We start from the raw sequence: 72,089 nt of genomic DNA, 5'->3' as shown, positions 1-72,089 counted from the left end.
GGCCACGACGGAGCTACGAGATGGTAGTGGTCTCATGCTGACGCCAGCTTTAGTCTGAAACATCCAGAAACACTATAGACTACCAATTCGATCAGTTCCGGTAGCGCCCCAACATGACCCGGAAGAGAAGAACTTGCCCTCCCCTCTTTGACTGATGGTTCTTGTTGCCTGTCCCCTCTGTTGTCATTTAACAGAACTTTTTGGACTGCTGAAAGGGGTTGTGTTCTGAACGCTGGTTGGTGGAGACATTTAGACTATATTCTTGACCTACGTTGTCGCGTAATGCGTTTTATGACACGCCGCGTTAGCGCACCCGGAAGTGATCCGAGGCGCGGCGCGCAGCGCGTAACGTAAGCATAACAGGTCATGTGACTTGTTAATAAAACTTTTCATTGGTTCATTTTACTTTTGTTAATTTAATGATGAAAAGCTTGGTCATATGACCTAAAAATTACGCTTTTTATTATTTTCGAACAATATTTTTTTTTCAAACATATGTTATAATATTCCAGGCTAATGTACTTTCCCGGAAAATTTACAACTGTCTTGCAAGTAAAATATATTCCTTTTTCGAGAAAAAGGGCGTTTCTTCCTTCCATGACGGAGCCGTTGAGTAAAAGAGATTCGGCCTGCTGTCTTAGTCGCCGATACGCCTGATTATCAGATTCTTATCGATCACTTTATGTTGCAGACATGAAAAACACAACTGCCCTTGACCATTTATCTTTACTGCGTTCCTACATATTATACCTTTTATCCGTCATGTAATTGGACTGCTTTATTTCACTTGCCTTTTACTGATTCGAAAACAGTCACTAAAAGTAAAAACTTTACAAATGTAAATACTACTACCGTGTTTTGTTTTAAAAACCTTTATTGTGAAAATGTCAGTATACAAATACGGGCCTATAACCACGTGGGCCGGCCACGGAGCAAACTGAAATCGTATATGATGAGGAGACATTTACACTGTAGAAGAATGTAACGAGCGGGCCATTAGGTGACAAGAACAAAGGTGTCTAACAGTTGCGGAATCGGTGGATGTACATTTTGTAATTAAAATACGACAGGGCCACTTACAATAACATTTTCTAGATATACATTTGCGGGCAAGGAGTTACGAGTCCCATTTATACCGGCGCCATTTTGGGCGAGGCCGGGCAGGTCCAAGATATAGTCAAAATGTCTCCACCAACCATCGGCCAGACCAGAACCCCTTTCGGCCCTTTATGCTACAAGATGGTGTCTTCCATTCAGAAAATATTGGTGGCAGCATTTTGAAAGGAAACAGAAACAGCCGTTCTCCTAGTGAGTTTCACATTGTTACATTTAGGAAGAATGTTGAAGAGTAGTATGTGGAAAATCTGAAGCCATTTTTCTACAAACTCTCAATCAGACTTGGATGGAAAAAAAAAACCTGAAGAATGTACAAACTGAAAACCAATTTTTGTCTGTATAGCACCAACAGTAACGCTTGAGTCAGCTTTGTGTCAAGCCGCCATTTTCATTCAATCAATAGCGTCCCCCTGCACACATTCAGGGACCTGGTCGTGTCTTCAGATGAAACGCATTGTAGGAAAAGAAGCAGAAAGGAAAAGGCAAAAAGTTCCGCCGGACCTAGTGAAGCTGCAGCAGGTGCAAATAAGCTTCAGACAGTCTTACAAGCACTGCTCAGAACTCTCAACTGAGGCACTCAACATCCAGGACTTGCCATTCGGATCTTGGCGCCTTGTATTTTTGTTTTGTTTTTGATGGAGGGGAAACAACAAAAAACAGGCATTGAAAAAGGCTCAACAGTGCAGGGCGCCTTGTGCTGGTTCCGACCTATTCACACATCAGTCCACTACTGACATCACCTCATAAACCAACGGGGCACCCCACGCCGACTTTCGGCGCAGCATTGTAGGATGGCCACACCAGTGCGGCAATTTGCTGGACACCACCTCGGTGCCATCCAGATCTCGGCGCGTTCGACTCACTGTACCGCAACAGTGACCGCAACTCAGCTGGACACGCCGTCTTTCGGCGCAGCATTGTAGGATGGCCACACCAGTGCGGCAATTTGCTGGACACCACCTCGGTGCCATCCGGATCTCGGCGCGTTCGAGTCACTGTACCGCAACAGTGACCGCAATTCAGCTGGACACGCCGTCTTTCGGCGCAGCATTGTAGGATGGCCACACCAGTGCGGCAATTTGCTGGACACCACCTCGGTGCCATCCGGATCTCGGCGCGTTCGAGTCACTGTACCGCAACAGTGACCGCAATTCAGCTGGACACGCCGTCTTTCGGCGCAGCATTGTAGGATGGCCACACCAGTGCGGCAATTTGCTGGACACCACCTCGGTGCCATCCGCATCTCGGCGCGTTCGAGTCACTGTACCGCAACAGTGACCGCAACTCAGCTGGACACGCCGTCTTTCGGCGCAGCATTGTAGGATGGCCACACCAGTGCGGCAATTTGCTGGACACCACCTCGGTACCATCCGGATCTCGGCCCGTTGTGCTGCCTTCGGCCTATTCGCACATCGGTCCGCTACTGACGCCGCCTCACGTGCCAACGGATTTTCTACGCTTTTTGTAGCCCTATGCCGCATAACAGGTCATGTGACTTGTTTATAAAACTTTTCATTGGTTCATTTTACTTTTGGTTTCCTAAAGATGGAAGGCTTGGTCATATGACCTAAAAATAACACTTTTCATTGGTTTAGAACATTTTTTTTTCCCAAACGATGAAAGCCCCACCTTGTTTCTGGATCATTCAGACTGAAGCTGGCGTCAGCATGAGAGCACCACCATCTCGTGGCTCCGTCGTGGTCATTCCGCGAGCAATCATGGCAGCCGCTCCCCACCGGAAGCCTGCGGGAGTCGGGGGCCCCCAAGACTTTTATACAATCTTCACGGCTGAGGGGACGCTTTTCGAGAATGGAACCCAAGCCCTAGCAGGCAAGCGTCCGAGTTCCAAAGTGTCCCAGGACCATTTCAGTGGACCAGGCCTAAAACCGAGGAGCTGTCCGCCATTTTAAGAGCCATGTGGCAGCCGCCTATCGCTGCACTGCAAGAGTGGGAGCAACTCAACAACATGGTGAGCGAGACGCTGTGGCCGCAAGAGCGAGCGCAACTCAGCTAGATGGCCGCCACCTGGGGAGGCCCGTTCACGCCGGCTCCCCCACGCCCCCCCCCGGGCCGCCGCACGCCAATTTTCGGAGCAGCATTGTAGGATACCAAAACCAGTGCGGCAGTTTACTGGACATCACCTGGGTGCCTGTCGTACATGTTGTGTCAGCCATGTGACACTGGACACAGACCGCTACTGACGAGGCCTCCCCCCACACCACCCGGGACGCCCCACGCTGTTTTTCTGTGCTGCATTGTAGGATCCCTAAACCAGTGCGGCACCCAGGCGACATCACCTGGGTGCCGTCCAGAACTCTGCACGTTGTGCTGCCTTGGGACTATTCGCACAACAGACCGCTACTGACGAGGCCTCCCCCCGCCCCACCCGGGACGCCCCACGCCAATTTTCGGAGCAGCATTGTAGGATCCCTAAACCAGTGCGGCACCCAGGCGACATCACCTGGGTGCCGTCCAGAACTCTGCACGTTGTGCTGCCTTGGGACTATTCGCACAAAAGACAGCTTCTAACCATTGTTGCTTTTTGTATTGAGAAATGTTTAAATGTTTTTAGTTTTTGTTCCGTTCGTTAAAGTTAGTAGTTAATAAAGTTTTATAACCTTACTTTGTTGGAGTGTTATCTATTTTTTTAAAAACGGGTGAATGGGGCCTTGAATCGGGTTATTGTCATGTGTGGGCTTTGGAAGTGTGCTGCTGCAGGATCGGACATTTCAAACTCAAATGCACGTTCTTTTTCTTACCTTTCCGAAGCATGGAGCGCAATAGCAGGCAGAGAAAGGGTGATGCACGTGTTGAACACTACCTGACCTGGCAAGTTGCTGGCAGTGCCCCCCCGCCCGCTCCTGAAAGAGGGCACACACACACCGCCGCCCCGGATACTTCACAAATCTTTAAAAGACCATGCGCTTGTTCATGAGGCTTAAATGGTTTATCACCTCTTCTAGAACCCCTGCATCGACCCTCTGACGTTTCATGGAAAAATTACCACGTAATACAATACCAAGCCCTGTCAGCTGAAACCCCCAAGGAATCGTGGGGCATATTATCAAGGGGATTTATCTCCGCTTTTTTGGCTTTAAAAGCCATGAAAGCGGAGATAAAATTATTTCCCTATTACCAAGCTGTCGCTAACACCAGTTAGTGACAGCTAAAAGGAGATAGCGACCATCTTGGGCCCCGCTTTGCATGTCAGTGATACTTATCACTAATGACATGCAAAGTGGCGTGCCAAGATGTTAGCGACTGGAAACAGTCCCTAACATCGCTACCTTCTATTACCAACTTTTGGAGATATTCGCGCTAAGCGCGAATATCTCCAAAATCTAACACCTGCCCTGAGCAGTTCTTAGCCATGTTATCCAATGGGAGGTGGATAACATGGCTAAGAGCATTAGATCGATAATACATGAATATCGCTGACTTTTCTGCGATAATAGCAAGGTTTATCTGCGATAAAAATCGCCGATGTGCGGCGATAATTTTTGTCTCTAAACAAGTTAGAGACAAAAATTATCGCTAGTTGTTCGTAATATGCCCCCGGGTTTTTGCTTGCAGAAATCGGGAGGCGGGAGACTAGCACTGAAATCAGTACTCACACGCCTGAATCAGGAGGATTGGCATGTCTGAATTCTCTACAGCTGGGGCCATAAACTACATCCGCAGGGTTAGGTGATAGCCTGGGACCAGCCTGGCATCTAAAATGGCTGCCGTGCACGACAAAATTGTGGCATTCGAAAAAAGGCAAGATGGCGCAGCCGCTGGAAGAGATGTATCAACATATATCAGCCTCCTCAGCCACCCTCAGGAAACATAGGGGATTAGGATACATCTCCCGCACCCCCTTATACCTAGTACTTTAATTAACGAAGCACAAAATGGCGAATTCCCGTTTCGCTACCAGTTTGCGGCCCAGTTCGCGGCCCGTGAAGCGCTTCTACCGTGAAAAATCATTTTTTTTTTATTTTCCCCACGGGACCCTTTAATAACCCCAACAACATTCCTAGGGGGTCAAGAGGGGGATACCTTGCCCCCTTTCATTAAATTCCCCCTTAGTTTTTCACCTTTTCTTCTCTCTCGATCCTACCGAGAGACAAGATGGCGGCCGCTCCGGACTGTCACGCAGCACAAAAAAAAAAAAGCTCACGCACAACCGCTGGAAGAGATGTATCAACATATATCAGCCTCCTCAGCCACCCTCAGGAAACATAGGGGATTAGGATACGTCTCCCGCACCCACTTATAACTAGTAATTTAATTAACGAAGCACAAAATGGCGAATTCCCGTTTCGCTACCAGTTCGCGGCCGCGCTTCTACCGTGAAAAATCATTTTTTTTTTATTTTCCCCACGAGACCCTTTAATAACACCAACAACATTCCTAGGGGGTCAAGAGGGGGATACCTTGCCCCCTTTCATTAAATTCCCCTTTCGTTTTCCACCTCTTCTTCTCTCTCGATCCTACCGAGAGACAAGATGGCGTCCGCTCCGGACTGTTTAGAATGTTGACAGACACCGGAGAGCCAATCAGCTTTCTGCGCGCAAAGTTCCGATAAGCGAAAAGTAAGCGGACCGGATCGCTGCCCAGAGCGCTGTTACAGATATATATCTTGGTTTGAACGTTAATTTCTCAAAAACTACTGGAGCACATATATTGAGACCTAGCAAAGGCACATCGGGCTAACAGTCCCTACAATTTTGCCAAGTTTCGTGCAAATCCATTCAGCCGTTCGAGCTAAAAGTGAGTCCAACCGCCCTATGGAAAACTCAATGCAAAAAACGCGTTTTGGGACCCCCCTTTTTTCTCAGCTCCCCCTTGACGAAACCCCCCTAAATTTTCAGGGGCTGCTCAGAATCAAAATGTGCCATTTTCCTGAAAATTTCAGCCGATTCCGTCCACAAACGCCAAAGTTATTAGACATAGAATTTTCAAAAGTCCCATAGAGAAAAAATTCTAACTATATATACCTACTGGCGATAGCCAGTAGGTAATATATATATATATATAAATTCACAAGTTCGCCAAACTATGGAAAAGCCCACATCAGGTAGGTTATGCTGACACCATTTTTTGAAGGTTTGCCGTGCACAGGAGAAAGGTATTGCCTGCTACAATGTCCAATTGTCTGTCCGACGTGTTTCATGCTCTTCGGCATTTCAGCAGGGACTCTGGATAGTGAACTACTTTGAGGCATTACGTTTTTAAACACCTGAATTTGTCAACAAGTCTCTGCCTCAGTGGGCGTATCCTCACAGTGGATCATGGTACTTGCAGTGCTTATTTCTTACCCCAGTGGGCCGTGTGCCTTCATGCGTTCTATTCCACAATAAAATACCCCAGTGGGTTGAGGCATCTTTTAGTTTGGATATTGTTTTTCCGATTTTGCAAGCTTTGCATTTGTTGCAATGTACAAATCCCATTTGTTTAGGTGTCATCCATGTGGTTTTCTTCACTAAAGAAAAATGGCTTTTTACCAATTTATCCTTCAAAGAGGGGGCTTTTCGATATGTGATCTGAGCATGTTTTCCAAAGGAAGAGGCAAACTTTTTGAAATCAGAGAAAAGATCACCTGTGAGACACCCTACGTAGTCTACATGCTGGAATGCACATGTGGAATGCGCTACATAGGAAGTACGATTTGCCCCTTGAAAAAGCGCACTTTGGAACATCTAAGGCAATCCATAACAAAGACATGTCATATGCAATCTCCAAACATCTTCACTTACAACATCAAATCAATTGGGAAGATATTTGTTACTTTGGGATTGCTACAGTGCCGGCAAATGAAAGAGGCGGCAATCGAACTTTGAAATGGAGAAAACTGGAATCACGTCTCATTATTCGTTTCAAAACTAAGACCCTGTATGGATTGAAGGGGGATGAAGAAATGCATGTACATTTATAATATTGTCAAAAATAAGCAATCCTAGGAGTTGTAAATAATATTATTGTCAAAGGTACTATACCTTTAGCAGACTTACAATAGATCTTGGGTACTAAACCAAGACTTATCTGCAGAACAAATAACTGCTAATATGCTGCTGTACAAATCAATGCCTTTATAATTGCATGATTTAATAATACATCCGACTCAGGAAAGGACAATGAATGCATAAATAATCTCTTTTTTCAATAATGATAAATGTACCATAATCTGAGAAAAGTAAATGCAAGATTTGTTACATGCATGCGATACACTTGACAAAGTTTTATTTGAAACGAACTGCAAAGAAAGAAATGTGTATAAAAAGGCTGATGTCTTTATAAAAATACAGGGACCAGAATGCACTGTTCTGGCTTTTTAAATTAAACCTATAAATACTGAAAGTAAAGAAGGACTCACGATACCGTGAGAAAGAACATTTTTTGTTCGAAATGTTGGTGGGTGATGGTGGCTGTTTCAATTATGGAATAAAGACTCTTCAAAACGAAAAGCTTCGTGTTCAGGAGTGCAATTTCTGCAAAGTTTGCTGGTAAAAAAAAAAATATATATATATATATATATATATTTCACAAAGCCGTTCCACTGCACTTCCCTTCCTCTGGGAACAAAACGGACTGAAAGACCTCGATTCCGTGCTGAAATTCCTTTTTATTTAGCCACCATTTTCACCACAACGCGTTTCAGCCTCACTTGGCCTTAATCACATAATGCGCTAGGGAGTTACCAAGGTATTTTTAAAGTGCAAGTGTATACACATGTGATGTTTGAGTCGCATAGACATAAACAACATACTTTCAAAGCTCATTAATTTCCGAGCAGTGCATAATTCCATGTGCAAAATTCCATATATATATATATTCACTGAAAAAACCATAGGTTATAGACCATATATAGTTAGGAATTCGCATTTACAAAACCTTATTTTACTCACACAAAACCATTGAAATTCCATATATAGTTAGTTGCACTAACTATATATCGCGCACCCGCAATCCACTGCTGATGATGTCACATATTACATCATTCATGACATGGTCAGTGACATCACTGATGACATCACTGATGACATCTCAAATGACATCACTGATCACATCTCAAATGACATCACTGATGACATCACTGATGACATCTCATTTGACATTACTGATCACATCACTGATGATATCATTCATGTGATAATACGATGAACCTCTTCAGACTCTAATATAACCTTAGATACAATCAGTGTAAACAGACACTCACAGACTGTCACTCATCCATGGAGTTACTCACACACCTAGTCAGTCATGCAAAGAATCAATCACACCTCCATTTCCTCAACTATACAGTTATACAAACTTTACTTATTCAAACATATTTTAACACATATTTACTCTCTTATACAATCCCTGATACAAGTTCACAATGATCCATACAGCCACTCACACATTTACTGGCTCTTATGCACAGTTATTTATATATGTCAACTCTCACATGTACTGTGTTTTACATATGTACTTACTTTGACATGTAGCACTGAGATATCCATTCACTCACCAATACACTCATGCACACAGTCAACCGCCCATACAGCTGTTTCCACATGCACTTTTGAAACCATACATCTAGTGAATCAACTGCTCACACATCTATGCACAGAGTCATACACCTCCCAGCCACCCACACACACACTCAGTCTCCCATACAAATACTTGGGCAACCAATCAATAACCCATATAGTTACTCATATAGCTACTTATCAACACATGCAACAGTTTACAGAACAACAGACATAATGATGCACAAATTAAGACAGTTTAGTCACTAACCCATGCACTCAGTGAGACACATTTAATCACTCACTCATACAGTCAGTCATGCACCTACTAAATCCTTCATCCAGACACTTATACATCCACTCATTCTTCAATATGTAAGACATATTTTAACTTTACAGAAACATACAGTCACTGGATGTTGTCATCAGTGATGTCATCAGTGATGTCATTTGAGATGTCATCAGTGATGTCATCAGTGATGTCACTGACCATGTCATGAATGATGTAATATGTGACATCATCAGCAGTGGATTGCGGGTGCGCGATATATAGTTAGTGCAACTAACTATATATGGAATTTCAATGGTTTTGTGTGAGTAAAATAAGGTTTTGTAAATGCGAATTCCTAACTATATATGGTCTATAACCTATGGTTTTTTCAGTGAATTTTCAAGGTTTTGTAAATGCTAATTCCTAACTATATATGGTCTATAGCCTATGGTTTTTTCAGTGAATATATATATATACATACATATATAAACATATATCATCTGTATATCTATATAAATACAAACATAAATGCATGCATACATATACTTATATGCATACAGATGCATGTTATTTACATGAAAGTTGAAAAAACACTAATAAAAGCAAAGCTAAAAAGCCACCTCATTACAAACAGAATGGCTTTAACTTAAACGAGGGCGAGATCTATTGCATTTTCAATGCTTGTTTACTTTGGTTCCATCAAGAAGGCATTCAGATGTGTCACACATTTGCCATAAATTCTGAATGTTAGCACTCTAGTTGCACATTAGATCACTGTAGTAAAGCTACTGCTCACTAGGGACGTCTGCTGCTGGTATTCAAAGTGCATGTTTCAGTCTGCATGTCAGAATTTTTTTTAATGAAATAGAAGAGGATTTGAGAAGTCACTCAAAATGATCCCTAATTTTTCTTTCTGAAGCACTAATCATACTTTCTATGGCAAAATTAACCCCCTCATGTTGTTCCTTTTTAAATTGAGTGTATTCAGACTTACCACTTCATTCCAATCAAGATGGCTTCTGGTGTGCCATACTTTTGTCATAAGTAAGACTGTTAGCGCTCTAGTTGTTCTTTAGAACACTCTGGGACATTCTGTCATTGGGCTATACTTGGGGTACATCTGGGTGATATTTGGGCTACATTTAGGCTCTTTTGTCTCTGGTGGCCATCTTGGGAGACTGTATGTCAGAATTTTTTAATGAAATTGAAGAGGGTTTGAGAAGTCACTCAAAATGTGCCCTAATTTTTCTTTCTGCAGCACTAATCATAATTCATATGGCAAAATATACCCCCTCATTTTGTTCCTTTTTAAATTAAATGTTTTAAGAGTTACCACTTTATTCCAATCAAGATGGCTTCAGGTGTGCCATACCTTTGTAATAAGTAGGACTGTTAGCGCTCTAGTTGTTCTTTAGAACACTCTGGGACATTCTGTCATTGGGCTATACTTGGGCTACATCTGGGTGATATTTGGGCTACATTTGGGCTCTTTTGTCTCTGGTGGCCATTTTGGGAGACTGCATGTCAGAATTTTTTAATGAAATAGAAGAGGATTTGAAAAGTCACTCAAAATGTGCCCTAATTTTTCTTTCTGCAGCACTAATAATACCTTCTATTGCATAATATACCCCCTCATTTTGTTCCTTTTTAAATTAAATGTTTTAAGAGTTACCACTTTATTCCCATCACGATGGCTCCAGGTGTGCTATACCTTTGTAATAAGTAGGACTGTTAGCGCTCTAGTTGTTCTTTAGAACACTCTGGGACATTCTGTCATTGGGCTATACTTGGGCTACATCTGGGTGATATTTGGGCTACATTTGAGCTCTTTTGTCTCTGGTGGCCATTTTGGGAGACTGCATGTTAGAATGTTGTAATGAAATAGAAAAGGATTTGAGAAGTCACTCAAAATGTGCCCTAATTTTTCATTCTGCAGCACTAATCATACTTTCTATGGCAAAATATACCCCCTCATGTTGTTTCTTTTTAAATTAAATGTTTTAAGAGTTACCACTTTATTCCAATCAAGATGGCTTCAGGTGTGCCAAACCTTTGTAATAAGTAGGACTGTTAGCGCTCTAGTTGTTCTTTAGAACACTCTGGGACATTCTGTCATTGGGCTATACTTGGGCTACATCTGGGTGATATTTGGGCTACATTTGGGCTCTTTTGTCTCTGGTGGCCATTTTGGGAGACTGCATGTCAGAATGTTTTAATGAAATAGAAAAGGATTTGAGAAGTCACTCAAAATGTGCCCTAATTTTTCATTCTGCAGCACTAATCATACTTTCTATGGCAAAATATACCCCCTCATGTTGTTTCTTTTTAAATTAAATGTTTTAAGAGTTACGACTTTATTCCAATCAAGATGGCTTCAGGTGTGCCATACCTTTGTAATAAGTAGGACTGTTAGCGCTCTAGTTGTTCTTTAGAACACTCTAGGAGGCTGCAGTAGAACACAAAGGAATCAACTGACAGTCTCTGTCCTTGTTGGATGTACATGTTTTACTGAGAATGTCAGACTTCATTTTCACATGACTGAGAAAGATAATGTGAATTTACAGAAAATATGCTTTCAGTTTAGCTTATAGATCCCCTTCCAAACCACTGTGGGAAAATCATGAGATATTAGTTTTCTTTCAAACAATATTCATGATATCACAGCAGAAGGTTTTTTCACATGGTAAAATCACCTTAGAACCCACCACAATTCCTAAAACGAGTATGGTACCATCAACAAATGATTTATAATGTAACTAAAGTCCTAAAACCCTCTATTAACTACAATGCTTTTTAATGAGGTGCTATCATGTATATTGGTCCCAAGATGGCTGCCAACACTTCTTGGATGAAGTGCTGACAGCCAATCAGATCAGATGTGTGGTTAGGCTCCGCCCAGATATATATCTTTTTTTGAACCTAAATTACTCAAAATCCACTGGAGCACATATACTGAGACCTAGCAAAGGCACATCGGGCTAACAGTTTCGTGCAAATCCATTCAGCCGTTCGAGCTAAAAGTGAGGCCAACCGCCCTATGGAAATTAACATGGGAAAAATGCGTTTTGGGACCCCCCTTTTTTCTCGGCCCCCCCTTGATGAAACCCCCCCAAATTGTCAGGGGCTGCTCAGAAACAAAATGTTCCATTTTCCTGAAAATTTCAGCCAATTCCGTCCACAAACGCCAAAGTTATTAGACATAGAATTTTCAAAAATCCCATAGAGAAAAAATCCTAACTATATATACCTACTGGCGACCGCCAGTAGGTAATATATATATATATATATATATAAATTGATAAATTGCTGCTCCAAGATTGCACCGAACCCTTGCACTCTCGGACGGGTGCTCCCCAGCGGATGGTGCCCTCCGCAATATTCACGCTACAAGATTCCCGCGGTACTCCCCGCAAAATCACCGTGAGCTCATTAAACAAACCTTTGAGCTCGCCACCCTGAGTGCTTGTCTTCTTTGCGGGGAGAACCGCGGGAATCTTGTAGCGTGAATATATATATATATATATATATATATATATATATATATATATATATATATATATATATATCGTGACAACTTCTGTTTCCACGGCGATTTCCACACCAAACAGACAAAGGACCCCAAAGCAGCAGATGTGTTTTGGTGGGAAGATTTATTTGCTCTTTCAAATGGTATTCCAGGCATGACGCGTTTCGGTTATCTAGTACCCTTGATCACATAGCGACACTGCAGTTTGGTACATATTTAAATACTCATTTTTTCAAACATTTCAGTCATGTGATGATAAACAGTGAGAAAATACTTCTGTTGACCTTATGTCCTTATGTATCAATAGCGACCAGTTTAAACATTGGATAGGTTCTGGTTTGTGATGTTATGTATATATTGCTGCATAAATGCATTATAAAACAATGTGCAACATTATTCAATAAATAACTAAAAATTGTATGTAAAGAGACTTAATTCTCATTTTCATTATATTTGCAATAATATATTAAAGCGCAGTATTCCTTTGTATATGATAGAAAAATAACTGCATAAATGCCTTAGATTGCTATGTGCAACATGACGCATATATATATATATATATATATATCCCAAAACCATTACTGTCCGTCCTGACAATAGTAAAGATCTGAGTGCACTCTGGAGCAATTATAACTTCCAATAGTTTATTCCATTACACCAGGATGACAGGCGCGTTTCAGCATGGTTGCCTTCCTCAGTGTGAACAATATAATATTTTTTTGTCCTCATTTAAATAAAGTTTGTAAATTCAAAAAGTTGGAAATCAGTGAAAGTGAAGGAGTTCAAAGTCAGAGTCATAGAAGGGATACAATGGTGGCCATCTTGTAACATATATTGTTTAGGATTGTCTAAAACCAAATAGAGTGTATGTATCTTAAGTATGATTCGCAGCACCTAGTTTAGAGATAGAAAGGAAAATATATATATATATGATGTTTGGAGTGTGTTTAAAGGGATATTTTTGGATTGAGTACCAATGTATGTATCAAAACATCAAGGAAAGTAGAGGTGTGCAGAAGTAAAAATCAGAAGGTGATGGGATGGGGGATACAGAAAGACGGGTGTGAGAAGACAGAGGCAGAAGATGAGAGACAGAACATAGACATGGGGAGAGTATAAGAAAGAGGAAGGGAAAAGAAAGAGGAGGCAGAATAAGAAGACTGCTGAGTGGAAAAAAATAAAAACAACTAAATATGAGAACAAAGGAGAGATACAAGAGGAGGTGAGAGTCAAAGAGAGGATGAAGATGAGTAGAAAAGAAAGGAACAGAAGTGTTGGGGGTGAGACAATGAGAGGGAAAGATGAGGGGAGAAGAAGAAAGCTGGAGAACACACCCACTGTCATAAAGTGCTTAGCCTTAAAGGCAAAAATGGCTTACTAAAAGTGAGCAGAGAAGGGATAGAAGCCAGACAATATATACAGCATGGTAGATGCAGCCCTCATCTGGGCTGATACTGGCTACCTCCAGCCGATATGATGATGTACGTAGACTTCCACAGTTCTCACCAGGAACTACAGAGAGAAACTAGGAGACCATCTACAACACAGGCCACTCCTGGCTTGGTTTTCTCAGGCAGTCTACATTCTAAGGGGTTTACCCGTCCAGTAACATGCGGGGCTAGTCCAACTGGGCAGTCTCTCTTGCATCCTTTCTCCCTCCTAATAGTCAACCAAGTTCCTATGCTTTAGGCAGACGCCTCGATCAACCAAAAAGAAGAGCAGACTTCAAACTATGACCCTCACTTCTTAGATACTTGATAGTAGTCAAACAGCAACCCTGATTTCACAATAGCCTTTCGAGTACTCTGCAGAGCCCTTCTTTTCTTGATCACGGAGAATATGGAACTGGAACAAAGTGCAGTGGTCTGGGTTCATTATTCATATGCCTTTTCTTGAGCACAATGTAGATCCACTATATCAAACTTCAGAACTATTTTGAGGGGGTTTGCTTCTAAATGTTCTACTAAGTCTACTCTCCACAAACAACCTTCATGTAAAGTAATGTTTTTCACAGCAGGTTGTAATGGGGTGGTCTTGAATCCGAAAACATGTACACAGCATTTTAAGGCTTCTGCATCTTGCTTCGATCAGCCCCTCTGAGCAGCAATCAGGAACAGACAAAAAGGCACACCTGATCTAAAGTCTTCCTTGCTTTTAACAGCAGAAACATCTGTCCACTCTTCATTCATACCATCTACCAAATGGCATTCCTCAGGAAGAAATAATGAGCAGCTCTTTGATAATAAAGTCTTCATTTAATTTTTGAAAGGTAGAGCTGTTTCATTCCTCCTTATTTTGATGTCTGGATATCCATTCAGAGCCACAGGAAACCACGCAACACACTTCCACTGTCTGAGAATGGTGTACTGTTCTGTAATTTAAGCTATGTTAAACCGTGCTGAACACATACTATTCAATCACAAACACAGTGACATACACATAGGATGTCAATGCAAGGCTGTTTGTTTAACACGTCAGTAGCACGTTGCATTAGAGGGATCGGATCGGACTCTCACTCAGATATATAGATCTGGTCAAGCATTTAAGACCATTAAAAACAAAATGAACCCACCACCTTCATACATGTTAAAATCCAAACAGGCACAGAATCCCATTGTTCACTTTAAGGGTACTGGTAGTGTGGCTCATTAGGCCACAGCACAGTAACTCACTTTGCCAATGTCTCGACTAGGCCACTGCACACCCACTAAATTAGCATAATGCCAGGGTCAAAAGTACAAGTTAGGGTGCTAGGTAGAGATGCAAGGTCATAGGTATTCACTCATATACTCATATACTATGTAGGGACATTACTATCCCAACAGGATGCTTCAGAACAAAGTAAATCAATATCAGTGTTATCTTGAAATGCATCAGGAACCTTAATCCCACTTCTCCTGATCCTCCCATTCTCGCTGACATTGAAAAGCTTGATACCTTAAGGCTGTTGAGCTAACTTCAAACAAAATGCACAGACAAGCAGTCCATGCATCAAAGATTGTAATGATCACCAAAAGTGTATAGGACGTTTTATCTGTGTCACTGGAGTGAGTCCTTCATGCTCGCTCATGTAAATTTCTCCTGCCATGTGCTTAACTTATTCTTAGCCTATTTAAAGTTAGTGTGTAGTGGTGCATGGTTTCATGGATGTGCTGGTTTGTATGTATGCTTGTGAATGGTAAAATACATCGAAGACAGTGGATTACAAATGAAATCAAAGCACGCTTTGATGGTTCTTTGCAGAAATCCATAAAAATGTACAAACGTAGACATTAAAATACTTTAAATAAAATACATGTTTATACAAATAAATAAATAAATAAGCTCATAAAAATCCATTGATGATAATATCAATCACAAGTTTTCCTCAATCACATAGTGCCGCTCAGAAAACATATCACAATAGAATTTAATTCTTCGAGTAACAATTGTAAATAGAAGCAAGTGGCACACACTAGTAAGTTCCATGTTTTTTAACAATTGTATTATTAATGCCTTCCTTGGAACCTCATAAAATTGACAAAATATTGAAAAATGCAGGGTATCCTGTGGAGACAACCAGTCGCAGTCACAGAGCTCAAGGGGGTGACCTTAATTCCTCACCCGTGGAGATGTAAACACAAAAATGTAAACTGCCAAACTTAAATCTAGTCAATAAAATTCGCTTGTATGTGCTAATAAAAATATAAGGATTAATTAAAAGGGTAGACTTAAATAAAGTATTGTTGCATTTACAAGGTTTCATAAGAGCACGCTCTTCTCTAGCTGAAGACTTATGAATAAAACAAATACTTTGGCCCACTTGTGATCTAACTTTATGATTCCCTACAGTGAGCTATACAGCTCACACTTTCCTATACTCTGAGAAAGATCCTTAATATATGTGAGCCAAGGAATTTGAAAAGACCTATCAAGGCACATGGAGTCCTTTGAAATCTCCTTGTTTAGTTTTGCCATGGGTCTAACTACAACGAAAGTGGGCAAAACGTCTGTTATATAGCCCACCCCTAATTCTTCATGAACTGAAAATGTCAGAGCACTGTGCTGAACACACAGGAGACATCTTTTAAAAGAATTTCTCAGAGACTGCAAGTCAGCCTGATTGACAAACTCCCACACCTCTCTTCCCTAAACTTCTTTAGAGATACTCTTAGCTCAATACACTCATAATAGGGCCTGAATTAGTCTCCTCCCAAGTAAAGAGGCAAAATTGCATACTGCTGAGTTTGCCCTTATGAAATCCTCCTTTTTTCTGTTCACCAATGGGTGCAAACTCATTTGGGAGTCAAAGAGCATCCCAAATAGGAAAGAACTCCAGTATTTGGGATAGCACTGGACCCCAACATAAAGTTGCATGTCTTAGTCTTACGTGGACCTACCACCATCATATAGGATTTTTGAACTTTCACTGTCAAATCCATGTCTTCCATGAAGTTGGCAAATTAATCCAATAAGGGCTATAACCCCTTAGCTGTTTTTACCATGAGCATAGTATCGTCTGAATTATAGGAGCACCTGCAAACACTGGGCACCCACATGCTAGGATTCTACACCAGTGTTGATCAAGGCCTATTCTAGACTATTGATATATAAATTTAAAAAAATAAGGCCACAATGCAGCCCTGGCAAACTCCCTTTTCATAGAACATCAATGGGAACATTTGAAATCACTAGCATAATGACCGGAAGCAGTGGTATTCATATGTAAATCTCTTAAGAAAAGGACAATATCGTGGTCCACACCCACGGACAAAATAAGCCGCCAAAATTTCCCTCAATTAACTCAATCAAATATGGAGAAGAGGGCCATCAACTCTAAATGGATAGAACCTGGGTGAATCATAGTGTATTTAGTTAAGATCATAAAAAGATTCAAATACTGGTCAACTATTGACCTCCCAGTGCCAAAACCAAACTTCACATCTGGTAGGACATCATTGTCCTCAGCCCACTTCCCCAATATGTCCAAGAGCATATGCCCAACTATCTTTACAACAGATTCAAGGAAGGAAATTGGGGGCATATTATCAAGAACGCCATTAAAATTATCGCCGCTTTAGCATCAGGAAACTGTCGTCTAAAGCGGCGATAATGGGCTCGATAGTATGCCCTTGTGAATTCCCATAGAAGCCCAGGTTCACACCAGAACCTGGTCTTCTATGAGAATTCATTAGGGCATATTATAAAGCCCATTATCGCCGCTTTATCGGCAGTTTCCTGCCGCTAAAGCGGCAATAATTTTAACACAGTTCTTGATAATTTGCCCCCTAGTCTGTAATACGCTGAGTTGTCCCTAGCTCCCTTTTTAAAGATAGGGATAATAATAGAACAAGCCCATAATGGTGGTGGTCTCTCCCTCACTGCCACATTAACTAGTGAGGTTAAAACCTGGGCCCATACCTCAGCATCCCCAATGTACATATCATGTGGGATGTCACTGCTACCCGGGGACTTCCCCCTAGTTAACCCTGCTATTCCCGTCTTCACTTCCTAAAGGGAGAATACTATTTTCGAAGTCCCAACTAGCACCCCTTCCTCCATTCCTTCAGACACATCTTAGGTTTCAAAACACTACTCAAAAAAGGACACCCAACTGTCCTCTGTGATATGTGACCCCGGAAATGCTGTGGATTCAGAGGCAATGAATGCACTATCTACACATTTTCTTGAATTTGGAAATGTTTCTTAGGGTACTGGCATTAAGCAGTTCTTCGCATCCAAAGTCCCTTAAGACATTCTTCCTCTACACAAGCTCTTTTTCATATCGGAAATGACTATACTTCACAAGGGTGGGATCTCTAGGGTTGGTACTCCAAATCATGTATAAGCCACTTTTGTGCCAGGATAGACCGATTATCAAACCATCTGGCCCCGTACTTGGTGCCACAAGATAACTGGGCCTCCAGAAAAATGGACGTCACTTTGGAAATAAAGTCAAATGCCCCAAAACCTCCCCAAGCACACTGATATCCTCTAGAAAGACCTGAGTTCATTTTCACAGCGAGTATAAAATGCCCTATTGAATATATCAGGGTGCAACTGATACCACCTCGATTTCCTCCCCTGCAACATAATGGCAGTAATACCACCTGATCCCACTGGGCACTTTTGAATCAAGGTGGACTGACCTAAGCACATACACACTGGGTTATGGTCACTGAAGGGGCTCTTGGTATCTCTGGTAATTAGTGGGGAGAGCAAAGTACAGACACGAATAAAGCCAATAAATATCTCACAGCCCTTCCCTATAAAAGTTGGATGCATGGCTCTCACACTAGGGACAATCGTCTCCAGAATAAATACTAGATTAAACTCATTCAACAATATGTTCAGCAAAAAACCTTGAAGTGTATGTTCAAGTCAAGTCAGGAATACCATTATTTCGGTTCAAAGAACAATAAAAGTTTCACAATCTAAAAAAATATTTACAATTTATATGGTGTATGTTCAAATTGATGGCTCGATAGTAACATACAGGCTGTTGCCCCCTCCTGTTACCCCCTCACCCTGGGATCCCCACACAAAAGACATTAAAGTCTCTATCCGCCACAATGTCCACTGATAGTATGTTAGTACCCTGCAATTTTCTTAGTAGCAACCCCATGACCTGAATGTGCTAAATTGTTTGGGTGGTATTGAGCATTGTAAAAATGTAACAATATCAAATAAGAGTGACCAACGGTGGTACATTTCATACCCTGAGTAGTGGGAGCCCCAGTGTTTGTCACATTCAGCTTTCCCTTTATTGCCAAGGATACATACTGGATTTACTTTTGCGAGACCCAGGACTGACTGGCGGAGCATGGGGAGATAGAAGTGTTTTCCCAGATAGATTTGTATATTGCTGCATTCCTGAGAGCTGAGAGAGACACACCCTGGAAGAAGAAGAGCTGGGGTCTTTAGTACACTTCAAACAGCTTTTGGTTTAGGGATAGGTGACTGGAAAGTGGCCTGGGCACATCTGAGGGAGGAGTTGGTGCAGGTAAAAGAATCATAAAAAGTAAAGCTGTGGTGCAACTTAGCATTTTGATGCACATACCACTCTGGCCGACATCCAGATATGAGCCTCTAATAACTCCAATGGCCTGTATTGTGCTTCTACTAGATTTGGAGTCACTCCTGCTGTGATAGATTGCTCTCTGGCAAAAAATCAGGGCAGATATTGGGGACGCACGCTTCCAATACTAACTTCAAAGCCTCTAAATCACATTTTGTGTTTGTAAATGAACCATAAGAATAGGAACTTGAGACTTCCAAAACTGTCAACTGTCAAGCAGTCAGTTGGGCTGTGGAAGAAGGAAGTTCTGTCTGACTTTTGCCTGTGATGAGGATTGGAGGCTAAGGCCTGCCAGCCTCCCAACTAGTGACTGGGACATCACTAAAGGAATCCAAGACCACTTGCCCCTAGAGCCTGGAGCACCCATCCCTGTCTGTTTTGCAAGATCAATGTACTCAATGAAGATCAGGAGAGTGCTTGGAGGGAGAGTGTTTCAGACAGGGATTTTGGCAAGTCGATCCCCACAGTGAGAACTGAGTAAATAGTTGCTGCAATGATTGTGCCGTATGTCATAGGGGTCCGCTGTGAACATTACTGTCATGCTAATCGCGGCTGTAGCCCATGTGCAGAGTGAACTCAGTGACCCTGTTTGCCAGAGGGGGCTATCATGATGATTACTGTCAAGCAGATGGGGCCATAGTCAATGTGCTAAGTGAAGCCAGGGACCCTGTTTGCTATAGTGACTGCTGCGAAGACAAATTTACTGCCATGCTGATCGGGATGTTGCCAGTGTGTGGATTAAGGTCATTAACATCATACACCAGATGGGGAAACTGCAAAGAACAAGGGACATTGCCTAGTTAAGTGATTGTCGAGGTGAGAGGATGCTGTGCTGACCTGTGCAGGCCTGAGCTCCACCATAGGATCAAAAGCCACGTTTCTGTCTCCCTCACTTGTTAGGAGGATCAGAGGAACTTACTGCCTCACCAGTGGAAGCGTCTTGGAAACCTTTCCTCTGTCCCTGCAGAGCTGAGTGCTACTCTCCATCAGCATCTGCTCCAGCTCTCTGCAACGTATGATGCAGAAATGCTCCCAGGGACTCTGGTAGATCAACCCCTGTAGGAGCTTAGAAGACTGATCACAGGTCCGGAAGGCCCCAGAGAACCTTGTTCTGCCACATAGTGCTTTAGGTGCTGGAACATGTTTGACTTTTGGAAGAGTCATAGTGGGCCTCCTGAGACTATGATTACTAGGGGGGCTTCACATGAATGTCACCTATAGCAAATGGGGAATAGCAACTACCAGTAGTGAGAGGGAAGTGGGAATCAAGGACCCATCTATGGAACACTAGAGCCCCAACCTCATGGGACTGTGTGTATTATTTGTGTATGCCATGTTATACTTTGTGATTGTATATGAACGCAAGGATTTGATTGGACAATCAGTTATTGCTGCTATTGAACATATTTTGAGTTGTGAGACTGTGTTCACCCGATGCATCTAACTTACCCCTGAGAAGCCTTGGGCGGCTCGACCTACACTGCTACTGAGAGTCAAGTACTGAAGGGGTACTAGGCTTAGCTGATCAGGATCAAAAGAAATCGGAGCTCCAGGACATCAGGAGTAAAAGTCCTTAACCCATATGGATGGGCCCAGTAGCTCCTGCTTTCCCCTGGCCCTCTGAAAGGAGGAATGACACCCATGTACTATGTGTTTTCAGAAAATTACTGAAATCATACACAAATCACCCACCCATCAGGTGGTTGTCAATCTATGTATTTAATAACTCACCCTGTCATTCAGCATTTGTGTGAATACAGGTATTCTTGTGTAAAAGTGCATGCTTGAATATGTGTGACTGTGCTTGCTTGTGTCTGGGTAGAATATATGACATTACAACACAAACATTTACAAAGCACACTTTTACAACACAGTTTTTAGTTAGCAACTACCATTACATCCCATGGTTTTACAACGCATGCCATTACTACGCATTTTTAAAACTACCTTTACAATGCATTCCATTACAATGCATACCATTACAACATATACCATTACAATGCATAATACTTTTAGGGTAACAGAAGGGTAAGTGTTCGATAGTGTAGGGGTAAAAATTACTGTTACTACTACGGTGAATGCAACAGTAGGTTAATTGTTGGATAGTGTAGGGGTTAAAATTACTATTCCCACTCCAGTGAGTGCAACAGTAGGGTAAGCGTTGGATAGTGTAGGGGTAAAAATTACTATTCCCATGTACCCCAAACCCATACCCACCCTAAAACTAAAACAATCTCCATTACTTACCTTGTAAAGCATTGGAATGGCATGTCTTGTAATGGTATGCGTTGTAATGGCATGTGTTGTAATGGTATGCTTTGTAATGGCATGCGTTGTAGTGACTTGACTTGTAATACCTGCGTTGTAATGGCATGCAATGTAAATGCAGTCATGATCAAACAGCTGTGTTGTAAAACAAGTGCGTTGTAATGATTGCTTTGTAATGGTTGTTTCCCATCTGGGTATAGTGCTGCAATACACAGACAAATGGGGCATCATGAAAGTAGAAAGACATATGCTACAATAATGACATCTAGTGGGAGTATTTACAGGGGATGGCATTAAAAATCATACGAATGGCTAATGCACAATAGTGTACTTTTCCATTTAATAGGGCTAACATTGAGAATTCCAAGATTTCAATGATATCAAAGTCATAATAGGGTGTGAGTATTGTCTGGATGAGAATCCTGACTCTTAGGGTCATTCCTTCAATTGACATATATGCACACTGAATCTTTGAGAATGGATATTAAAATATTGATGACTTACAGGCACAAGCTTTAATGCTTCCAGAAGCGCTTTTGCCTTTTCCTTCACTGCTTCCGGATCCTTAAAGAGAAAAATAAGAGAGTTCACTATCCAAAAAATAAAGAATAAAATTACATTTGCAATGCATAGCTATACTTATACATACTATTAGCGGGGCCCAAAGTTACCGGTTATCTAGGAAGAAATCTACCGGGACTCCATCAGGGCCCGGTGCATTTAGCCTATTGCACTGTGTCAAGGCATGATTTATTACTTCAAGGTTAAATGGTAAGTGGCTTTGTAAGGGATGTACTGGTAGGACTATAGACAAAGTGGGTGCCCCCTCATCATTCCCAAATACTGTTTTGAAGGGTAATGTCTGTATCTGCTTTTAAAAAATGGGCATTTATTACAATCCAGAACCTTTTACCACCACGCAGTACGGCTGTTTTTTGTAATTTTCTCATGCCTCCTCTTTCAAATGCCCGTAATCTTGCTGATTCGTATTTATAATGCAGAGATCTCACCAGGGTGATGTCTCGTGGGATCGATCCCAAGCCAGATGGAGTAATCTTAGGGCTTTTGAAGAAACACCAATAAACTACTTTGCCTACCATTGTGGGTTGTGTGTCTTTGGACCAAAAAAACTTTCTTTTGATTCCCACAAAAATGCTATTAAAGGCTAAAAGTGTTGTTATAACAAATGGATTTAAATCTAAGCACTAATCAATGTTGTCTCTCATTTTAAAAAGAACACCTCCAATAAACTTTTGGGTACTAAACTTTTTCCCATTTTAGAGTCTGCAAGTTCTTCAAAATGCGGCCGCTCGACTAGTCCTGAGACTCCCAAAAAGAGCAACTCCTAAGCTTGCTCTAGCGGCTGTACACTGGTTACCAGTCAAGAAGAGGGTCATGTATAAATCTCTCCTAATATGCCATCGGATATTATGGCATAAAGCACCATCCTATCTCCAAGACCTGATACATAGGTATGAGCTGAGTAGAGCTTTACGCTCAGAAGGGACAGGCCAGCTGACGATTCCTCGTGTAAAAAGAGTTAAAATGGGAGGTAGATCTTTTGGAGTCGTAGCGGCTCTACGCTGGAACAGACTCCCGATGTGCCTCAGACTAGAAAGATCGGAGGCCAAGTTCAGAAGTCTTCTCAAAACTCACCTGTACAACTTATAAAGCTAAGGTGTGGGCGGGGGAGGTGTTAATGCTGCCTGCGGTTTCTCTCCACAGCGCGGGGACACGCCGGGATGGCGTAACCAGGCGCTTTATAAGCTACTTTATTATTATTAATATTATTATTAGAGTGACTCCATTTTTCTTCCCAGTAAGGGGTCTAGGTAAAGGATTCTGAGTAGATTTTGGTCATTGGGCCCTTTGCATATACGTAGTGATCACCGCATGGTCACTAAAAGCAAAAAAAGTTATTTGTGAATGCAAGAAACATGCTCCACTAGTCTCAGAAGTCAGTAAACAGTCTGACACTGTGCAGTAAGACCCAGAGGAGAACGTAGGATGCAAGTGGCCTGTGATATTGTTGCGAAGGTTAATATTTTCAAGATTGAGGGTTATTAATGGTCTATTAAGACTAATTCCATACTCGTTATGATTACAATGAAGAGGGCACTCCCCATAATTATCAATCATATTTCAGGCTGTTGTGGCCATTTGCGTCCAGTTATGTGAGTTAAAATCACCCATCCAGTTTATATCTAGGTTTTTGGATGGGAATTAATGAGCAGGTTTATATCCCTTTCCAGGGGGGCAAATACTGTTGTCATATTAATACCGAAGTTGTTGTTGTAGAAATTGACAATAATCCAATTGCACCCTTTCCTGCTCTTTAGATACTTCCCATAATAGTAGTTGATAGTAAGGTGAAGAGGCTACAAACATCTTTATCTTAGGTCCCACTGCATTAGGCACAAGGGTTACTAGTCCCCCACTATGTCGACCAGCAGCAGAGGGTGCTGCAAGTCTTTGGTAGGAGGAATAGCTGTCTATATGGATGTGACCAATTTCCCATGTTTCTTGAAAGCATATGATATCATGCTGTGTTACCAATGCTAGCCAATCAGGGTCAGCTCTTTTCTGATTATAGCCCACTATATTCCAGGACATTATTTTTACGTAGTTTAAATCATTAACTGTATTTGCTATGTTGTTGGTATTCTCTAGTTCAGGTTGGGTTTTTAAGGTATTATTTAGTCAGTCACATGCTTCCAGATTTAGCAGTGTTGCAAACCTGTTATAAATGGGCATCACAAGATTCATATGGACAAAAGAGTGATTTGAAAGGGCACTGGTGCTTGATACTGCACTTCTTTCTATCTTATTTCTGCCAACACATCTTACAATGCACAACCAAATGTTGTAATTAGCATTTACACAACATGTTCATATTACTTTCAGGTTATATCACTCAAGCACTTCCGTACACAGTCTTGTCACCTCACTCACCACACTACATTAACTATAACTCACCCTTTCTCTATGCACTACCTACACCCTCGGAGCCTAAGATACTAGCCAAATTGCTCGCCAACCGACTGATTGGCGTCATTGGCGACTTAGTGCACCCGGACCAGTTGGGCTTTATTCCACACCGCAACACTGCTCTTAACCTTCGGAGACTTCACGGAGCCCTGGCCAGGGCCCACATGCTTGAGGAGCCAGCTGTCCTGGCGTCGTTGGATGCCACGATGGCTTTCGACTCGCTTGAATGGAGTTACCTGTGGGCAGTGTTGGCGAAGCTCGGCTTCGGTCCGGAATTTGTAGGGTGGGTCAAACTTCTGTATGCTAGCCCGCTGGCTAATGTAGCGGTCAATGGTTGAGTTTCGGCACCTTTTGTTCTCCAGAGGGGCACCAGGCAGGGTTGTCCTCTGTCGCCCCTTTTGTTCGCACTTGCGCTCGAACCATTGGCGGCATGGCTACGCAACCACCCAGACATACATGGCATCCGATGGTCCCCTGACTTCGAGGACCGAGTGTCATTATACGCAGATGATATCCTTCTGTATCTCACTTCCCCTTGCAAGTCTCTCATCGTGGCCTGCGACGTGCTTCGACTCTTTGGCCAGTATTCTGGCTTGGTTATTAACTGGTCGAAGTCGCATCTGTATGTCCTGAAAGGGGGGACGCCTCGCCTCCCGAGAGGCTGCGGCATACAAGTCGCTAGACAGGGATTCAAATATGTGGGTATTTACGTCTCCACTGACCCTAAAGCGGGCTACGAGAATAATTTGCATCCCCCTCTTCTTCGCCTCCGGCGGGATGTGGAGGGGTGGCGTAAACTTCCGCTTTCCCTGCTTGGGCGCGCGGCGCTATTCAAGATGATGTCCTTGCCCAGATTTCTTTATGCCCTGCAAAACACTCAGGACCCGGTCCCGGCCCGATACTTTGGTGAGATTGAGAGCTTGCAACGTGCCCTACTTTGGGATGGTCGGCCCCGCATTGCTATCACGAAGCTCACGCTCCCGTGGTACGATGGGGGGATAGCGCTGAATGACGTGCGAAGATATTACTGGGCTTCTCAGTTGGCAGCCATTAATCATGGCCTATATGGCCCTGTGGATAGTCCGGGGTACGCCATGGATCGGTGGCTTTTGGACGGCGGGAAATATCATAGGGCGCTGTATACGAGGTCTCTTGATAGGCGGATGTCTGGGCCAACGAAAACTGCTGTGCACATCTGGAGAGCGATCACAAAGGCACAGGGGTGGAAGGACAGGCTTACAAAGGCGACCCCACTTTACAATTCTGATGTACTGGGTAAACTATGGCACACTAAAGGCTTTGACAAGTGGGACTTGATTGGCATTTCCAGGGTGGAGGACATGATGTCGCGAGGGGAGGTAAAGTCTTTTGCCCAACTACAGTCGGAGTTTCAGCTGGGTGAGACAGAATATTTCCGGTACGCTCAGCTGAGACATGCACTATTGTCCGTCATGCCGGAGGGTGAGGAGGTTCCCGATAGTTCTCCCTTGGAGGATCGAGTACTGGATGGCCATATGCCGGACAGTGCTATCTCCTTGACATATAAGAAGATTATCAATGTTCGCACAGATCTCCTCCTGGGGGTGCGGGACCAGTGGGTACGGGACGGGATAGAGATAGACGACGAAGACTGGCAATGTGCTGTGTCATCCCCCAAGGAGGTTGCTATCCCCTCCCGTCTTCGGTTGGTACAGCTAAAGATTTTGCATAGAGTCTATGTCACGGGCCCCAGGCTTATAAACATGGGACATTCTGCTGATGGCCTCTGTAGGCGTGGTTGTGGTGCTCTCGCCACCTTCATGCACATCATATGGGAATGCAATGCAATAGCTTCTTATTGGAGGCGGGTGCACGCGATCATGAGCGAGGTCACTGGGGTGGAAATACACGCGGAGGCCCGAAGATGCCTCTTAAATATCTGGGGCCCGACGGACTACAACATTGCCCAGACCCAATGGGTGACCCTTGGGAATATGGTTGCGAAGCGGGACATTGCACAGATGTGGGGAGCAACGACTGCCCCGAAGGTGGTACAGTGGAAGGCCAATATGGATTGGTGTATGTTCCGGGAAAAGACTGTTTATGTTGCCAGGGGTAAACCTAAAAAATGGCAGAAATTGTGGGGTGCTTGAAATGAGTACAGGGGTGACATTTGCATACCTCCAGAACCTGCTCCACAGGAAGAACACTTGTCCCCATAGCCCATGATTCCGACTGACGGTTTGATATCCTTATTATCCTGTGTTTCCTTCTCCCACCCTTCTTAGTATCCCTATTGTTCTGATTATAACTGTGGTTATTGTGCTTGACCGACTCCTAGATTAGGCCTCACTGAATACTGGTTTCATTGCCTTCTTTCTTAGCGCCCGTTTCGGCGCCTCTTTCTGTACTTTCTTCCTTTCTTCTTTGATATAAAAAACTGAAAAACTTAACCTTCATTCGTTCTGACATTCTGTTTCTTGCACTCTGATTTATTGCGGTTCGCTTTGCTGCCTAGCCTCCGGGATGTAAGGCTGAATAGCTGTGTGCACTATTTGTAAATAAAGGTTTTAAAAATTAAAAAAAAAAAAAGAACTATAATTATGAATCCACTGAAGCCATCCGTAATAAATCCATTCATTGGCTCCGTCATGTATGGGGCTGTAGATCTATAATCAGGGAAGACATTGTTAATGTAAAGAGATTGTCCCTTTTCAGCTCCTCTACAGATTGCATTGAAATCCAACTTCCGAATGACTCCCTGGCAGAAAATTTAACGGCACTTGACTTTCGTACCTGTCCCCCCTTACCCTCTAATACTCAGTTAAGACGTTTGCCCTCTTGGTCAGTGATGGGGGTGAATGACTACTCCGGTTTGAATAGTCTAGACTGACTAGTTGAAAATACCCACTATTCCACTAGATCTGTTGGACCCGCATCGGGGTTGTTGAGTACCGTAGCCAGCCCCGGAGATGATAGATCTATCCATCATGGTGGGAATGCGCCTGTGCTAGATGTATGGGACCTAACTAAGGGGAAAGGGGGGAATCCTGGAAGGGTTCGGATTCTTTCTTGGAACATTGCAGGCCTCAAAAGGAAGTTAGACATACCAGAATGGAGTGACTTTATTAACAGCTATGATGTTTGCATGTTCCAAGAAACATGGAGTTTAACACCATTCCATAAGGCAGGGTATTCCACATATTTTATCCCTGCGACTAGCCAAGGGAAGGGCCATCCATCAGGAGGACTCCACATATGGGTTAGGGTAGCATTGAATTGGGATTTGAAAAAACATGAGTCCAATTCTGTCGACATCCTACACCTGTCGGTAAAAGGCCCCTTGCTAGGCAACAGAGTTCAGCTGTTCAATGTCTATGCTAGAGGGTCAACCGGGGCAGCAACTTCGCCCACCATTGCGTCATTAGAACTAGCCCTAGCAAATATCCCGCCATGCTTTAATATAATAGTGGGAGGGGATCTCAATTGTACATTCGAGCCCCTAAGTGAGGAAGATCTATTGGGGACCTACGAGGTACATTTGAAAATTGGTATTCCAACGTTAACATTAGACCCAATTAAGAGATGGACGACCAGGGCAATACAGATCAATGCACTAACACTTGAATATAGCTTGCGTGCGTTAAATGGCAGAACAGTATCCGACCCCGATGGGGCTATGACTTTTAACAGACTTAATGGCCCCTCTCGCATTGATTATATCCTTTTAGATAGTAAGTTTTGGGGGAATGTAATCGATATGAAGGATATGCAGACTGTAGAAAGCGATCATAACCCCCTCAGTCTGGAATTGAGATGGGATTCTATAAGCAAGACAACACCAGGCCCAACCTTAAGTACCAAGGAGATAATCCCTACAAACTGCAACCATAGACTAAAATGGCCTAGAGTAGCTTGCCAAGAGAATGTGCTACTTAATATTGGTACTTTGATTAAATCCAAGAATGAGGAATTACTCCTCCTGGGGGGTCCAGGGATGATTGAGGAAGGCAAGGCCCTGAGTGATAAAATCCGTAACCGGGAGGAGACGAAAATGTAAATATGTTGATTTACTGGTATCACATAGGCGGGTACACCTTGTTAGTGAAAAGCTCCCTCTCGAGGTTCCCGGCGCCGTTTACCAAAAGACCGTTTTTTGGTAAACGGCGCCGGGAACCTCGAGAGGGAGCTTTTCACTAACAAGGTGTACCCGCCTATGTGATACCAGTAAATCAACATATTTACATTTTCGTCTCCTCTCGGTTACGGATTTTTTCACTAAAGAGAAAGAATTAATGAGTACGCAGACAGCGTTTTTGGGAAATCATTGAAGACCCACAATACATACTAATTGAAGCACCGCCAGACACGGGTATAATCCACACGATCTTTGCCTGTGCCCACATGAGGCCCTGAAGATTCGCAGTGTTGTTCCCTGCGATGAAACACGTGTTGGCCTTACTAAAGGAACAATAAACCGACACTTCGCACCAAGAACGGAACTTCTTTCTTGAACTTTTATATGTCTATTTGGATGATTGTTATACTCAAAAAGTTACTCCGGAACTGTTGATGTATACAACTTACCATCTCTAGAGACACTAACAACAACAAGAATATTCTAATTTTGTATAGTGCAGGGGCTTTGTTGTTTGTTGTTTTATGTGTGGACCATCCTGGTCCAACCTGAGCGGTTGTGAGGGATTACCGCTCGCCCTATTGCCTATACTAGCCACTTCATATTACTGTTCACTTTGCGGCCACACAGGTTGCGCGCCTAATTACTCTGGTAACTTAAAAAACCTCCTAGCTGCATACTAAGGCCCTGAGTGATATTTATGGAGATCTTATTGGGAATATTAGTTCTCATTTTGTGGTCCAGGCATCTCGGGGCAATAAAAATAATATCAGACCTAGGAGTGGCAAAGCATGGTACAATGCAGGGTGTAGGGCAAAGAGGCATGCTATTTCGTTAGCTCTCCGCAGAAAAGACCCCGTAGCCCTAAGGCCGGCAAGGAAGGACTATAATAGAACTATAGTCTTAGCCAAACGGGAATGGGAGGAAGTGCACTGGGAAGAACTTAAATTGGCAGCTAAGTTAAAAGATTCTACTCAGTTTTGGGATCTTATAAATAAACATAATAGCAGGGGAGTAGACCCGATCTCAAATCATATAACAGAAAACCAATGGTTCCGCCACTTTTCTAATCTTTACTGTGGAGAAATTGATCCATTGGAAGCTGCAGACAACCATGTTGTCCCAGTGTTGGACCAGGTCGATCTTTTACTGGGAGACCCATTCATTCCCAGGAAGTTTTTACTGCTATAAAGAACTTTGGCCCACATGCATCAAGCACTTTTGCATTCGCAAACGGTGCGATTCCTTAAAATCGGCCGTTTGCGAATGCAAAAGTGCTTTTTCAGATGCATCATCATTTCTGAATGGAATTCGCTGATTTTGCGACTTTCCAGAATGCGAATGCATTTAAGGAATCGCAAATTTGCGATTCCTTAAATGCAATGCATCATTCAGAAATGAAATTGCGAGAACAAGGTTTGGAAGTGCAAATTACCACGAGGTTGAACCTCGTGGTAAATTGCGAAAAATGTTTAAAATGTACTAATTTACATTTTAAACGATGTCATGTTACAGACACACATGTCCTTAGGACATGTGTGTGTGAAACATCCATTTCAAATTACATTTCGGGGGTGCAGGGGGGGGGTTCTTTGGACCCCCCCCTGCACCCATGAAATTTTCTAAGTGCCATTCGCAATTTCCATTGATTCCTATGGGCCTTTTGGCCCATAGGAATCAATGGGAATTGCAAATTCGCAATTTTGAAGTCACAAAATATTTGCGAGTCGGTAAAAATTGCGAATTTTACCGAATCGGAAATATTTTGCACTTTCCATGATGCATCCCATTTTGCGAATCCATATTTGCGATTCGGTAAAATTCGCAAATTTGGAAACGCAAAACGGGAGTTTGATGCATGAGCCCCATAGTACCAGGCAAAGCTGCTGGTCCAGATGGTCTTCCCGGTGACTTACTTCGACATGACCCTACTGCCTGGTCATACTTTCTTGCTCCACTCATGAATCTTCTGGCCCAGGGCCACCCAGTACCCATTTCTTGGAAGGGAGCAGAAGTTGTCACTATATTCAAAAAAGGGGATAGAGAGGACCCTGCCAACTATAGACCTATAAGTCTAATTGATGTCATCCAGAAGGTGGTTTGCAGGGTCCTCATTTCCAGAGTTGAGTCTTGGTTGGAGGAAGGTAACATTCTAACTCATCTACAAGCAGGGTTTAGGTGAAGGGTGGGGGCGGTGGACCAGGTCTTTCGATTTTCTGCGTTTTTTTGGAAAATTGTTTCCATTGGAAAGGGCTCTTTATATCTGGCTTTCATGGTCCTGAAAACCGCTTTTGACCTGGTCCCTCGCCCTAAACTCTGGCAGGTCCTTCGCGACATGGGCTTCCCTCAGTTCCTCCTCGAGTTGGTTAAAATGATTTCACGATGGTACCTATGCTAAGATCAGATGGGGCAGTGTGGGCCAATTGACGGAGAGGGTTCCAGTAAGGAGAGGGGTCCGCCTGGGCTGTGTGATGGCTCTGACCTTATTTTCCCTTTTCGTAAATGGGGTGGCAGCCCATTTGCATGGGAAACCGGCCGAAGCCCCCGTCCTGGCGGGAGAAAAGACACCGACCCTTCTCTTTGCGGACGATACCCTTTTAATATCCAAAACCCCAATTGGCCTACAGAAACTTCTAGATAGATGTAACCAATTTTGTGAAGAGCGTGGTTTAACAATCAACACCACCAAAACCAAGTTTATGATCATGTCCCGGAAGAAAAGCCCCGGGAGGACCAATATTATTCTTAATGGCACCAAACTTGAGGGGGTGGACGCATTTGACTATCTGGGTGTCAGGGTGAACTCTAACTTGAAATGGGACTCCTATATGACCAAAATGCTCTTAAACCTCAAAAGAATTTCTGGAGCTATTCTAAGGGACCACAGAGCATCAGCTAGTATACCAATAGCACCAGTACTAGCTGTTTATGAAGGAAATGCCCTGGCAGCTTCTGTCTATGGGTCAGAACTTTGGGGCCTAGACAATACATCAGAGCTAGCCAAGGCCGAACACAAGTTCTGTAGGGGGATCTGGTAGGGTTGCCCCTCTCAACACGATTAAAACCCCTCCTTCATGATTTGGGCCGACACTCAATAGTAGATATTGCCCGCCTCAGCCCTCTACTGTATTGGGTGCGCCTTAAAAGGACGCCTGAGCTGGCAGAGTATGCATTAGTATTCGATGAATTAGTCAGATTGAATACTTCTAATAAGATCACACGGATAACTAAATTAAAGCAGCTGGTTACTACCATAGGGCTGAATGAAGAGTGGCTCTCGCAGTCACCACCCCCGAAAGAAACATTTAAAAAAATGTACTGGGACTGGGTTCAATCGGAGACCCTAAGAAATCCTAGTTGAGGTATATTAACTGATCAATTCTTAATCCATAAGCTGGTTAAGAAATTCGAACCTTTTTTAGATTTTATAAAAGTACCCAGAGATAGATCTCTCTTTTTAAAGTTAAGGCATGGGACGCTCCCATTGAATGAGTTTACAAAGAGATGGACGTCTACATTGCCCTGCCAAGCTAAATGCCCGGGCTGCCCTTGTCCCACAGAGTCGTTGGCACACTTTCTTTTTGCTTGTAAAGCATATAAAGAACCTAGGAAAAGGTGGTTACAACCATTATGCAAGCAATTGGGAGTAAGGCATTACAAAATTGACTGATGCAACTTCAGAGCTAGTTGTTTGTGGAGTTGCCAAATATGAGGGGAAAGTTTGGCTGATCCGGAATAAATTGATTCAAGGAGAAAGGGACAGTGACTGATGAATCAGTACGAGCTAATATTAACTGTCATTTCCTCTGTATTCTCGATGATTGTTTTATGTACATATTCATTGTTTTTAATGTATTTTATTGATTCTGTATATTGTCATTTTATTGTATGTTGTTATTCGCCATTGTATAAAGTGCAAATACTTTTATGATAAGCTTGTTTTATCGAATAAAGTACTTTACAATAAGGCCTGACTCAGAAATTAAGAAACTGACAATACAAGACTTACCTGAAGAACTTCAACAGACAGTGAAACCAGAGGTGTGGGATTTCACTGGAAAAGATGTAGGATTAATGGCAAATGTAGACCCGATCCAACTAGCCATAAAAGCAAATGCAGTATACCCAAATACCAAGCAGTATAAAATGAGTGCAGAAGTGAAAGCAGGGGTTGCCATTGAAATAAAAAGATTATTGGAAGCAAACATCATATAAGAGGTGATGAGCAGTCCTTGTAATTCGCCCATAATTGGAATCAAAAAGCCTAGTGGGAAATACAGGGTAGTGCAGGACCTGCGCAAGGTAAACAAAATTGTTGTCCCTTGCTGTCCTATTGTGCCAAACCCTGCGGTGATTTTGTACCAAATTCCATGGAATGCTGGATGGTTTACTGTCATTGACTTATGTCACGCATTCTTTTCGATCCCATTACATCCAGACAGCAAATTTCTTTTCTCATTTGAATTTGACAGTCATATCTATGTCTGGAATCGTGTACACAGAGAGTCCTTCGATTTTCAATCAGATTTTGAAAAGATGCCTTGAATCATTAGTCCTACTTGGAGAATCAGTTTTGGTCCAATACATAGACGACCTCTTGGTGGCGTCTAAAAGTCGGAAAGACTGTGTTACTGATACCATTGCCTTATTGAAACATTTAGGTAAAGGAGGACATAAAGTATCACCAGACAAATTACAGTTCTGTACCAATTCAGTGAAATATCTGGGGCACCAGATAGAAAAAGGTATCAGGAAAGTCACTTCAGAACGAATTAGGATAATTCGAAACATGGAATTACCAAATACTCAGAAAGAAATCAGAATGTTTCTTGGAGTAGTAGGATACTGTAGGCAGTGGATTGTGGGATTTGCAGTCCTAGCAAAGCCATTAATAAAAATGACAAAGAAAGGAGCAAAAGATCCAGTGGAATGGGATGATGAAAGCATGACATCTTTTGTGAAATTGCGAGACTGTCTATGCACAGCTCCTGCATTGGGAATGCCTGACTATTCAAAAAACTTTGCCCTGTTTTGTGACATACGAGACAATTGTGCACTTTCAGTCCTAACTCAAATTCATGGTCTGACTAGACGTCCGGTGGCATATTTTTCTGCTACCTTGGATCCAGTGGCGGCTGGATTACCTGGATGTCTGAAAGCAGTAGCTGCAACTTGCATGAGTCTTGAACAAAGTGAATCCATTGTAATGGGACATCCTGTAACTGTATATGTCCCACATGCAGTTGTAATCCTACTAACCCTAACCAAGACTCAGTACCTCACACCTAGTCGGCTGACTAAGTATGAAAGAATCCTGGTGGGTGCAGCAAATGTAACCATCACTCGATGTAATATGCTGAATCCAGCAACTCTATTACCAGATACACTGGTTGCAGAAGTCGAAGGAGAGGTCGAGCATAACTGCATTGACCTGACTGAATTTAGCACAAAACCACGACCAGATATCAAGGAAACGCCCCTGCCTATAGAAGATTTTGAATATTTTGTAGATGGCTCATGTGTAAGACATGAGGATGGAGGTCTAAGTGCTGCCTATGCCGTGTGCACTCTAGAAAAGACAGTAGAAGCATCCTACCTATTTGGAGTAAAGTCTGCACAGGTAGCTGAATTGGTTGCATTGACAAGAGCCTGTAAAAATGGGAAAAACAAGAGAATAACCATATACACTGATAGCCAGTATGGTTATGGGGTTGTGCATGACTTCGGCCAGTTGTGGCTGCAAAGAGAATTTATGACTTCCTCGTGTACTCCTATCAGAAATGGGAAAGTGGTGCAGAACCTACTGGAAGCAATCCAGTTACCAAAAGAATTTGCAGTGGTCAAGTGTGCTGCTCACAAATCTGGCAATGACGATGTGACAGCCGGAAATAGATATGCTGACCAAATAGCCCAACATTGTGCAAGACATAGAATGTCAGTCAATATCAAATTGGGGGGATACGGAAACAGCTGCCAACTTATGGTGTTTGAGGATGTATCAACTTGGGAGGAACTGAAAGAGTTGCAAAGGGCAGCAGAACCAGAGGAAAAGGAAAGATGGAAAAAATCTGGTTGTCGGCCAAGGAATGAAGATGGTGTCATTGTCTGTATTGATGGTATGCCTGTGTTGCCAGACAGCTTGCTTGCTCCTATGGCCCGACTGATACATGGAGATACACACATAGGGAGAGACACAATGGTCTGGGTTTTCAAACAGGAGTAGTACAATTCGAAGTTCAGGAACATTGCAAAGGCAGTCTGCCAGAGGTGCTTAACTTGTCAGCAATTTAATCCTGGGAAGAAAACAGTAGTGTTGCCAAGTACAATTGGAAAGGCAGAGGGCCCTTTTGTCAGACTATAAATTGACTTTATACAGTTACCCTGCTGTAAAGGAATGAAGTACATCCTTGTCATAGTCTGCCTATTCTCAAAATGGGTGGAAGCTTACCCAGCTAAGAAAAATGATGCTATTACTGTAGCCAAATTGTTACTAAGGGAACTGATACCTAGGTTCGGTTTTCCAGTCACAATTGAATCAGACAAAGGTGGGCATTTTTCAAATGACGTAATAGGTCAGCTCTGTGAAGCATTCAAAATTACACAAAAACTGCACTGTGCATATCATCCAGAGGCTTCTGGAGTAGTAGAACAGCTGAATGGCACTATAAAGTCAAGATTGGGGAAAATGTGTGAATTGGATAGACTCTTTACCTCTTGTCCTGATGGGACTAAAAAGTATTCCCATCAGTCCCCATGAGATACTGATGGGAAGAGTAATGCGGCAAGCATGGGTACCAGGACACAAACTGTTAAGTATTTCTGATGATTTGGTACTAGAGTACTGCAAGCAACTGGGTGACCAAGTGCGTTCTATCTCTCACCAGATTGGGGAAGACGCTGTCGCCAGGCCAACAACTCCAGTCCATAATCTGAACCCAGGTGATTGGGTTGTACTAAAGAAACACACCCGGTCGAGTTGCCTTGCACCGAAGTGGGGGAAGCCAAGACAAGTGATTCTTGTCACCACAACCGCGGTGAAGTGCGCAGGTGTTCCAAAGTGGATCCATGCCAGTCATACCAAGAGGGTGACAGAAGAAGAAGCAACTGAGGCTGAAGGTTGTGCAGCTGAAGGGTCTCCAGACATTGGTCCTGAAATAGCTGATGACGAACAACCGAGCACCAGTCAAGACAAGTGGGTCCCAGTAATCGATCTGACTCTCGATCCAATAAGAACCCAAAGATACACCTACTTAGATAGAGAGTGGGAGAGTGAGGACGAGACAGGACTAGAGGGAGATAATCAGATAATCGAAATCCATGTCAAATCTGATGAGGAGGAAGGTCAGATAGGGACAGGGCAGGTTATCAACACACCTCCAAGAACTCCAGAGACTGAAAAGGGACAGTTAGAAATTAGGGCTGAAGTTCATGGGGAAGAAAACCAAGGGTTCGAAGTGCATGAACAGGATCAGATAGAAATAGACGAATGCGTTCAGGAAACAGAATTTGAAACAAACAAAAGTCAAAATCAGCTTAACCCTGAACAAGGCCAGCTTAGTAACCAGGCAGAAGAGACTGAAATAAGACCGGGAACTAGTCAGACAGGAAGGGAAGAAAACAGCGTTGAAACAAATGTGCCACAACTGAATGAAAATAAACGACCGTTAGAAGAAAGCAAAACAACAGTGCCAGTTAAAAGACTCAAAAAGAAGAAAAGTGAACCAATATTCATAAAAAGACTGAGACTAAGATTGAAAACTGTAGAGGAAAAACTAGAGGACAGAAAAAAGGCCTCCAGTGAAAAGGAGAAAGCTGGAGCCAAGCCTAAAAGAAGAAGTGACCGAATAAAAAGACAAAACGAAAAGTATCAGAGTCCTGAGTGGACTTACCTAGTGTTAGATGAATTTGAAGACTTTGAGATAAGTGACGAGAGTGATGAAGAACTGATTGCTGACCAAGTTTCCGAAGAAGAAGATCCTACCTGAAAGTTACCTTGAGTAAGCAGCTTGTGAAAAAGGTTTCAAAGAGGTTGGAAAATTTCTTCTGAGCCACAATGTCTGATTCTAATGTGAATGGAAGACCTGGACGAAATTGTTGTAAAACATGCTGCAAAGTATGTTTGTGTAGTGTAGCAATAGTACTGATATTATGGATAGGACTAACAATTACTATTCCGTTTATGATGAGTAAAGACACTAACCTGTATCCTACTAAACAAGTGACAAAAGACACAGAAGCTTTGCCAACAGAAGAGACACCACGAAGTGTAGAAAGACATAAGAAAACAATTAGTCTTAGACCGACTAAAAAGGACTTAGATCCATCAGATGAGGGAGGACTACATTATCACAGAATCAAAAAAAGAACCCATTTAAATGTATTTGCAAACCTTTTAGTAGACTATGTAGAAGCCATGGAAATAGAAGACTGTTATGTTTGTATGAAGCTACCCACTTCTGTAGCTGAAGGTGTGACCGATCACCATTTACCCCTAACCTATGGAATCTTCTGTCGTATTTTAGCTAGCTTATTTTATAGAGGAACATTACAGTATTATTATGCTAACTCTGACGTAATCTTTTCTGAACTTCCAATACGTGGAAATCTGAATATTGTACATACTAAAAGTGATGTGACCCGTTACATGGGAGAATACTTTCTGACAATAGGTACTATAGATTTAGGTGAAGCACACAGAGATAACTTGACCTGTTCATTACATGAACAAGAGAAAATGTTTCTAAACATGGCAGAGAAAAGAAGGGAAAGTTTCCAAAGAAAGGCAAATGATAAAAGACAGAAAACTCCTAAATGGGCAGAAAACATGGAAAGCACCTCAAATGGTGAAGCTAACCCTGCTTTGTTGCTGGATTTCAAAAGAAAAGGGAAACTTTGTCTTCATAGAGAAAAGACTAGTTATTATAATAATATATTCATCGGTTCCAGTGAATGCGAACACAATTACAAGGTAATTGGAGGTTGGGGTTACAAAAATGGGTCAGAACCTGTGTTTCCCGGAATTTATTATATATGTGGAAACAAGGCTTATTTCAAATTACCGGATTATTGGTATGGAAGCTGCTATTTTGGAATTGTCTTCCCGAAAATATACCATGTGAATGAAGCCGCTGGAAGCAATGAAAATACTAATGGATTAGTGCGTAGTAAAAGAGAAAGTGTAGGAGAAATTTTAGGTGATATATTTAGTGCATTGATACCTGGAGTGGGAGTGGTTCTGAATACACACCGAATTTGCAAATTATCTACAGTGGTGGATCGGTTATCAACTGACACTGCTGCTGGTTTCCTGCTGGTCAACACCGAAATGCTTGCGATCAGATCAATGGTTTTACAAAATAGACTTGCTCTTGATACCTTATTGGCAAAAGAGGGCGGAGTCTGTAGAATGTTGAAAGCGCAACATTATTGCACTTACATTCCTGACAAAAGTGTTGAAATTAAGAGATATGTGCGAAATATAACTAATTTGGAAAAAGAGCTCAAACCACTGGAGGTTGACAGTGCCTGGAAGAGACTAACTGATGGTCTCTCCTCTGTAGGTAGTTGGTTTTCTAACATAGGTAAAAGTCTTGTGAGTAAAATACTGATGCCAATAGCAGGAATAAGTTTAATTGTGCTAATAATAATAATTTGCTGTTAATGTAATAATGCAAAAAGAAGTATGCTGTGAATAAGAGAGGAGTGAAACGGAATGTTGATGAGCTTGAATTAGAAGAACTGAATAATCAGATTTACAAAAAAATGAAAAATTACCATCCTAATAAGGATGCAGAAAAAAGGCTGAACAAAAAGTTCGTAGAAATTGAGTTGGGTGAAATGTAGAAGTTGGCATCTGGTTCCATTAATAGTGATGATAGTAAATATCATCAAAGAGGGGATTGATGGAGCAAGAATTTGCATAGTTCGCGACTTGCTTGTATTCATGAACCTCGAATAACGTTAACGTCTTAACCAACGTGTTTTGTCTTATTAATATTGCACTTTTATACTACACGGGCGTGTCCCAGTGACGCTTGCCTATGTGTTTACTAATCCTAACTACGCTTGCATATAAAATGGTCGCTGCTTTGCGGGATTCTAGTCTGCGCATGCGTCGGTCATACCATTGTGATGTGACGCACTCGCAGTTCTGGAGGGAACTTGTCGCTCATGCGCAGTAGAGCTAAAATGGCCGCTTTGTTTCTCACATGCTCTTCGCTTGCACTGCGCTTTAGCCCAGCTATTCTGTTCTGCTTAACTCCTAATGCTATAGTTATTATAAAGTAAGGGATGTAGTATAGCCAATCATGGTATACAGTGTATTCATTTTTTCCCGTGTTTCTAAATTGTTTTCGCTTACTTTTCATGTAACATTCTTCGGGGGCCTGGGAGAGAGGTGCTACTCCATCTTGGAAGCCCGTGCGGTACCAATCACATGATGGGGGAAAAGAGAGTCATACAGCAGTGGAACCCAGCCAGCTGGCTGCCGAAGCTAAGATGCTCATGGGAACCTGAACTGCGCCCCAGCGCGAAGATACTAACCCGTACTTGCATCTGTTACATTGTAATGTTGTACTGTGTACTCTATTGTTTTCTTAAACTCACATGCCATGGGAACTGGAATGTAGAGGATGGGTTCAAATATTGAATATTAATTATGAGAATGTCTTAAAATCAGGAGGTACAATGACCTAACCACCTCCCGTGTCCAATCAGAAATTGGGGATCCTTTCACTTGCAACATTCGTGGGTGGTACACTGACCCAAAAACAGTATAACTAGCCTAGGTTTAGCTAGAGAAATTGTCCGACTTGTCCGTATAGCTGACCTGTCACTGACCCAACGAACTCTATAGGTGATTGATACAGAGAGCTGCGGAGCACTCTGTCCGTAATTTCCACAAACTCAGTCGTAGTTTGGAAACCTTAAGTGCTGGCGAAGCACTTTTCTGCGAGATTCGAGAACCCAATCTGGGTTATTGGCAGATTCCTTGCAGAGAGGGAGTAGCGCAGGCGTTGCATCCGAAGCTGCAGGTGTTGGTCGTACCCTTTGGTGAGCCCTGTCCTGATCTAAATCCTGGGGTTATCCTGTCCTGACTGTCCATGAGGTGCACCTGCTCGCTTACTGGCATCATAAGTCCTTGAGGGTCCTTTCCCGCCTTTCCCAACTGACCCGTGGCCAGGGTTAGTCTCCATCCTGTTCTAGGTAAAAATATTTTCGTGTGGGTGTTTGTCCATCAAAAATCTTTCTCTCTCCCATCTTAAATAAAGCAAACTTGCCTATGTCAATTTCTCTGTCATTTGACTCTCACGTAAAGTATTTTACTAGCATGTTCCATATCTTCTCCCCACCTATAGTCAAATACTGAACTGATTATATATCTAGTATGTTCCATTCTTACCCTCCCTATAGAAAATAAGCACTTGTTGGTATAGAAACTTTCATGAGTTTCGGTTTTCTTACTTAACTGTTAGAATATTTGAAAGTTTACTTGATTAGTATGTTCCCTTTCTCTACCCACCTTTAGTAACGTTGTGAAAGTCTGATAGACTAAAATAGCGTGTTCCTTATTTTTTCCCCTCCCTTTATTCTTCGATTTATAAATGATTCTCACTATGATTCATAGCTACAGTATATTTCTAATCTTAGTTATTGATAGTCTGATCTGTGTAAATCTCATTCTCATGGCATTTTGATGATGAAAATTAATTAGATAAAGGTGGTGAAAACTTCTTGCGTTTGTGGTTATTACAAAATACAACAATTCATAATGTACATGGTATTTGTGTTTTCTACTTAATCCCACAGCTAGCTCCTGATCCATTGTGATCTTAGGTACCTGTTTTCCGAGGATTGGTAAGTCAGGTACACGGAAATAAATAGAAAGGAACAAGGATTACTGATAGCGGTGTGTAGGTTACCTGATTAATGAAATATAGTGATAAATATATGGGCCCAGGTGTGCATATTTGGTAAAATAAGAGTCGGGTGACCTGCGCGCTCTATCATATGCTCCTCCATTTTACGCAATTAAACTTTACAACAATGCACTGTACCACACTCCACTTTACTTAAGCTCACTGTATACCACTAACTTTTACACTAATCTACTCTATAGCATTCCAATATACCTCACTCAAGTGTACACAATTTCAGTTTATGATATATATATACGTATAAATATATATGAAGTTATATTAAGAATCTAGTTTCCATAGAAAAAGTATTTTTTGACTTGCCTATAACTTAGGAGTGGTTTGACTAATCTTCCTAAAATTTTGCAAACAAAGTTTCAAAGTGTGTTCTGCGTGTCATGGAAACAAGAATGGTCAGTGTGGAGGTACTCTGACCCCATGTTTGAGAAATAGGGGTGTTGGTGACACGAGTTATGTGTCCAAAATTCTTTTTTTTTATTATCGGTCACTGTTACAGACTCAACCAGAAACCTACACGCCCATTCACATAGCCAGCCAGACACTAAGGCACCCACTCTCAGACTCAGTCAGAGACCCATGTGTGTACTCACGTAAGCATTCAGAGGTTCATGAAGTCACTCCAAGATGTACTCATATACTCATGCACTCAGGTTCAGGTTTTAAAGTCTTTATTTTGATATCAAAATCATAAAAGACAGCGTTTAAAACAGTTTAAGACATTTGAATTTTGAACAACTTAACAATGCTCATTTATGATGACATTTTAAAATAGCAGCACCATTGACATAATTCATTATGACTATACTTTAAAAACATTTTTGAAGTTAAGAAGTTATTAAACATCCAAGAAATACAAAGACAAGCCTGAGCGAAACATATTTAAAAGTTTAAAAAGAGACAAAAGAGACAAAAGTAAGCAGAACCCTTCCTAGTACACAAGTTGGAAAGCCCTATTGAAGGTTTTGTCTGGTTCTTGCCCTGATAGCCCAAGCCCACCCTAAAAATGTGGCTATGCTCACCACGATCACCTCTGAAGTATTAGTTTTTAAAACCCAAATAGCCTCAGAGGACCTTCTAAAAGGGAGGCGCTGAAACAGAGGTTTTAACCATTTTGTTCGTGGTGCTAAGTAGGTCTGGCAGGCAAAGAGGAAATGGCCCTCGGTTTCTTTATGGCCTGGGCACCAACTGCAAAGGTCCGTTCCTCCATTAACCCATTTTTTTGTAAAGGAATTCAATGGCAGGGCTCCTACCCGAAACTGGTGGTAAAGTTTCTTGTCTAGCGGTTTGGTGATAATATCCCAATAGGTCTCTCGGGAGGGATCCAACTTAAAGGTCAGAAACCTTCCCGTTAGACTAGCGGAGCTGGAAGCAATCACTAACGATTGACGGGCCAAGGCCCAGTACAATTCCTTGAATTCCTGTTTAGAGGGAAAAACGTTGGTACTCGGAGATATCCAAAGCTGTTCCAGTCCCATTTCGACCAGAATGGTTTTTACCGTTTTTAGCCATGGAATTCTCCCAGAACCCCCGATTGACCTAACTTCAGCCAACTCTTTCGCAAAAAGGGTAAGGTCGGGGAGGTCCATATACGCCTCCAAAGGGCCACCAGTCTAAATCTTGCCATCTCATTAATTGGGTTACACCCCAGGTCCAGGCAGAGGGGTGTGGAAGGGGTTGATTGGGGTAGCCCTATCAAGCTCCGTAGGAACTTACACTGAATTCTGAATAGGCTTGAGAGATCCATATATCCCCAGAGATCTGCACCATATAGGATTGCAGTGTTGATCCTAGTATCGTAAATTTTTAACGCTGGGGTGTCCCGTTTTGTAATTGATCTCCTTTGCTCATTCAAGAGGCAGCCAGTAAGTCGGGCAAATTTGTGCTGTTGGGCACCGACTTGGTCTTTCCATCCCAAACAACGATCCAAGGTGACTCCCAAGTACGTCATGGTTTCAACTTGTTCCAAGTTGACTCCACTCATACTTACAGAGCTCCAGACAGAATGACTCCTGTTAAGGACCATGAACTTGGTTTTGCCCACATTTATCTTAAGATCGTTAATGGCACAGAACTCCTCAAAGCGGTCCAGCGCCCGCTGCAGACCACTGCGTGTTTTTGAGAGGAGTAGGGTGTCGTCGGCAAAGATGAGCATTGGGAACCTTGTCCCAGCCAGCAGAGGGGCATCAGTGGGGGTATCTGCAAAGAATTTAACTACCTGATCAATGAATAACAGGAAAAGTGTTGGCGCCAGGACACACCCCTGACGGACACCGCGTGTCACGGGGAAGGGTTCTGTCACTTGTCCCTGGCCTCCCCACCTCACCCTTGCATAGTTGTCCTCATGCATTTTAACTATCAGATCAAGTAGTTTCTTTGGTAAACCTAAGTCCCTCAGAACACACCACAATTTAACCCTCGGCACTAGATCAAAAGCGGACTTCAGATCAATAAACGCGGCAAAGATGGTTCCACCGCTGAGTAAGACCACCTTCCAGTAGATCATGCACTCACTCACAGATCTACTCAGACACTGACACACACACTCACAGACCCACTAAGAGACTAATGCTTCCACTCACACACCGACTGAGAGATTGATGCACCTACTCATAGACCCACTCAGAGACTCTTGCACCCAGTCATAGACCCACTCAGACACTCACACACTTATCTACAGACCCACTTAAAGACTTTTACTTCCACTCAAACATCCAGTGATAGACAGACCCACTCAGAAATGTATGCACCCACTCATAGATCCAATCGCAGTCATGTACAAAATGTACATACCCACTCAGGACTCATACATGCACTCTTAGACCTACTCACCTCCTTAAGCACCCACTCACAGACCCATTGAGCGACTTATGCTTCCGCTGACACACTCACTGAGAGATTGATGCACCAATTCACAGACCTACTCAGAGACTGATGCACCCAGTCACAGACCCACTCCGACACTCATGCAACAACTCACAGAACCACTCACACACTCCCTAACTGAATAACAGACCCACTGATACACTTATGTTTACACTAACACACCCACTGAGACAATTATGCAGCCTACACAGACTCACTAAAGGCTCATGATCCTACTGACATACCCACTCACAGAATGATATTCCCAGTCACAGACCCACTTGAAGACTTTTGCACCAAGTGACATTCCCAGTGAATTATAAATACACACTATTATAGAGATATTGAGACACTGATAAATGTTTTTATAGAGTTATTTAAATAGTGATTTATCTAGTGTAATGGTTAGAATTAATTATATAGTTATAATTTTTGCGTCTGGTGGTGATTTGGTGGTGGTGACTTGTGATTTCCTGCTTTTGCTTTGTATTTTTGCAACATATTTGTAATGGTCAGTATTACCGACGTCATTGCGACTCCCGGTGTTACAGCAAAAATGGAAAATAGGTTTGAGAGATGGTTTCTGTAGAAACTCTCTAGAAAAACATGGCTCTAGAGGATACAGTAATAAACCCCTAGTGTGTAAAATACTGTAATATATGTAAATAGATGTGTTTTACACTGAATGGGAAAGCTGCGATCATCACAGCTAATGACGTCATCTTAAAGCCCTAAATAACTATGAAAACTGAAAAGTTATTTCCAAGATTTTCTTTAAAGAAAGTCAGTACAAAAACATGAGTTTAAACATGTTTTTTTAAGAACCATGCGGCTGCATTTTTAAAGGGACTGTGAAGGCATTCTGTCCTGGAGGCACATTTTTAGCAATAAAATGCTGTTAATGCCAATTGTCTGAGTGGGTATTTGCCCTAGGGGCACTCTAGAGCTTGATGTAACACGGGGCTGCCCTTGCCGTAAGAACACGCACCAACCCTGGATTTGTGGGTGCCACAAGGCTTCGTATTGGCTTTGCCTCTATGTGGGACAATTGTTACTGGATCGTAAATGCAACTCTTGGACGAAGGCCCATCTGAGGGCTTGGAACTTTGCTGGCAACAGGGAAGAGAATGATTGGACACACTACAAAGACCATAATTCATTGCCCATCCAGGGTGTGGTATTAAAATTAATTTGAAGGGTGTGTTTTTTGCCCTACGTGACAGCCGAGGCTTTGAGAAAGAAGTATGGATGCTTCGAAACGCGTCAGCAACAGCGGCTGCATTTTTAAAGGGACTGTGAAGGCATTCTGTCCTGAAGGCACATTTTTACCAATAAAATGCTGAAATGCTGTTAATGCCAATTGTCTGAGTGCGTGTTTGCCCTAGGGGAACTATATATACATACATTTATATATATATAAATATAGTTCTGGCGGTCGCCAGTGGATAGTTATAGCTAAAACCTAGTTTCCATAGGAAATCCGCAACATTCTATTGGGAATAACTTTTGCACCGGTGGACGAATCTTTGTGAATTTCTCCAAGAAAATGACCTGCTCCTCTCCGCTCCTTCCCTGCAAGTTATGGGGTGATTCGTGTAGCGGGGGCTGAGAAAAAAGGGGATCCCAAAACTTGTTTTCCCCATGCAATTTTCCATAGGACCTATAACCGGGGCTACAGCCCGAACGGCTGAACGGAATTACACCAAATTTGGCAAAAAGGTAGAGTTCTGTTCGTAGATGGGTCTTTTTGTTGAATGGTGTAAATCCGTTCAGTAGTTCCTGAGAAAATCAAAAGTAAAATCATAACTATATATTGGAGGTGTTACGGTGCGCTCACTGTCCGTGCACCTTCCCTAGCACGAGCTGCATGCTAATTGGATGTCAAGTGTCTGTCAACACTCCAAACCAGGAAGTGTTGGCAGCCAGCTTGTGCCTCGGTAGAAGCGAGGCACAAGAAAGCTGAAAACGAATGTGTAAAATACACAAAGGGGGCAGGGTAGACACACCTGGTCCCACAAGGACCCCCAAGGGCAAAAAATATATATATTTTTTAAAAATCCCACGGTGTGCAAACTTCACAAAAAAAATCCCAGTGTTTTATTTATTAATAATAGCCCCCGGGGGGACCAAATTCCGGGGGCATATTTTATCAAAAAAGTGTGGGGGGGTCCCAATCCGCCCCACACTGCCCTGGGGACCACCACCCCGGGGCAAAGTTATTATGGTAGTGGAGGGATAATAGAGCCCCTCTGCAGCCCCGGGGACCGCTACCCCCGGGGCTTTAGTATTTGTGATGGGGCCTCTAAGACCCCCAGAGCCCCAGGGATCGTTACCCCCGGGGCTTTTTATAAGTGTGCTGGGGGGCTCACTGCCCACCCGCAGCCCCAAGGACCACCAACCCCCGGGGCTTATTTTTTAAAAATTAAACCTGTGTGTGGGGCTCAAGCCCCCCCACACGTCCCGGGGACCACCACCTCTCCGGGGCAGGCACTAATATATAAATTGGGGGGTCTGTGATGGACCCCCACCCCCTGGGACCCCCACCCCAGGTGCTTTTCTATGTTGGGAGGGGGGCTGTGCGTCCCCCCTCCTGGAGCCATTGATGGCCCTGAGGACCACCACCTCCCCAGGGCAGGCTCCTGCACTGTCCCAGGGTACCTACCCCCAGGACACTGATGTTTACTGTGGTAGGGCAGAGCCTCGCGGCTCCCATCCTACCACAGCAAATTGCTTTTCGTCAGAGAGAGCAGCATGTTAGCTGCTCTCTCTGATGAAAAGCAATGCCGGCTCCCAAAGGATGTGGGGAGACGCCTGGGGCCGTGGTGGCATTGGGGATCCCCCCACGGTCTACAACATTTTTTTTTAACCCGGGGGATGGGGTCCCCGGGGTTCTAAAAAAATTGATGTAGAGACTATTTTTTTTTTTTTTACGATAGATGCACCGTACGCGAACGGTGCAAATTTCGTAAGTCGTACCGTAAGCGCACGTAAGCAAGAAAAATAAGAATTTTTTTAGATATTTATGAAGTGTATGTATTTATGTGTTGTGTGGCTCTAAAAAGAGCCCTTGTGTTTATTGTGAGATGTTAGTACCTACAAGTAAGTACGATGCAGAGTCTAAAGTTCATGAGGAAGACTCTGTTCCCTTCATCTGTGAATTGTACACCATCTCTCCTATAGATGCCTTGCATATTGAAATGCAGATTGTTGTTGTAAATGGACCCCATTCTAAAGTCTCAGAGAAACGCAGAAACAGATTTATTCACATGTTTCCTAGCTTTCTCAATTTGTGGACAACATTGATTGGACCAGTTCGATTTCTGCCTTTGACATATATTAGAATAGACAAAGGCAGTTTGGGGGAAAAGCGACATCAGTTCTGTAAAGGTGTCCTTCATAAACATTTCCAGTCCTACCCCAGTCAAAGTGCCTAGGTCATTGCTACCACTGTGCACAATTATGAGGTAAGGTTTTTGGAGATGCATAAAGGATTTCACCAATGGCATCAATTAGTGCCACTTTAACCCTCTCTGTTCAATCCATTTAATGTGCCCATTTGATAAACCTAGGTCTTTGTGAGTTCCTTTCTGTTGTGCGTACCTTTCACTCCAGAAAATATAGCTGTGTCCCACAATCCACACTTTAAATATCTTGAACAGAGGTCTGGATGTACTGAGATGGTCTCTGTAAATGAAAGGGCTGTTTGAAGATTTTTTTTCTCAAATTGTGGATAAGTGGAGTTTTGAAAAAAAGCAAAGAAGTGATTGGTTGTTTGGAATGTTACTAGCTACAAAGGTAGGGTCCAATGTTCAGTTTTTTAAAAGCCTGTTATTTATTGGATAAGAAAAAGTGATAATAAAGAACATTACTTAAGATAAGCTAATATATTGAGAAGTCAAGCACACTTGCTGTTTTGATTTGCAAAAATGTATTATGAACTTTTCACCTGTATTGTCAGTTAGGTGTTCTCTGAAGTGTTTCTATGGTAACAGGCAGAATGTGATTGGGGGAAGGGTTTAAAGTTTTGTGAGCTGGAAAGGGTTGAAAAGTTCCAGCATTTTAAAAGTGTGTTTCATTTTTAGTGTATGAATAAAGTTCCAGCATTTTAAAAGTGTGTTTCATTTTTAATATGTGAATAAATGAGATGTGTAATTTATTTGTATATGTGTGTGTGGTTTGAAAGTGTATATTGACAGGAATTGTTTGCTGTTTGCTATAGGATTTTTAGTCTGCCTTGGGTTAATTAGGGGGTTTTACAATGAACCAACCAACATATAAACACATAAACTTGAAAGATATATGTAAAATATATTTTTTTAAATGATTTTTTTCATGCCAGGGTGCGCTTCCGTAACGAATTGCGAAATTTGCACGGTATGCGTACGGTGCATCTATTGTAAAAAAAATTAGTTTCTAATATTCATTTTTTATAATCCCCGGGGACCCCATCGCCCGAGGCTTAAGTTATTTGTTTGCGGGTGCCCTCTGCCCCTCCGGAGCCCCGGGGACCGCCACCCCCCTGGGGCTTCACTTAAATAAAAATAATGATTGTGTGGGTGGGGGCTCTTTGCCCCTCAGTCACCCCAGGGACCACCACCTCCGGGGCTTTTCTATGTTTGCAGGGGGGCCGCGTGGCCCCCCTCCTGGAGCCATTGATGGCCCTGGGGACCACCACCTCCCCAGGGCCAGCTCCTGCAATGTCTCGGGGTGCCTACCCCAGGACACTGCTGTTTGCTGTGGTAGGGCAGAGCTCCCACCCTACCACAGCAAGTTAGCATGTTAGCATTTTAGCTGCTCTCTCAGACGAAAAGCAATGCCGGCTCAAAGAGGACGTGGGGAGCCAGCTGGGACCGTGAGGGCATTGGGGCTCGCCCCACGGTCCCCAACGTTTTTTTTTTAAGCCCCGGGGGATGGGGTCCCCGGGGTTTATGAAAAATTTGTAATAGACACTATATTTTTTGGGGAGATAGATGCACTGTACGCGTACGGTGCAAATTTCGGAAGTCGTCCCGGAAGTGCACCCTATCATGACAAAAGTTATTTTAAAAAGTATATTTTACATATATCTTTCAAGTTTAAGTGTTTATGTAATGGTTGTAATTAGAGTTCTCTGTTTATTGGTACTTATAAGAAAGTACTTATGCATAGCCTTAACTTGATGAGGACTAGTGTTTTACTGTGTGCTGAACATTTGACCTCTGTTTACAGTAGACTCTGTTTACAGTAGACTTTTGCATGATGGTGGTAGGGTGGAAAGATATGTCAGTTGGAAAGGTTTGAAATATTGAAACAATAGAAATGTGTGTTTGGTTTTAAATTATTGTGGAAAGGAATTTGATTTGTTAGTAATGTTTATTTATGTGTAGATTGAGGGAAAATGTGCCATTTCTTTGGTTGTGCTGCAAGCATTGGAGCAGAGAGATTCTGTATAAGGCTATCTGCTGTGTGAGTGGCATTCTTCTTAATCTACTAATCTGTCTGACAGGTGAGTTAAAAAGTTGTAAGGGAATGTATATGGTGCATTTTAATTTTTTTTAAAGTAAAGTGTTTAATCTTAAAAAGTTTGCTGAATCATATTTGCAGTTTGTTTGGTTTTGGATAACTTTTGTGGTAAATCATTTGGTAAGTTAATGTATTTAGTTAGTCAGCTTTGTTGAATAAAGTGCAGTACTATAAAATGTAGAATATGTACAGTCACTTATACAATGCTGCAGTTATTATAGATAGAGTGCTGTATACAGTCTTAGGCAGATTTACAAGCAGCTTGGGCCTCTTTCTTGTTGCATTCTGTCTCATGTTTGGATGTAATGCTGGCAAAAAAGTAATGCTGCAAATTGGAAATGTATTTTGAAAATGAGTCAGGTTTCTGCACTGTAATGTAGTGATCATATACATGGGCTGTGTTCTGTCACTTAAACCTTTTACTGAGGTAAATGCGTTTTGGTAAAATGTATGGTTTTGAAATTTCTGTCCAGAATCACACTGAGTGTCTGTGTAAATGAAAGAATTATATTTGCACCTTTTTTCTATAATCTCACCTGTTTCTCCTCACTGTTTACCTCTCTCTGCTTATACTGTCCTCTCTCTTCTGATATTCCCACTCTTTCCATATTTTCACTTGTCTTTCTTGATAGTGCTGCTTCTTTTCAAACTGCTGATGCGGTTGTGTCTGCATCATTAGAAATGTCCAGAGCTGCCTCTTCCCGTTCCTTAATCCACTCTTCGGCCATATGTCAAATGTTTTATATATATATATATATTTAGTTATCATTTTTGGATGTTCTGCTGGGCATTGACTGTCTGCATTTTTGTGATTTTGTGACATATCCGCAATATGGTCAGTCAGAGTGTGCTTTTGTAGACAATTGCAATGGCTACTCCTGGGTGCTCGGGGTGGTCCATGCAGGTGAATTTGTAGCCGTCGTGGATGATGATGATGGCGTTGTCCATTCCGGAGCAGAGGTTGGTCCACGTTTCTGTGAAGAAGGAGATGTTTGAAGAGGTGGCATCAAGTTGGTCCCTGATTTCTGTGGCGTGTTTTTGGAGGGACAACACCTAAAGAAGGATGCAGTTGAGCCACTCAGCTGTGTTGTTCGATGGGTGGGTGGCAATAGGCGTTGGTGTACTGATGTGGCAGAAGGTGCATTTGCAGTTTTGAAAGGAGCAGGGTGGAAGAGAATTCAACAGTGTTGCTAGATGGCAAGATGGCAGGTGGTGTGGTGTCCAAGGGTGTTAGTGTTGTAGCAGTGGAGTGTCCGAGAGGAAGGGTCCTTGGTGCTGGGTGCAGTCCTTGGGCGGAAGAACGCTGACGGGCTTGACTTTGGCGCACCCATGGACCACCTGCTGCCCATGGCGGCACAACGGCCGCTTTTACGTAGTGCTACGGGGGACTGGACAGCTGGGAAACACGGGAGAGGACACTGGAGGGGGTGGGGATGTGGGTGGGAGCGGGCATTGTAAATATGTTTTTAAATAATTCTTCCCGTGAGGCCGGGTCCTGCATCTTCTGTGCTCCTAATTCTGCTTCTAGAAACAGGGAGCAGGCAGCCAGTCTCCCTCTCCTAAGCCAACAACAATGCTACAATACAGCATTGCGATTGTTGCTGAGCACCATGGCAAAGGGCGTTTAGCCAGGGGCTGGAGGGGTGGGCATATACTCCATGCAGGCGGTAATGCAGCCTGCATTGCAAACAGGGAAGTGTGCATGACTGCTTTGGGTGGCCTGATCGGGCCAAGCAAACAGGCATTGGGCACTTGAGTGGGCATACCACTCCGCCCTTGCCCTGCTCCATGAGTAGAGCAGCCCCACCCACCCTCCCGCATGCAGAGGAAGTATAGCCTGAGTACATCAGAAACGTGTCATCATGTTATGTTTCCTCTTCTTGTACTGCTTGAAAGCCGTGGGGTGACGCTCTTCTGCCAAAGCGGAGGATCCACCACAGGGGATGCGTCACTGACAGGTGCAAGGCCTGGGCCTGATTCGACCCAGGCATCCTCAGCTACATGTCCCACCTTCTCCTCATCTGGACTTTGACACTGTGGCACAATCTTCTGCACTCTCTCCAACAGCCAGCAGGACTCATCCAGCAGGAGGTAGGATTTCACAAGCATGGGTATAGCAGTCACCGCCAAGTCCATAGGGGAACCTCCTGATGCAGATGATGCAAGAGGGCCCCATTTGCAGCGATCCCACCACACAATTTCTAGGCAGCTCAGTGGCCTCACCCTCCACAGCGTCCGGCAAGTACAACATACTCTGGCCTGTTTTGCAGACAGTCACGGGCCATCATTGGTAATTTCCTCTGAGCACCCCAGTGTAGTGGTGGCGTGTGGTTTGAGATGCAGTCCTCCCTATGTTGGTGCGTAGTAACACCCTATCAATCACAGCTCCAAGGGGCACCAGGCAGTCTTCTCCCACAGGTCAGCAATGTGTCTTTATCAGATCTGGCAGACTTCACCACCAGGTAAGGTTGATTGCTGATGCCTCAATGTCTACCGCCATGGCCCATCAACTCCAAAGCACCTCTGCAGCCTCCTCCAGGTCCATGCGCAGGCAAAGCGAGGCCTCCGGGCCTCGGGGACTGTCTGGCCTTTCAAAATTTTAGATGCTATGGTGTTGCAAGGAGTGCACAATAATATGGGATGCATCACTGGTTTTGCCCAGTGATGAACCTTTTTCCATGATTTTGGCCCTGAATTTCCTCTTCCCCTGGGACTTAGGCTGGTGATCCTGGGCTTCGGAGGGGTTGTTGATCTGTGCTGCACTTGGTCTTTGCTGGTCCATTCTGAATTCCATTAGTATTGTTTCCTATTTTTCACTTGAGGTGGACTTATGGGCTATTTTTGCCACTAGAGGCAAAAAAAGTCACATTGGGCTGACTACGGGGAGAGTTTTTTGCCGCTAATGGGCCTTTCGTCAGTTTTCACCTGCTAACATCAGCATTCATATCACCTTCACACTAGTGATAGCAGCAGTTTTCACCTAGGCTACCTGAAACTATCTCCATGTAGCAACGTATTGTAAATACATCGCTAACAGGTTGATAGTTTTTAGTGATAGGCAGTGTTGAGAAAACTACTGCTAACTATAGTTCGCATTAGTTAGCGGCTGTTCTTGTTCAAGTACCCCTACTTTTTTGTGTTTTGGTTTGTGTTTGCTATATTGAAGTGAGTGTATTTGAGTTATATAGCTAGGTTAACTGCATATTAAAAACTGCAGGATAACATAGAAACTGTTTTTGTATTATGTGTAAGTCAGGAGTAAAGTAGTTGGTATGTTGGCTAGAATAAAAATATAAATATACTTTTTTTTACAGAATAATATCTACATAACTACAACAGCTAGAATGCCTACAAAAGCTTGGAGGAAAAAGCAACACAAGCAACCACAGTATCTAGGCCGAATCAAGAACCAAAAGGGACAAAATGTAGAAGATGTGCTGAAAGAAAAAAGATCTACTAGTCGGAAAACAAAGTAATTTCTTTAAAATATACATAGCCATTTAGAAAGATTACAAAATAATGAAAATAAAAACCAAACTATGAGAAAGAATAAGAGTGGAAAAATTGTATGGTGCAAGAACAGGAAATACTGTAACAAAGGTGGACACACCTTAACCAGGAGACTAAATAAGTTTAAGGAAATAAGAACCAGGATGTTTTATATTAGAGTGGTTGTAAATCTACTGAAAAATATGAAGAAGTTCAGAAGAAGGAGAGAGGCATTTAAGCAGAAAGAAAGATTTGGGGGAGTAGTTGATAAAGCCTTTGCTTTGAAGAGGAAGCTTTTCATTTGGATTATAAATTGAATGAAGACTTGTCAAAATGGTGTTGTGCATGAAGAGACAAAACCAGAAGAAATGATTAGTGAATGGAAGTAACTTTTGTACAGTTTTTAGTAGAGAATGGACACATACTTCTAGTATAGAGTATTTCTTTGATGGAGAAAGCTACCTTCAGGATAGCACGATATTTCATGATATTGATAAAATAGGACAGTGTTATGAAATGAAGAATGGCACTCCTATAGGAAAAGAGGTGATAGTACCTAGAAATGTAACACAAGTTATTGCAGAAGAGGTACAGGGATGGCACAATCAGACCCCTATATACAAATAGAATTTTAGTACTGTTTGTAGTATTTGACAGCAATCCATTGATATATTAAGAATACTTCTATGTCTTTCCAAGATGAAGTTTCAAACACAAAATACATACTTTACAAGGATTGGATCCTTGCAAGGTTATAAAGCATACAAATGTACAGGGACATTCTCTAGCTAGTTTATCAAAGAAAGTGTGCCAAAGCACCTTTTATCATTTCAGGATGATATCTGTACATCCCTCAAAGTTTTGTTAGGAGACTGTACTGTGTGAAAACTCCTGCTTTAGGTTTACAAGAATGGAATAGGGAACTTTTGCATGGTAATGTGGCAGAGGTGGAAAAAGTTTGTGACAATGTCCAGTTTTGTTTCTTTGGTACTAGGTCCCCGGACGCTAGGGAAAATGAAGAGTTGATAACAGGAGGAGCTGCAGAACAGGACACGGGTACTACAGATAATAGTTTTGAAGATGTGATTACAAGATTTAAGACAGAGTGCTCAGAAAAAACAGAGTATGTTTTTGTATGTTGTCAACGCACTCACTACAAGATTCAAAGACGGACAGTTGACTTGTATTTTAAAAGTGAAAAAGGAAATAATGATAACTGGCAAAAGTTTGGACAGTGTGGGAAAGCAGGGAAAGTCAAAGGGTACAGAGCACCTCAAGCAGAATGTCATGGCAAAAAACTGTTGTACAAGGAGCTGCTTCAGATTTACCAGGACAAGCCCTGCCATTAGCATGAATTAGAGTGATTGCTATGGCCTGGCTAAGTAGAGTTGATGTGTGCACAGAACTCAACTATAACAATCTAATAGGGATAAAGTGGCATATTAGCAAGCTGAAGTATCGACGCTTTTTCGGCGAATTGTGCCGAGAAAGCGGCAATGCTTCCAGCGCCCTATTAACAAGGGCATGCTAACGCCTGCCTCAAGCCCACTATGCATGTCAGCGAGAAACATCGCTAATGACATGCAAAGTGGGCGTTCCCACGTCCAACCACATGTAAAATGGGGTTGGAGTTGGGAACACCCTATTACCAAGGCAGGCGCTGGGAGAAGAAGACCGGCGATAAACTCGTTTATCGCAGGTCTCCCAACGCCTGCTCTGACCAGGTGTTAAGGCATTGATAACATGGGGGTGTGGATCATAACGCTGAATCCACCCCCCTCTATATTATCAAGGCACACTTTAGTGCATGAAAACAACGTTTGTTTTCATGTGCTAATGTTCCATATCGCCGACCATCGCCGGATTTAATTTCGCCTACATGTTGATAATTGCGCGCTAACACGGCGAAAAAATCCGGCGATATGGAAATGTGCGATGTGCGTTATATAATGCACATCTAGATAATATGCCCCAAAGTCCTTTGTACATCAGGCCCATTGTTTTGTTATTTTGCAGAAATGTGCTGGGTTTATTTCTGCAGAAACAAAATGCTGGGAATTTGGCAAAATATGGCAGCCGTCCAGATTCAGCCTTACAAAATTACTTCCATCACATTAGCAAAAGCAATTTATTTGAAGAGATCTCCAGCAACCACCCACCTACTCCCCCCCTCTACCCGGGGGAGGAGGTGGGTGAGTCAGCTACCTGTGCAATCCCAAATCATCCCCTTATTTTGTTGAAAGTATAAAAAGCATACATATGTGTACAGGCCATTCATTATTTTATTATCCCTCTCGTGCTTGATTTTGAATCACTATGATCTGAGGCACCATTTAAAATCAGGTTAGAGGCTAAGTAAATAAAAGCAAATACAAATCAATCTTACTTCCTTCTGTAGTGCGCAGCCAAGACCTTGGAGCCCGTCCACTACTACTTCGAGATCTTTGCCTAGCTACAAAAGAGATGAAGAAACAAAGTGGTCAGAAGAATTGTCCAAACATTATATGAAACAGTTTTTTTTTCAATAACTTTAGCTTGCAACATTATTGGTACTTTTAATCTTCATGGTTTGATAACTCTATTTGCATGTATTTTCTTTAGAATTTCAGAAACAGCTTAAAGTGTTTTTTGCTTTTGATGAGCACAGATTTTGCTGCCTGCATGTTCGATTTGCTCCTAGTATTTGATGACCAAGACCACCATGAATTCCTAATTTATGTGTGAATTGTGTCTAAAGTATTGCAGAATAGCTGTATAAAGCTACTTTCTGTTAAGGTCATTCAAATGGATGGTACATATACATTTCCAATCAACCAGCAAATACCTATGTACTTACAGCGGTAGACTATGTTTTGAGATAGAAACGTATGCCTCTTAAGGTAGGTGTAAGGTATGAGAAAAGTTAACTTTTCTCAATACGTTTCAAACTTTGCTTGTGTGCTGAAAAGTACAGCACAAATACAAAGAGGGAAAAGTATTAAAGCATGATTTTCTTCTGGAACAATCCCTTTCCAGTACAAAACAAATTCTTCAAGGAACACACACACATTTTCACTATGGTGCTGGAAAGATCTAGCACTGTTTTTGCCTTTCCCATTGCAGCAACAAAGGTCAGCAGCTTTAGGTGCTGCTCTGTATTTTGTCAACATTTAGTAAATCTGCCTTTAAATGAGGATCTATGTCTGAAACTGCCAGAACACTTCTATACCTTTCTCAGAATTCATGATGTAAGAGAAGATTCCAAATGATTTAGACTGCAGAAAAAGTTTACCATGAGCAGGAAATCAAACAACATCTTAAAAATAGGAAGGTGATTAACCCACAAACCACTTTGTATGCAGTTCTGTTCCCACCTATAAACTGCTGTAATAGATCTGGAAGCTTCTATCCGTTATTGTTGCATGCATTTCTGTACAATTGGGAATTAGATGGGACCCATTCAGATACATCTCTCTGTTCTACAGTATGATGATCTGTGACCATGAAAAATAAATCTGCAATTCAAGAATGTTCCTGAGATTTACTCAGCTAAGTTTGAGGTTTGCAGGGGATTCTGGGTAGGAAAATGTTGGGGGATTATTGCAAGCCATACCTACCTGGACTCCCCTGGGTATCTAGTTTTCAGAAATGTATGGGTTTGGTAGGTTTCTCTAGATGGTCCCCGAACCGAGGGACAAAAACCCAGGTGATCCCCCTTGCAAAACCAGGTTGATTTGTGATAGGTTACTTTGATGTTTCCACAATAAGCTTTGGGCCCTTCCTGCTACAGGCACTTAGCCCACCTACACAAGTGAGGTACCATTTTTATTTGGAGACTTTGGGGAATGCCGGGTGCATGAATGTTTGTGAATGCACGCAGATCCAGAACTTTCCATACCATAAATGTGAAGAAAATTCGATTTTTTTTCAGCTAAATTCGAGGTTTAGATTCTGGGTAGGAAAATGTTGGGAGATCCATACAAGCCATACCGCCCTGGACTCCTCCGGGTATCTAGTTTTCAGACCTGTCTAAGTTTGGTAAGTTTCCCTAAATAGCCACCAAGCCTGTGGAAAAAGACCCTGGTGGCTGTGGCCCCCCTTGTAAAACCAGCGCGTTTTGTGAGAGGGAATTTTGATGTCTCCACAATATGTTTTGGCCCTTCCCTGCCGTGGGCACTTAGCCCACCCACAAAAGTGAGGTACCATTTTTTTTTGGGATACTTTGGGGAATGCAGGTGGGTGAAAATTTGAGGATGCACGCAGATTACAGAACGTTCCATCATAGTAATGTGAGGAAAAAGTGTTATTTTGTGACATAGTTTGAGGTTTGCATGGGTTTCAGGGTAACAATCTGGTGGGCGTCACACAAGTCAGCCCACCATGGATTCCCCTAGGTGTCTAGTTTGCAAAAATGTACAGGTTTGCTAGGTTTCCCCCAGGTGCCGCAGCACTAGGGTACACAGACCACTGCGAGGCACATCTAAAAAAAAAAGGTTCAATTTTAATTGGAAAAATGTAATGTGTCCATGTAGATTTTGGGCCATTTCCTGCCATGGGCACTAGGTCTATCTACACAAGTGAGGTACCATTTTCCTTGAGAGATGTGGGAACTAAGGGGGGGCATGGAGGTTTGTTGATCCATGCAGATTCTAGAACTCTCCATCACAGAAATATGAGGAAAATGTGTTATTTTTGACAAAGTTTGAGGTTTGCACGGGATTCTGGGTAACAGAACCTGGTGAGAGTCACACAAGTTGACCCATCCTGGATTCCGACGTGGGTCTAGACCTAAAAAATGTATTGGTTTGATTGGTTTCCCTAGGTGCTGGCAGTGCTAGGGTGTAAAATCCACAGCCAGGCACATTGCAAAAAAGGGGTCAGTTTTCACTGGAAAAATGTGATGTGTCCACATTGCGTTTTGGGGCGTTTCTTGTTGCGGGCACTAGGCCTACCCATTTAAATGAGGTATCACTATTATTGAGAGACATTCGGAAATACTGGGTGGGTGTACGTTTGTGGATCCATGCAGATTCCAGAACTTCTATCACAGAAATGTGAGGAAAATGTGTTTTTTTCACAAAGTTTTAGGTTTGTAAGGAATTTTGAGTAACTGAACCTGCTGAAAGCCACGTACGTCACCACAACCGTGATTCTCCTGGGTGTCAAGATTTTAAAAATGTAAAGTTTTGCTAGTTTTCTCTAGGTGCTGGCTGAGCTATGGTTCATAATTCACAGCTAGGCACATTGCAAAAAAAGGGTTGGTTTTCAGTGAAAAAATCTGATACGTATATGTTGCATTTTGGCCCGTTCCCTGGCAGGGGCTCTAGACCTACCCACACAAGTGAGGTACCAATTTTATCGGGAGACTTTGAGAAATGTGGGGTGTGTTTAAGTTTGTGGATCCATGACGATTCCAGAACTTTCTATCACAGAAATGTGAGAAAAGAGTGTCTCTTTTTTCAAAGTTTGAGGTTTGCAAGGGATTCTGGGTAACAGAACCTGGTGAAAGTCGCACAAGTCACCCCATATTGGATTTCCCTGGGTGGCTAGTTTTCAAAAATATAAAGGTTTGCTCAGTTTTCCTAGATGCTGGCTGAGATAGGCTTAAAAATTCACAGCTAGGCACATAGCAAAAAAAGGGTCATTATTCACTGGAAATATGTGATGTATCCACGTTGCATTTTGGGCTGTATCCTGCTGTGGGCACCATGCCTACCCACTCAAGTGAGGTCCCATTTTTATTGAGAGACTTTGGGAAATGTGGGGTGCATGGAATTTTGTGGATCAACACGGATTTCAGAACTTTTCATCACAGAAATGTGGAGAAAATGTGTCATATTTGACAATGTTTGAGGTTTGCAAGGAATTCTGGGTATTAGAACCTGGTGAGAGCCACGAAAGTCAACACATCCTGGGTTCCTCCTAGTGTCTATTTTTAAAAAAAGGTACAGGTTTGATAGGTGTCCCTAGGTGCCGACAGCGCTAGGGTACACTTTCCACAGAGTCAGAGCTTGAGAAATCTAAAACATTTTGGAATTTCAGTTTGTCTGGCAAATTGTGAAGTGACATGTCTTGTTTCCGTTGCTTAGATGTTAAAGCTGGAATGCTCAATTTGACTCCTAAAACCAGCTTTCGGAAAAAGAAACAGATTTCATAAAAAGAAAAAGTAGAATTCATAGCCAATTTAATGTGATGCTGGTACATTGCAATGGGATGCCACAGAAGCAAGAATTGCTTGGGGCATTTATTTATTTATTTTGAACGTTTTATATAGCGCGAACATGACCACGGAGGGTATCAGAGCGCTTTACAAATCATGCATCATGAGGTAATAAACAAACAAAACAAAATAAACAAGGCAACAAAATCTTATAGACAAACATTATCCTAAGGGGAATAAAACAGGCACAACATAATTGGCAGTGTAACAGGTCACAATCTAGAATTGGCCAAGAAACTCGTGAACCAGGTGGTTGGGCCAGACTCAACAGGTTTGGACCCAGAACCAAATGAAGGAGCCATGCTAAGGAAGAAATTTCTTCTTCAAGAGCCCTTTGACTTCTTTTTTGAAGAAGACATTGGAGGGGTTCACCCTGACTTCCGGTGGAAGGGTGTTCCAGATCCTCTGAGCCATCCCTGAGAAGGTTCGGTTATAGGTCTTTTTTTTCTTTAATTTTTGTGGATTTAGCTATAGGTGCTGGCACTTCTGGAGGCTTTTGAACCAGAGGTGAGCTTCAGTGTTCAAGCAAGGTACAGTGGGGTCTTGAAGTGGATGGTCTTATGAGCTATGCATGCAATTTTTAACTGTATCCGACCTTCGTATGGAAGCCGATTCAGGCCGCGCAAGTCCAGAGAGATGTGGTGGTATTTTTTTGTGCCAGTTAAGAGCCTAGCCACAGAGTTGAGGAAGCCCTAAGAGGAGCCGTCTTCACTCTAGGCAGGCCGCATAGTGTTGCGCTAACATAGTCCATCTTTGGGATCACTAATGCTTGTACTGCAACCTTTAGGTCATGAGCAGGGAGAAAGGGTTTGAGTTTTCTGAGTAGGCTGAATTGGAAGTTAGCTCCTTTGGTGAGGGAACTGATATGCTTCTGCATGTTCAGTCTTTTGTCCAGAATGATACCCAGAGAAGATGCTGAGTCTACAAGGTGCAGTCTACAGTTAGCAGTCAGCTGATTCAGCCATTTTTCTATGACGGTGATTGGTTGTGGGGGCAAATCAGTAAGAAATGTGTTTTAAGAACATTTAACTGCAGGTGATTGTCAACCAGCTTTGTGTTTCCTGCAGGATTGAATTGAGGGACTGGATATCTTCAGGGGAGGCGATCTTCAGGCATAGTTGGGTATCATCCGCGAACATATGATAATCAATGCAGGATGATTTTAGAAATTCTGTCAGATGTTCCATGAAGAGGTTAAAGAGCGTAGGGGACAGTGCTAAAACTTGGGGAACCCCCAAGGTGACTGGTGCAGGATGTGACAAGGAGTGGTTCACCTTGAACCTTTGGGATCTGTTGTGAAGGAATAAAGAGAACCAGTTTAAAACTGGCCCAGATAGTCCCTTCCTATGTTCCAGGAGGTCAATTAGGTGATCATGTTTGACAGTATCAAATGCTTACGAGAGGTCAAGAAGGATCAATAGGCACGCTTCATTGTCATCCAGCATACTAAGCATGTCATCCATGATGTGTGTTAGCGCTGACTCCATATAGTGACCTGGCCAAAAACCAGATTGGCATTGTTCCAGGAGCTGGAAGTGGTCGATGTGATGACAGAGTTGGGCAAGCACACATTTCTCAAGGAGTTTTCCTAAGGTGGGGATGATGGTGATTGGGCGAAAGTTAAGAAGGTCTGAGGGATCAGCATTTGGTTTCTTTATGATCAGGGTAACTTGACCTGATTTAAGGCAATCAAGAATAGTACCTTGCATCGTCCAGAGTGTCAGTAAGGATGATCTCGCTTATGCGAACAGGTTGGATGGCAAAGGGTTGTTGTAGTGATTGGAAGGTGTCAACGTCAACAACATTTTGCGTATAGTGGGCTCATCCAAGGTTTGCAACAGACTCCAAGATGCATTGTTTTTTGGAGGAAGGGCAGTGAAGGGTCAGTGTTAGTCAACCCTGAAAGGTGAAAAGTGTTCAGAGGACTACTCGGGAGGAGATCATGGGACAAGCTTTATTCCCTGTCAATCTTAGTAGATTTATCAGCGAAGAAAACAGCGAATTCTTTGCAGTTCGGGAGTGTTACTTGACCCGGAGAGGAGAGGTTAGGATTATTGTTAGCCTGGGATTTGATGAGTTCGAACAATTTTTGGACCTTTTTTTACTTGATCTAGTTGAGTTCTGAAGAAGGTAGCCTTTGAGCATCTGATGCGTTTATTATATGTGCATCGTAAGGATCTCAAGTGACAGAGATGTTCAAGGGAGGGATGCGATCACCATTTCCTTTCTGCAAATCTTTAGATTTCTTTTTTCAGCATTAAGACTATCATTGAACCACTGTTTGGAGCATTTGGAGGACACTTGTTTAAGCTGAAGTGGTGATACTGAGTCAAGTACATTAAGCATTGGGTGGTGATAGTGGGCCATCCGGTCATCGACATCCGACATGTTCAAAGGAGGTGGCAAGATGCTATCACAGAGCGCCATAAGGTCTTGCGAGTGGATGTTCCTTAAACATTTTTTTAACTGTTTTGGGTTCTTAGGATGGGGTCTGCTTGCTCTTAACGATTCAAGGACGAGGAAGGTGATGCAGTACTGGTCTGTCCAGTCACATGAAAGGATCGACTCCAGGAGGAGAGAATTGAGCTTACCAATTACTAGATCTAGCGTGGCTCCTTTGTTATGTGTAGGGCTGTCACATAATTGGGTATGGTTAAGGTCAAGTAGGAAGGGTTTGAGGCTGTTGACAATCACTTCATTCATATCATTCCAGTGAAGATTGAAGTCTAGCAGGAAGATCTGAGTTCCCTGGAAATCCACATTAGATGAAATAATCCATGATCTGTTCTGTGAAGGGAAGGTTATGGCGAGGGGAATGGTATAACGTATTTTGTTTGCAAGTGTGAATGCTGCTCCCAGTCACTTCAATGCATAGATATTCACAAGACTGCAGGAGGTCAGCATGAATTACTTTCACTATTAGATTATTACGATGTAGGCATGCAATGCCATCCCCTTGACCACTAGTTCTATCCAACCTAATGATATCAAAGTTGGGAGGCATTGAAAGGTCCAGGATATGAGTGGCTGAGTCATTTAGCTAAGTTTCCATCAGCATTAAAAGGTCAAGATCTTGGACAAGGATGAGATCGGCAATATCTGCAGGGTGTTTAACAGCCGATCTGCAGTTTAGGAGCGCACATTTGAGACTAACGGGGATGTCAGTTGATGTGGTAGCATAGTTGTGACTATTGTGAGGTTGTTCATGTTTAAAGTTCTTGTATTTGGCTTAGGTTCCCTGAAGGAATCAGTGGGGATTGATTAAATTAGATGTGAGTTAGAAGGGGTGGAAGGAAGCGGCTGATCATAAGACAGAAGTAGAGATTAAATATCACTCTCAGACAGGGAGGATTTACATCTGGGGGCGAGAGGGGTTATTAGGGTGCGGAGCGGAGGCCCTGGTACGCCTAGTATAGGGGGGGTATGGTGCCAGGTACAACCACAGTAAGGGTGCGAGCGTAGTTTTGTCAAAAAGGGAGCAGCCTAATCTGGAGTCAACTGATAGATCCTCAGTGATGTGTGATAGGCTACGAATATAAGCCTTAAGTTGATGAAGGCAGAGTGCAATCTCGTTAAATCGGTCTTCCAATGAGGTGTGTATATGGGGATGTGAGGATAGGTCCTGGGGACCCAGCGGCTGAGGATAGTTAGTGGAGGAAGGCACAATGAGGGCCGGTGGCGACTGAGTAGGTCCTGAGTCAAGGAATTCTGGAAAATGGAACTGCGTGCTTGGAGGGATGAGTGGGATAGGGGAGCATGGGACAGACAACAGGTGACCCCTGCCAGCCGGTTTGGCCAGGATGGGATTGCGGGTAGAGCTGGGGGACAGAATCATGGGTAGAATCTGTGCAGCATTGTGAGCAGCGGAAATAGGGGAGTTAGGGAAGTTAGAGCCTGCTAACCTTATGGGGGAGGGCATGCATGTTGTAATTTGGCAGCGATTAGGTTAGCATTAGTGGAAGACATCCTGCCTTTAGAGACTATCTTTGTATTTCTGTCAGCCATTTTGTTTGCCATCTGCTACCATTTGCTCGCCATGTGCTCTGTCCTGCCTTTCTGTTAACTGCTCTTGAAATCTGTCTAGAAACGGACTATATTTAGCATCTTCCACCTTCGCACATGCTTAGTTGTGCTTGCAGCTGTCCTTGTAGCTGTCCCCAGTCTGTAACTGTCAGGATGTGTTCACCGGAATTAGAAACTGTTAGCTCCTCCCACTTGTTGAGTGTGCATTTTCTGTATGACCCTATATGTACCTAAAACCTGCATTTTGTACTTGTACAGCCTTCATTTGAGCTCATGTGTGGGTATAAAAGGACCAAGCTCATTCCATTCAGTGTGCTACTTCATACACTACCGAAGGGTGTTGTGTGAATGTAGTTCCACCTCATGAGGTTTAATAAACTCTGTATTTTCGATTCCAGTTTCTGTGCCAACTTCTTCCTATTGGTCTGAGGACTCTGTGCAGAGAAGGGCGAATCCCTTGCACCGGTACGCCTTGCTGCGGCTCACCACCACATGTAGATTGTCGTGATGGCTGTGGATTCGCAGCTCATTAGCAGCGGGCAGTGCGTTGGAATTGTTATTCAGAATAGAGATAGCTAGAGGAGGGCCTATCGGAACAAATTTCAGGTTGGCAGCTAGTTGAGAACAGGTGCGAGATAGAATTTGCACAGTATGGGGAACCCTAGCATTCACAAAATGCTGTGTTGTACAATTGTCATCCTGAAAAGAGGCAGCTAGAGGGTGGCCACTCAGAACAGAAGTCAGGTTGGCCGCTGGTGGTGAAGATGCGGGAGATAGAATTTGCACAGTATGGGGAACCCTAACGTTCACAACATGCAGTGCGGAGGCATCAATGAGTTGGTGCTATCATCAGAATGCCTACCAGAAATGAATTCCAGCTGGTTCCCACTCTGTGCTAGCAATGATATAGCTTCCATGTGTGTATGTAGGTAAGATAAGAGATGCAAACTATGCTCCTGTATATTGTTATCCAGGTTGCATCTTGTTCCTGTATTTCCAAGGTAAACAGCATTGATTGTCATTGTCACGTGAACTGCATTTTTGTTAAGTTGCTATAGCCCCAGAGAACTTTCCTGACTGCCTTGAAGACAACACACTGAATTTCCTTCAAGGAAATTCATTTCAGCCTGCAGCACATATAGACAAGCAGTGGGAAGGTTTCCAGGGGCCCTAAAGCGCCCCTCATCCCCTGGCTTTGTCGTAAGAATTGAGAGGCTCCTGACATTAATTGGGGTGGGTCTAGCCCATCAAATCTAAAGGCCCAGGTTCAACTGCACCACCTGCACTATTGATACCCACACACCTGTGGACAAGGGTATTCACCATAGAACATCTCTTCCTCCTTCGCTTATTAAATACATATTTCACATAGCCACTACTTAACTTTGTAAAGAATACAAGGCCTGATTCACAAAGTTAAACCTACACTCTTGCATATGTTTAAGTTTGTTTCAAATTCCCCAAACTGTATTTTAGTCACACGTTTATGTGTGCAGAGACTCCACATTCGGAGTGGAGAACTCCTCACATAAAAAAGATAAGACATAACTATCTTTTTATGTGCTGAGTTCTCTGCCCTGACCGTGGAGCCCTACCACGTGTAAAATTATGAATAAAGTGCATTTTTGTGACTTCAAATAAGCGTATACTTACAAAAGATGTGCGTGTTTACCTTTTTGAATCCGGGCCAAGGTATATAAATCCTTACATACTACAGTCTATAAGGTAATGTACATACATTACATCCAAAGTAAAAACAGGAAGCAACTGTGGACCAAAAGCTGTGATGAGGAATCCAAGTGGGAAGCAGCAAAGCCCTTGAAGAAGGCTCCCATAGTAAACCAGATGCAAATGGCTCAAAAGAAAACTGTCATTAACATTGTGCTGATGATTTATTAAAGAAGAACATACAAGGTATCCGTATGACATCCATGGTTTCAGCTGTGAGGAAACTGATGTGTGGGAAGGGTAGTGGGAATCACTCATTTCGGCCAGTGTGCTTGCATCTATGTCCTGTGCACATGAGATATTTCTCTGCAATAGGGAACATCGTGCAGGCTCAGGAATAGAGAATATAAATCAATGTTTTACCCCCTAACAGTTTGTATACCAAGCACAAATCTGCATATATTTGCCAACTGTGGGCAGGTGGTATATAGGTGCAGTAGCTTTGGGGAAATATCTGGGTCAGTGGTGGCAGGTGGGTGGCTGGATGGGAGAATGGAGAGCAGGATATGAGGCATCTTGGGGGAGATTTGTCTGGACTGCCCAACCTGTCCTGCCTTCAAATGGGAGCCTTGTTAGCATGAGGTTTCTGTTTGCAGCACTCGGCTGTTCCTGCAGACTGGGAAGGGTGGCATAGGCACAGCATGCAGGGTGTAGATAGTCTTGTGTCCGCGTGGGCTCTGCCACTGCACGTGACTGTTTCCAGCTTGTTTCAGGAAGTGGGCTCATGGGAGGGAAGACATTGTTCATCCCTGGGCTTTGGCAGTACCTGGGAATGTTGCTGCAGGGGGTGGAGGGTGAGGTGCGGGGATATCTGAGAGAAAGGAGCATGGGTGTTGATTCATCAAAATGCCAGGGTTGAGCAGAAGTTACACCACATACCCTTTGCTCTTCATGAAATCACAGGAAGTGACATTATATGACCCTTGACCCTGATTATTTCCAGGAAGGCATGCCATGTGATGCTAAGATCACAACACATGACATTGTGGAAGTGCCATTATAAGCAGATTATTAGTTTAACAGAATAACAAAGATAAATGTCTATTTTAGATACCACCTATATTCATGGTGCTGATGGCTTGATCTATCTTTGAAAGTCCTGGGGCGTGATACTTGCCCAACCTTAGAGCGAGCGAGAAAAGTGAGTAATGCAGACCGGTTCCAGCAGGCTTCTCCCTCTGAGAACATTTTGAAAAGTATAGGGGAATCCAAGCTTTTTAAAGAGCAATTTCCACATAAGTTTACTAAAATGCCGTAGGTGCAGAAAGAGCCCAAACTAAATATTAAAATTCTTTCATGGTGGGCAAATCCAAAATATGGCATGGGTGTCCTCTGTAAGTAAAAAATTACCTTCATTGTGCCCAGGCCAGCATTTTGTCATAGATGCCCCATATTCAATGAGTGCCCCCTTATATCATAAATAACATAAAATATGCCAGTGCTAAAATTATGTAATGTATGCCGTCTATATACCATAGATAACCCTTATGTAAAAAATGTCCTCAGTATGTCAGAAGCAGCTTTTGTCACCCTTCCATATGTCAGGTTGTCCCCCATTATGCCAAAAGTCCCCTCAGTGTGCTAGAACCAGCATTATGCAACTGATGTACATATGCCAAGCATTTCCTAGAGTATGCTCGTACTTTTCAATGGATGCCCTATGTGCCATTAATTATTTCTAGTACAAGCAATCTTGCCATTGGTGCCCTTTATACTAATAAATACCCAACAGTGTGCCAGTGGAAGCATTTTGTCATGGGTGTCTGCCACACTACGAATTGCTGCAAGTGTGCCAGGAACAGTATTTTGCCTTTGGGGTCTCTATAGGTTAATGGAAGTACCTTCTTTATGCATTGTCTCCCACACTCATCACACGTTCATCCTCATTGTCTCACACTGATTCATTCTCACTCACCCTCTCTTACATTCATTTACCCTTATTTGTTTTCATGCTCACTCACTTGTACTACATTGTACTCTCACTCTTTCTCTCTCAATCATACAGACAGTCAGGGGCAGGATCATGATCTTTTGTTTCAGGTTTGTGACACAAATATAGAACAAATTGTTGGGGAGGATTTATTATCCAAAAGAAATCAGGATTTGTGATGGGTAATATCCCAAAGTAACACAATGTTACGCTTCTTTGCGTTATTTCGCACCAAGAGGGCATTGAAATAGGTTTGACATAAACCCTTATCTATAAACAGACAGGAACTTGCACCAAAAACGTATTGCTCCTTGAGGCAGGTTTAACAAGGAGATATATTTTCATGTCTCCCCGTTTCTCCAACCTTGCATGTGTGCTACACTGCACAGCATACATACACAGTGTGACAAGACTTACAGCATAGTTTTGTGCTGGAAGGGACACCTTTGAGTATAAAACCTATGTTTCAGAGAACCCTCACCCATGCACTTTGGCACAAAGGCGTGTGTGTTGGAGAGTAAAAAGGCACCAGATCTTAATAGATAGGGCACCATTTTTCTCTCACCCTTTGACACAAGGCAACGAGCAACTTTGGTGCAGAGTTGCCTTTTGTCAAAGAATAGTAAATCTGGGCCTCAGTCTCACCTAATCTAACTTTACCTGTCAATGACTTTCACTCATTTTCACTCACACTCACATGCTTACACATACACAGGCACTCTCACACACACTCTCTCCCTTAAGAATACTCTCACTCGCAAGCACTCACGCAACATACATTTAAAACCATTTTGCACTTCCCGCAGCTACCACCAGGGGCCCAAAATCTGCACCATTTTTTTTTATTAAACTAATAGTGAATAATAGAATATTATTAACTAATAATGGGCAGAAAATAAAGAATGTAGGAATTCTTGCCACTGACTTTGTCATGTCTGAGGCCAGGGGTCACAAAGACAGTGCCACGAGTCGCAAGTGGCAAGCCAGGAGTCGCAGCGGCTACCCATGGCGACCCCTACACAACATCTATTGAGAGGGGGCAGGAGGGAGCATGACTAGCTCCGTACTGTTGCAGTAGATGTGTGGACTTGTTTTGCTATTGCTAGCAGGCAGAGACCTGCCACGTCTCTCTTCTCCAGGTGTCTCCGGTCTTATTTTTAACTCACTCTGAGTTTGCAAATCGAGGATTACTTAGTCCCGTATAGTTGGTCCCAGTAATTTCTCAGTCCAACCTACTAGAATACTCGTACGGCCCAGAGCAGTGTAGCACCCCCCCCCCCCAAAGTATAGTCCTCCAGTGCACCTGTTGTGAAGGATAGTCGGGTACTTATCCCCGCACCCATCCCCAAACACTTGCAGAAATACTGCAGGTTGGCAAAAAAGTATTAAATATGTATTTTCCAAAAATGTAGGTCATCCGTTAAAAAGTAGAAGAATGTTCTTAAAATACATTTTTAATTTAAAAATGCATACCAATTTTTGCAGACAGTCAAAGATGGGACCGAGGACGCCATCGAGGAGGCCACCGGTGAGGCCACCGAGGAGGCCCTTGGGATCGAGGAGGCCACCGAGGACGCCACCGCCAGCGCCAGTACCACCGAGGAGGTCAACACCAAGTAACTGAGAAGACACATCTAGAATAGCAGAGATGGAACACATAATTAGCGCAATCACAAACAGAAATCCGTTTTAAAAATAACAATGAAGAATGTGTTTCCTTCTGTGGTTTCTTCTTTCTCACCTGTAATTACCACGTCTTATTTGAGGTGCCAAAATGACTCATATGTATCATGAGTGACAATGTGTTTTACATTAGGGGTCTGTGTGGAAGGGGTGTGTCTCCTTCATAAGTGGCTGCTCCGTGGGGTGATGTACATGGGTCTGGTTGTTCTATGTGCCTGGGGCCTGAAGATGTGTCTGTCCACCTTGCATGTAATGCTTCTAAAGGGTGGCCAATGCATAAGAGGTTTTAGGAAGATTTTAGGGCAGGGATTACGAAGGTGGGGGGTACAAATGTATTTGTCACATTGGGCACCGTCATTCCATGTAAGATTATTTTTAATGTAAAGGGGGCTTGAAATTATAATCTGCGTTTCACTAAATTTGGTGTTTATTATGCAGCCCACACCCTTGGATTATTTTGAAATAATCAAAAATGGAGCATTAAAATGATTAATACTTAGATGGGGCAACTCAAAATTGCGTAAAAACAGATAATGTACCAATGGGGGAATAATTTAGGAAAGCTATCAGGCTTGTCATTTTAGTCTGACTCACGGCTCTTTGGGCGATTGGATTTGTCCTTGAGGAGACGGGCGCCACCTGCTGGGGCTGCTTTGCTTGAGTTATTAATGATAAAGGTGAGGACAAGGAGGTGGGGCCTTGGCAAAGAAGTGTCCCAAAGTTCTCCAATAGGAGAGCGACAGTACACAGTTATCATGGAAGGACATGCTTCAAGGAAGGTCAAACATTCTCGGATCAATAAAATACCTATAGTAGTATTTGCATGCCCTGGCACCCCAAACCGAACGTGGTTTGTGATGCGTCCCAGAAATGTATAGCACATCCTACATAGGCTAAGGACTAGGGGGCAGATTTACAATAACTGGTGCGCCGCATTTACAATGCAGCGCACCATGGGGCAAAAACGGCACAGATGCGTGACGCATCTGTGCCGTAAAGGTGGCACATTGCTGGAGTTGCATCGCAAGCACGATGTAGCTCCAGCAAGGCTCGGGGGTGCCCTATCTGTCCAATGCTGCGTCAAGCCTTACGCCTGCTTCAAGCAGGTGCAGGGCTTTGACGCAGCTTAGGCCTAAAAGTGACTGAGTGAAATCTTGTAGATTTCATTCAGCCACTTTTAGGAGTTGTTCCTGCGCAGGAACGTCCCCCCCTGCGCCGGAACACCTCCTTATGGCGCAGGGCTTTACAACGTGACGCATCTCCCAGATACGTCACGTTATAAATACCCCGCCCCATGGCGCATCTTTTGCGCCGCCGCTGCGTCACAAAAGAGACGGCGGCGTAAAAGAGGCGCAAGGGGCTTGTAAATCTGCCCCTAGTTTTGTTAGTGGCAAACCCATGAAACGGAGGGGCAGATTTACAATAACTGGCGCATCCCCAGGGATGCGCCAGTTATTGTGCGCCGCAGCTCCGCCACCCATGGTGAGCTGCATTTACAATGCTGCGCACCATGGGGCAAAAACAGCACAGATGCGTGACGGATCTGTGTCGTAAAGGGGTCGCATTGCTGGAGCTGTGTCGCAAGCGGGATGCAGCAAGGCTCGTGGTGCCCTATCTGTCCAATGCTGCGTGAAGCCTTACGCCTGCTTCAAGCAGGCGCAGGGTTTTGACGCCGCATTGGCCTAAAAGTGATTGAGTCAAATCTTGTAGATTTCACTCAGCCACTTTAAGGAGGCATTCCTGCGCAGGAACGCCCCCCACTACGCCGGAACGCCACCTTATGGTGCAGGGCTTTACAACGTGACGCATCTCTCAGACGCCTCGCGTTGTAAATACCCCGCATCTTTTGCATCTTTTGCGCCGCCGCTGCATCACAAAAGTGATGAAACGGCGGCGTAAAAGAGGCGCAAGGTGCTTGTAAATCTGCCCCGGAGTTTTCCTGTTTATGTTACATTGTGCTTGACGCTGACATATTGGCATTTGCTCTTAAACTCTAGCGGCCTAATATACTTTAACCACACCTAAGGTTGTTGTAACGAAAAGAAGTTGTAACGAAAATGTTTTCTGTTTGTTACTATGCAGACTCCGCATCAACTATCTTAAGGCTGTCGAAAGAAGATGAACTTGCAATGTATCTACGTGTTTTTATGGGAGCAATCACATTTGCTCCTGTGTCTTTTTATCAGTCAATGTCAGCTCCGGCTTAATAATGTACCTGGTTGCACGTTCTGCCATATGATTCGCCCTTTTGTCTTCTAATATTTGACTTTCCATTCAAGGCAACCTACTGTTTCTAATTTGCATATTCACTTGTATACCATTACATTTTTCATCGGCCCATATGTGTCCTCTCCAGCACTTTAACCATCTGTAAAGGTACCTCAAAAACTCTTCCTATCGGCTCAACCAGAACCTCATTTTTGGCCTCCATGAGAACCTGGGATGTAGCTACCAAGACACCTCCTCTACAGCAAACCCCCTGAGCTATTCACTGTCTTTTATCTTAAACCTGTTAACTGGCCTCAAACATATTTTTGTTGACTGCAAGAAATAGACTGCCAACATGCATCGTGATTTGTATTTGCTTGGGCTTGTGGGAAGCCATCTTGCTTAAATATTTGCCTATTTGTTAAATGAAGCCTATTGTATGTTGTCTTGGCGACTCTTGAGTACAATCGGTTTGCTGGAAAGTCCTGAAGCAATCAATGTATTTGTGGATCATAAAAAGACTAATGGTTTAAGTGTGTACTCGGCAAACGCCTAAATGAGTGAGAGAGAAGGAATGAACCCAGAGTGTATTTTGAAACTAGATTTAGAATACTATCATCAATTTTGTTGACCAAATTGTTAAAAAAAACAACACTTGAGAATGTTCAGCAAACGTATACAGTAAAAGAGGGTTTAATTGACAATGCACTTTCACAATCCCCATCCTAACCTCACACCCTCCTGCCACACTCCCCTCTCAGCTATGATACTGTAAAGTCCAGAGGGTGGGGAGCATTAAACCCCAAAACTCCAACAGGAATAGAAACATATAAGACAAGACACTAAAGAACTTCCTATTTACTTTTAAAAATAAAGCCATCAAGGAAACATGGTAAATCTTTATATGTTTGTTGGGAAAAACTAAAGAAAGAAGGATTGAATGTATTGATCATAATAATAAGAATATACGAAGCAGCGGCTTAATATGAAACGAAGGCGAAGTAAAAGTAAACCCTAGATGACTCGGTGTAATCATTACACTGAATCTACTGGAATAACCCCCGTGTGAGGCAGCTGAAAGCTGTTGCTACAACACGGGACACCAGCTCCTCACAGAGTCTAACTTTAAGGCGAAAAGCGCCAGTGTCAGTACAAGTTGCTTCAAGGCTCTTGTAGCACTAATACTCTGTGTGTCACAGGCGTGACATTTAGAGGCTGGAGGCTATAAGGAAAGTAATGAGTACAAAGAAAACTTTAAACACAACTTGTGTAATGAGGTTAAGCAGGAGGACCGGCTGGCCCTCCAGAAATGGAGACTTTCTCTCAGGAGCGGCCTCAGCACATGAGACCTGCAACCTGGTTTGGTGCCCGCAGCAGAGGTGTAGCAGCCGCCCCAGACACAAGGTGCCTCAGACAGTGTCCATGAAGAGTGTGATGTGGATCTAAGGCTTCAAATGATGGGAATGGAATGGTATGATGGTCCTTCTTGAAATACTCGGTTTACTTCCAACAGTGAGTGGATTCTATGCTGAAGTTGGACCCCTGCAGTTGGTATTCAGTTATAGTGGTGTGTAGACTGCTCCAAGCAGACATTCTATATGTTATTCTAACTGGGGGGCTTCCTATGACTCACGCTTTCACAGATATTATTGAGTCCTGGAGGGGCGCTGAAGAATGTTATAGGGGTTGT

General features: G+C 43.0%; 1 long non-coding RNA gene across 1 annotated transcript; it reads right to left on the bottom strand.

Annotated features, from left to right (window-relative positions):
- Window positions 1-22,237: 22,237 nt before the first annotated feature.
- LOC147703277 (uncharacterized) lies at window positions 22,238-68,003 on the bottom strand. The gene is made up of 3 exons (XR_015297287.1): window positions 67,982-68,003; window positions 55,015-55,080; window positions 22,238-22,298 (listed from the first exon to the last, which is right to left on the bottom strand). It is a non-coding gene; the product is annotated as an uncharacterized LOC147703277 (long non-coding RNA).
- Window positions 68,004-72,089: the final 4,086 nt, after the last annotated feature.

Source organism: Lissotriton vulgaris, chromosome 7 (genome assembly GCF_964263255.1).
Source record: "Lissotriton vulgaris chromosome 7, aLisVul1.2, whole genome shotgun sequence".
Taxonomy (NCBI): domain Eukaryota; kingdom Metazoa; phylum Chordata; class Amphibia; order Caudata; family Salamandridae; genus Lissotriton; species Lissotriton vulgaris.
This window is presented reverse-complemented; position numbering and strand designations above follow the sequence as displayed.